Genomic DNA, 71,818 nt, shown 5'->3' on the forward strand with positions numbered 1-71,818 from the left:
AACAAACTCAGGAAATTTCACGTTCAAAATTTATAAACTCAAGAAAATGTATTGACAATCTCATTTTGAGAAAATATTGCAAAAAACTGCACGTCTAAATTTTGACTATGACAAATGTAATCTAAATTTTTAATATGACTTTTTAAAGTAAGAAGTGCTCCATGTATCAGAATAGTTTTCTGCTCAATAAAAGGAATGGACTCACTTGAAGTTTACGAAGTTCAATGGAAAAACACAATTTAATTTATAACCAACAAACTAAAGATGAGATATCATTTATTGAAGAAAAGCAACGGGAAAAATCTAAAAAACAAGCTAAAACAAGTTAATCACTTGCCGAATGAGTTTATTTTTTTGTTAAAACAAGCAGATTCTTTACTGACGCAAAATTTACCAATATAAACTTAAAGCGCATTTTATTATTTTACAGGCATCTCTCAAAGATGAAAGTGTTACCGTAATATAGAAAGCATAAAAATATGAAGTTTCGAAACATTGTCTCCGTTATAAGATGGTTCATAAGTGGTCAATATGTTTTATACAGTTAGAAAATCTTCTCATGAGTTGTAAGAATAGCAAACCTTTATTCCGAGGTAAATATATGTTGCGACAAACCAGAAAACTAACCGTTTTCAAATTCAATCAGTTTGTGAATTTGGTGAAAGTAAATGAGCGAGGAAAACTGTCGCTTAGAAAATAAAGCGATGTGTTTAAATTTTTGATGAATGAGTTTGTACAGGAAAAATGGAGGGAAAAAAAATTTGATGCTTTTTTACATGCAACATTTTTGACGTTTTACATCTTTTGAATCCGACTGATGACGATGAAATAATTTTGGAGATTATAAAAGCCTTATTCAAATGTTAGCTGAAGATAATTTTGAGCAGAGCTTCAAATGTAGAATCGTTTGCAATCGTTTAGTCTTTTTATGATCAAAGATGATTTTCTCTACTAGTTATCTTTTAAAAATAGCTGAACGATTTAGAGTGATATAAATTAAATCACTTTGACAAAATGTATTCATCTAGATGAGCGCATATATCTAGATGAGCGCATTTATCTATTTAGAAATAAATTGTAACAGGCTGCAAGTTGGAGCCAGGGTTTATCTAGTTAATGAATGTATGACCATTCATCATGGAGTGACTAAGAGATTCATCTCTATCTTTAATATGAAGTGGAAGTGTATTGTGTAAAATTATAAAAATAGATTATAAATTGAAGCGTTAAATAAACATTTCATGTAAAAAATAAAAGTATTTCTTTTTTAATATAAGGATATTACAAAATAAATACGAGCCACAGCCATTTCCGTCTTCGATTATCATAGAGGCCCCATTTCTCATTTCCAGTGATCAAGTGATCAAAAAGCAGGCTTCATTATTGTGTAGTTGAAGCAATAAGTTGCATGTGTTGGATCTGCTAGATTTGTTTTTTTCGGAAAAGTTACGGTGGACCCAAACACCTGCTCTACTCTTGTGGGGAATTATTTAGACTTTCCCTGAGATACTAAAGAGTCACTTTTTGAACTTGATAATATATTTTACATCTGACTGCGAATCAATACATTTTACAAAATACACTCTCTTTTTATACATTTTTACAATTGCGTCATTTTCACACATTTAATGCAATAACAGTTACATACATTAACACCTATATGAATTAGCACCTATAAACATTAACACCTACACACATTAGCACCTGCAAACATTAACACCTTCGTACACGCTAATTACATCCTGAAGACTTTATTCACGACATTCTGCTTCGTATGTTCTTGGATGATCGACTAAGGTTGGTTAAGAGTGTTTGATAGTTCCTCGACTATCTGGCACGGATACGGTTCCACTTCCGTCCTTAACATGTCATGGCCTAAAAAAGATTGTTTTAACATGCCATTGTCTAAAATTGTTGGTATTCCTGATTGAATCAAGTCGGAAAGATCAAAATTACCTGAGCTAAACTTAGAAAACCACATTTGATATTAACGCACATCTTATGCACTTGGATAAACATCAAAAATGCTTTTAACAGCAAGTGTTGCGTTATTACACTTGAAGCTCAAAAAACATACTATGTCGGATATGTACCTCTTCTGGTATTTGGCTGCTTTACATAAAATTGCACAAAATATTTAAGATTTAACTATCTGCAAGTAAAGCTTGTTGTTAGAGCAAGACCGTCGTTCTACACTCTTAAAGACAATTTCAGAAAAAGATAGTTTACAATGAAAAGCTTTGTTGAATTTTTTTTATCCATTAGGATAAAGTGTTGCTGTAGATTAAAGCATTTCTGTGAAAAGTCATGTAAGATTGGGAATTTATATACCGCGACCTTTTTTAGGCCTCTTAGATACTCATTAAGTTAGTGCTTAAAAATTGTCAGGTTTTCTAAGCAACAGAACGTTGGGCTTATTTTAAAACTATAAAGATAAAATTGCGAATCTGAAAGTTAAAATCACACTGTTTGCTAATAGCACTGGTCAACAAAAAAGAGTTTTTTCATCTCATTATAAACTAAATCATTATTTTCAAAATCAGTTTTTTATGCTGATTCCAAATATGTTATTATTTTTCTTTTTGGAATTTTTCTCTTAACAGAATTGTACGAAAGCTCATATTATTGCTACTCAGCTAATAGATCATGAATATTTGACATAAGTTTAAATGGCACTGGTATATTGAACAAAAATAAACAAAAATGAATTATTTAAATCAACGTGGATATAATTTTCTTTCGTGGAATTTATCAGGTTCATTGAGCTATAACATCCAACAGTAGTAAGCCATCAAGCTTTCATTCCAAAAACCTTGGTAGCGTTTTTCCATTACTTGAATGTCTTGCTGAAGTCGTTTACCTAGCTTATTACATTCAGCTCCGAAATTTTTAGAGAATTAATTATGATGCAAATGCAAAAAATACAATTTCAAAGACATGTGACATCCCATTTTCTGAAAGACAGGTTCTGAATACCAGCTTTAAAAGTGAGAGATTTTGATTGTGCAGAAAGTTCCGACAAAGCTACGTGAAAGTCTCCCGTGCTTCTTTTTCTTTTACACTGAGAGAAAATGTAAATTTTTAATCCTGTAATACTTCGCGAAATTGCGCCTCAACAAAAATTCCCTCCTTCAGTTTTGCAGCGCTGAATTTGGAAATTTACTTATCAGGTATTGAAATCTACAGAAATTGTCTTTCCAATTGCTTTCGCGTAGTTCTTCATTAAGCCAAGCTTAATATGGAGAGCTGGTAAGAGAGTTTTCTGAGGTTCGACCAAATGATTATATTTGACACTATTTCTTCTTGGATTGTACTCTTCTCACAGGCACTGGAAACAAAACTTTGTGTATATAACATTTAAATCACCGAGGATATTCCAATTATGAGTTTTGCAATTGATTGATTAGAGCAATGTGTTTCACTTAATTGAACGGACATTCATTTGGTGAAACATTTTCTTAAGTCTAGATGCTAAACGCTCGGCTTTTTCTTTTGACGAGGATAATTCTCTAACTAAATAATTGAGCTCATCTTGGTAAAGGTTTCTGGTCCGATATTAGAATCAGGGGTGTAATCCAAAGCCTTAGAATCTTGAACACTATTGTCAATAAAAGTATTAAGTTCAGTTTCATCTTCAACAGATTGAAATGGAAGGACTGAAACAGGCAGTGACACAACATGAGGAACTGGTCTGATGGCTGAGTCTAAGTTTGGATACACAATTTGTGCTTATTTTTTATCGAAAAGCCATTGGCAATAATAATAAAAAAGTAGCAATCAGTAAGATGGTCCTATGTTCCCTCCATATCTCGGGTATATCAAATGGAAGTGAAGTTTTTCGTATATGAAGCCAATCACGAGAACCACTAGAAAGCGAAGTACAAATAAATGTGCGGAGCCCATGACTATTCCTGATTGCCAAATGGATATCCAAAATACAATTTGTAGATTTTAATTAGGTCATTCGTAAGTGTACGTCGTTGTCCTACAGCTGTAAATGATCCGCACACATAACAAAATATGACTGGATGGTTTTTACTTGTTTTTGGCATACTAATAATTAAGTTTGTAGCCAGCAAAAAAATCTGAAATGACAAGCAATACTATTTAAGTTGTAACAAATTCACTAAACACTACAATACATGCAGAAGCGTGCAAAAGTTTAGTAATACCTACTTTTTTTCAGTTTTTAACTCATAACTTTTCACAAACTTTCTCAAATAACCTGAAATTTTTACCGAATGTGCTCTTTATTATAACAATTCAAAATCCATTTCACAAAATTTTTAAAACTCACCGGTCAATTAATTTTTATTGCTTTTTTTGAAAAGGCTTCCGTGCAAAAGTTTAGAAACAGTATAATAACCCGCAATTATATCAGGTTTTTGTAAACAAAAGCATTATAAAAGGTTAAATGTTTTCTGAAATTTTTTATTTGAATTAACTTGAGATATTTCAAAAGCAATGAAGTATAACTAATTGAGAAATTATTTGTGAAGTTTTATAATTTAATTACGTAGTGATATTTTAAAAGCATGGGAAAGGCTAAGGAAGTTTTAGATGAAATGAAAAACTAATTATAAAAGCTGTGGGGAAAAAAATTATTTACAAAAGGATTTCTGAACTTTACAATGTTTCTTAACCAGGAAAATGTCATATTATGAAAAGGTTTCGTCAGCGCAAAAATATTGAAAGCAAGCCTCGCTCTGCAAGACCTAAAGTTACAACTGAAAAGGCTGATAAATTATTAGTAAGGTTTTGCAAGAATAATCCTTGCATGACTGCTGTCGAACTTAATTCAATTATGCATCAGTTTCATGGCACAAACTGTAGCGTTGATACAACTAAACGTCGATTACAACAAAATAATCTGTATGGTTGCCGTCCAGTTAAGAAACCTGTTACATCTGCCAGAAATTTAAGAACCAGAATAAAATTTGCGAGAGATCATCTCAGTTGGACAGTTAATGATTGGTCAAAAGTCCTTTTCTCTGATGAATCAAAGTTTATGCTATTCAGTAGTGACGGAATTAGATGTCAGACGTCCAATACGAGACAGATTCAATCCAAAATATCAGTTACCTACTGTTAAACATGGAGGAGGAAATGTTATGGTTTGGGGGGTGTTTTAGTCGTGACAACCTGGGTCCCATTCATCGCATAGAAGGTATTATAGACCAGAGAGTTTATTTAGACATAATGAAGAACATTATGCTGCCCCATGCAAAGGACAAAATGAATCGCAATTGGATCTTTCAACAAGATAATGACCCAAAGCTTTGTGCCAGATCTGTTAAAGAATATTTTCAATCAAAAAAAGTCAACGTTCTTGAATGTCCTTCACAGAGCCCAGATCTCAATCCCATTGAGCATCTTTCATCTTAGATCTTTGGGAGTACATTGACAGGCAATTATTTGGTAGAAAACCAACCAACAAAAACAATTTATTTGGTTTGATTAAAGAATGTTGGCATAATATTCCTCAGGATGTTCTCATTAATTACGTTGATTCGATGCCTCGTCGCTGTGATGCTAACCAAATACTAACTTTTTTATTGAAACTAGTTTATTAAAAAATTGTAAATTTTGAAAGTTTTAGTAAATATTTCAGCTTTATAGAAATAAATAATATCTCAAATTCAGCTGTTTCTAAACTTTTGCACGGAAGTCGTTTCAAAAAGCAATAAAAATTAATTGACCGGTGAGTTTTAAAAATTTTGTGAAATGGATTTTGAATTGTTATAATAAAGAGCACATTCGGTAAAAATTTCAGGTTATTTGAGAAAGTTTGTGAAAAGTTATGAGTTAAAAACTGAAAAAAAGTAGGTGTTTCTAAACTTTTGTACGCTACTGTATTTTATCTCATCCCAAAAACTAGACGTGCTACAGAAAAACTAAAAACGGATTTTAAATCAGTGTTAAGATTCTATCTAGTCCACGTAACCAATATAAATCTTTGATAAAAAAAGCTCGCTGATCAGTGTAATTATTTGATATTTGGCCATAACATTTTTAACAGCACATGATGTTTCAAAACAACAAAATATAACTAAAAATATTTAAACGATGCGTAAAAACAGATGTGCTAGCAAAAAGAAATTGCCCGGTTTTCAGCAAACTAGGTTTCCCCGAAAACGAAATTATGTTACAAACATAGGCGCCGAGCTCAGGGGGGCAACAGAAGCAGTACCCCCCCAGGAAATTTATACTAATAATATATTATCACGGATTATTATGAGGGCGAGAGTATCTATTCGCCCCTGAGATAATCCGTGATAATATATTATTAGTATAAATTTCCTGGGGGGGGGGGGGGAACACTGCCCCGGTTGTCCCCGTGAACTCGGCGCCTATGGTTACAAAACCTTTTTTTTTTCACACCTAACGTAGAATTTGTCGATGAATTAGAAAAACGATATAAGTAACTGAAAATAATTAACGTACGTACATAAGACTTTCTAACAAGTTATTTGTTGCACCGCCTCCGTTTTTATGAAGAAGATTTTCCAGATATGGATGATCAGTGGGATGATGAGCCCATTAAGAATTTCTGCAACGTAAACAACGTAATCACTGATAGTGAAATATCGTAACCACTGATAGTGAAGTATCTTAAAAAGTTATGCTAAGGCTTCAGAGGAGGATTCGTCAATGCTAGCAAAAACTAAACCCATTGCAACAATAAGATTGTTACAAGATATTACGAGGATGAAATGTTAATCTTTTATTATGCCATTACAATGGCAAGACGAACAGGAAATATTTACAGTAGTTATTCATCCAATCGATATCTGACATGAATGATCCTTAAAGCCTACTTAACTTAAAGAAGCAAGCTTTACCAAAAGCTTGCCTTTTCTCATCTTTCTGTATCCGTCTTGCTTCCATCTGATAAAGAGCTTTTCATGAATTTCTCTCTTTAAAGTACTATAGTAGGAGTACCCGAAAAAGATAAGTTAGTTGAGGAAAATGTTACAAACTCTCCACTTTGCGTAATATCAATGCTGCGTATTGGTCAACAGGCTATTAGTTGCTGGTCAAAATTAAAATTCTCCAACGAATCTTTAAGTTTCAATATCAATTCAAAACTAGGAAGTTGTGGTTTTAACACCAGAAACGCTCTTTCAAGTAAAATGAACAGAAAAACATCAGAGGGCACTGTTAAAGGAATATGATATCATAACATTTCATACACAATAGAAGATTTTTATAAAAAAATTTCAGTTGTCAAACATAACAAGGGATGCCCTTTACCGCACTCCAATTGTTGTATCACTTGCTTCATCTTTGGATGCAGTATTCATACTTTGTTTTATATATATGTTCATAGAGATGCAACATTTAGATCTTCCAAAGGCTTTAAGCTGAAAACAATGAAGCATCATCTTTGAAAAGACTGATCATTTTGATGACAAAAGAATCAGTTATGTTGAAATAAAGTGTGTTCTGTTTGAAAAGGCCGTCGCAATGATAGATGCAAGATAGTTGATGAAAACAAACATAACTATTAAAGAAATTGGCTGTTGAAATACAAAAAACTCTAGAAAAAATTAACAAAAATTCAGGTTAAAGCGAAAGGTATATCAATGTAGCCCCAGAATACATTTTAAAAAAAGGTAAAAGATGTCAGTGAGCTCTTTCATAAAGAATTAGATCTCATGAAAATGTCAAACACACTAAAAAGAGTACAAATTGGCAAGAACTTATTTCCAATACATCCACTGATACACTGAAGCTTAAAATAACGAAACTATAACTCGGAGACGATAAAAAGCATATGTGCTGTGATGCAATTTCAAATTATAAAAAGTAGCAGTTAGAGATAATCCAAAATAGTCTTCCTTATCATATTTCTATAAATAGCAGTAACTGCATTGGGAAGAGGAAAAGAAATATAAGTGATGTAAAAATATATATCTGATTGTCATACACGCATCTTTCTGATGTTTGTCATCAATATTCAATTACCACAAGAGTTAAAATTAATAGAGAAAAAGGAAAACACAGCTACAAACGATAAACTCTCATCTTCCATTGAAACACCTGATCTGCAAATGCGCTGCGACAGCCTAAGCATTTTTTTATTCGGTGTACCCATAACAGTTGAAATTATCATTCGTAAGATTGGTAGGATATATGAAGCTGTATATAGAAACCATGATAACATTAACCAAGAACCCACCAAAAAAATCAAAATACTTACTAAATCTGCATCTCCCTTGCTATTGAATTGAATTGCTTTGGAACTATTAGATGGTAATGGTTTATCAATTCCGTGAATTTGGCTAAAAGAGGAATTTAAAGTGTTAAAAAAACCCTATATGGAGTTTTATGACCTAAATCATGAACCAAGATTCTTTGTATTAACAGTGCTTTGAACTCAAAGCTTTGGCAAGGTAACTTTCCTGAACACCATATTTTGATTAGAGCTTCCTGTAAGTGCTGGGCGCTGCACGAAAGGAGCTTGCTTACAAATGATTCCAGTATTTTTGAAGACTACAAGAATGATGTAATTCTTGCTATTGACACACAAAGGTTAAGCGCTCCTGAGTGTGAAAATAATAATACTTATGGTAACGAAATTGCAGCGTTCGTTCTTGGAACATCAGATGTTGCAATAGGAAATATGAGCGGAAAATTCCCAAATGATGTAAACAATTCTTAGAGATGCTTATGAAAATGAATATGGTTAATTTTTTTCCGAATGTCGCGTTTTTTTCTTTGATCCTTCTGCCAAAGAAAATACATTTCTGGTCAAAAAATCTTGATGAAGTTTATGGGCGAGGTTATTCTAGCAAAAAATAGTATAATGCAGAAGAGATATCGGCACATTCAAGAAATTGTTGACATTTCACTAGAACATGATATTTTTTATTTCCACAACACCTGATAAGATCTGGCTCAATTGCACTGCTAATTCAATCTTATAGCGAAGCTTGCTCAGAATTAAGAGATCATATTTTAGCATAATTGCTCACTAACAAGACGGGAAGTTTACAATTAGAAGAAATTTGAAAACAAAAATAGAGATGGTCTGGAACGGAATCTTAGGAGAAAACTACGTTTTAAGTGTAACTAATAATGAGCAGATTCAAGTCAAATATGAAATTGAAAACAAAACTAGCCTATTGAGATCATATCTAGAACATAGTTTAAACAAATAACATTAAATCCTATATAACAAAATTAATTCCTGCTTTAAGTCTAACTTTAGATCTAACTTTAACTATTTTCAAAAATATAAGAATTAAAGATAACTTTCTTGAGACAAATTTATTTAAATTTTTCTTTAAAATGAAGTAGAGTTATTTTACAAAAATTGAAATGATTGCAATTACTAAAAAAATTTATGTATAAAATTTTATTTAATAACATATCATTGGCAAGTTCTTTTTACTGACATATAAGTATAAAAAAATAGATTTTAATTTACTTATACACAGAAATTTAAATAAACGCTTATTCCCTTCTACACCTCATTGAGTTTTGAGTTAGTATCAGAAAGCTATTTACGAATTGTCAAAGCTTAATTTTATTTCTATCAACTAAAGTGGTACCAATTTAAATATATTGTTAATTACAATATTGCTTAGAAAAAGGCTGAAAGTCAGGGGCTTGAGGAACTTAAGTAAAACATATCAAAAATCTCTAAGTATTGCTTTTAGGAATTATTGAAATTTTGATTCAAGATAACTGTTCAGATCTTGCGCTATCCTTTACAATACTAGAGGACGCTTAATAATTGAAGATGTCGCTTATTCAAAGGGTTTAAAGAATTATTTATAAATACTTCTGCAGATGGCAAGTTATCATTACAGACATTTGCAATAGTAAGATTATAAAGGGTAACCAGATAATCATAAAAGGTCCTCCCAAAAAAGTAACATTAGCTCAAGTGAACATGGCTTTTGACTGAATGTAATAGTTAAAGACAAACATCAACAAACATGATTTCACTGACATTTACTTAACCATGTTTTTTGGCTAAAATCATTTTGACATTTAAATAATCTAAATTCATCATAGTTTGATGAGAATCTTGTATTCTCTGGAGCAGTAAAGTCAGTTTCCGTTACATAACAACTCCTTGTGATTGATTCTGCTGGTATGCAATATTTGCTGTTTGTATTCTTCTCCATACCAAGTTTTTCAAAGCAATCTAAAAGAAAATCAAGTTTCAAAACAAGTCTTTAGATTTAGCACTGTAGATGAACATAGGAGCTGTGTAAATTAGAGTGCCAAAACTCGCATCTTCAGAAATTCTGTAAATTTCAGATATATCTCACTTTTCACGTTTTGAAAACTTTGATATTAGTGCATATTTGTGTCTCAACTTATCAAAGCATTGATTTTAATCAATATTTTAACTTTAATTCTTAGGTGAAAAAAAAAAATTTAAAGATAAAATAATTTCTTAAAGTTGTTCAATTAGCTGTTGATAAAAGGAATTTTTTTATCATTTAATAAAAAGTGCATATTTAGGATTTGTTTTTTGTTGAAACTTTAATGTCTCTCTACATACTTCTTTCTCTTTTTCTTCTGTAAAAGGAAAAGAAAGAAAGAAAGCTGTACATTCCAGAGGGTCCTCAATACATCAAAGGTGTAAGAAGTTTCTCATGAAAGGTATTGATAATCCGAAAGTCTGTTTAATTGTAAAACATTAAACTTAAAGTTAATAAAGATAAATAAATTGTAGCTTTTTTTTCTTTTTATGAGTATAAAGATAAAATTGCTGGTTAGATTAATTACCGTGTTTACAAAATACGTAAAAAGGAAATGTTTGGTGATTATTTACATTCTTTTACAACTTTACAGTGCATTTTTACCGATAAAGTAAAACCACGTTAAAAAATAATTCAAATTGCCTAATCTGTAAAATCAAGTAAAACCTAAGAGAAAAACAAATTTACATTAGTAAACAGATACTAAACATTTACTGTTAAAATATTGTTCTTTTTTTTTTTTTGTATACTATTTTAATATTAAGAGTGATCTAATCGTTTGAGCATCAGCATTCAAATGTGATGTGTAGTTAATAACACTGCCAAAAAATAAAAAAATCTTTTTTTCTGTTGCATGAGATATTTAAACAGACTTTTATTTTTTAACGCTGATTTCAAGTATAAGCTCCATTTTTATTTTTGCAATTGCATTTTTGGTAGCGTGCTCATGCTTTGACACGCTTTTGTTAACACGCTTTTGTTAACATGCTTTTGTTAATTTATTTTTACAATGATTACTTAAGTTTTTTAACAAAAACTTCTTCATAAAGATTTTCAATCAATGGTTTAAAAAAAAGGCTAAAGTTCAATTACAATAAAAAATAATTTAGTTTTTAGGAGTATTTTGTTTTTTAGTTTATTTAGTTAAACAAGAAGTTAGATATTTAACAAGAAGCCAACTATAAATCACCTAACATTAAAAATGCGATTAAATTCTCTTTACTTCGAAGTAAACGCTATTTGAAAATACTTATCGCTAAAAGTGAATGGTTTCCATGTGAAATCTCCCAATTGAAACAATGTACAAGCAGAGGCGTTCGAATAGTTTATCGATTAAAAAGCATTAAACCAGATTGCTTTTGAAAAATGGAAACATGGCTATATTATTGGAATGGAACACGTTGTTTGCTATTTTGTTTGAGATTAAGAAAGATACTTTAAAAAATGTATTATTGATCAACAGATGAGTGGAGTGTTTGAAAAAGAATTGAAAGGAAAGAGTCTTTAGTAAGTTTACACAATAGATTGGTCGCAAAATCTTTTCAGAAGAGAGAGTGCCAAGATGTCAGTAATGTGGAGTTCAAAGTGGGCGAATGTGAAAGTGAATTTAAAAAATTTTAAAATTATGTGATTTATCAAGTATTGATACAGAAAAAAAAAAAGTTTCACTTCGCTGATGAGAGGGAGGTATTTAAGCAAATACATTACAAATGTTATTGGCTATCTGCAAAGTTTAACTGTACTACCATATGTTTTGGCGATGATTTTGAAAAAAAAGTTTGAAATAGAATGGGTTAGTTTACAGAAAATCTCTAGTGGAAATCTGCGTTTTTATCTAATTGTAAATTTATATATGATAAAGTAATGTTATTCATTATTCCATCGAAAAATATTTAATACTTAAAGTTGAGAATGGAATTTCATCAGCTATTCATTGTATACAAACTACTTTGAAATGCTTGAGGCATATAGGTAGCGTTAAGGAAATGTAACTCCAAACGTATCCACGTTTTTTTTTTTAAAGGTGTAACAACAGCTGCTCGGCAAATTAGATCGGTTCGTCAAACAGCAGCAAAGAAATAAGCATCAGTTTCAGTAGCAAGCGTGTTGCATGAACTGGTTTTGAAGAGGATCACACAAAAGCTTTATGTGCATAGCTTGGTACTTCACGAAGTTGTAAATATTATTGCAAAAAATTCAATGACGGGAGAAGAAATGACCTTTCTTAAAACTTATTTCAATGACCCATTCATCTCTTTTGAAGATAAAAGTTCTCAAGTATTTGAAAATAACGACGAAGGAACCATCAGTATAGAATTAAATTTGAAGTTAAACGTAACTATTGAGAAAATAAAAACTGAATGGTTAAGTAAGTTTTAATCCAAGAGCAACTAAACACTTGAAGTGAATTTTTGCCAATATTCAATAACAAAAGCTTTTAGAAATGGAGTGGCAGATTTTAATAATATTTTTATTCCGAAATTGGAAAAAAGAATGGAGTATAAAAAAGACCGGGTTGAAAAAGTTCTGGTTGAAAAACTTGCGTCATTGATTGAATCTACAGATTTCATTGAAGCCAAATTTATCACTGAAGAAGAATTAAATTTGAAGGAGCAAATCAAGAAAGATATCAAAAACCATTTCTTTCAATGTACAATTAAGAGCTCGTTTTGCGGAACACCTTGCAATTAAGGTCATGCGGAAGAAAGTATTGATCATTTGAGTAGATACCATCACCGTGAAGACTTTGGTTATTGAATTAAAGTAGATACTATTCTATTTGTAATTGAATTTTATATCGAACTTTTTATTTTGAACCAAAGCTTCAGAAAGTTTGATACGAAACTCAAATGGGTAAATAATAACAATAATAAATTATTTGGACTTGCTATTTGGGCTAGAATATTGATGGAATAGCTAGTAATCACTATTTATATTTGAAACATATCACATATCACATTATGCAAAATCTTAAGAAGTTTTACCCAAAAGCTGTAAATAATGACGTAACAAATTGGAGCGGATATACGAAAACTGCAGCAATAAATGTAATCAACAACTGCTTATACTTACATGGAGCAAGCGTTCGAACTGTGAATAAGCGACATATTGTGTGAATCATTTTGAAATTTATCGCTTTGTGTCTTGTACTATCATGGTTACTTTTTAAAATAGAGAGTTAAATTTCAGTTCTTCAAAGTTCAATCAATATCAGTTTTTTTTTTCTCGTTTTAAAAAAAAATTTGTTCATAAATATTATGTTTAGATTTTTAATTGATTGAGAGTTTCATTAGTTGAAAGGTTTTTAATTTTTTTTTTTTTTTCAACTTTTTGAACTTACTTTATTTTATTTTTATTTCACATTATTTTCTTAGATATTTTTTTTTTTTTTATAAAATTTCTGATGTACTGGTTAAATTTTAAAAAATTATTAAAAAAAAACTTTCGAGGTTTTACAAAAACGTTAAACCTAAGAGAAATATTTTAGCTAACTTAAGTTCATATTATGTTTAAAATAATTTTTTATAATCCTACAAATAAAATATCGAGCAATTATTGTTCTCTAATGACTTTTCAAAATTGTATTTTTATTTAGAAACAAAATACTTTTACTCAGTTTATTAGAATTTACTTAAAGTTTTTTTTTTTCCCATAATTTATTGTTTTTGATTAAGAATTTGAATATCTTAACACTAAAATTGTGAGTGATCCACTTGCAAAACAACTGACACATGACACATAACAGTGTGTAATAAGTAAACGCTGCGAAACCCTATTTACAGGGTCGTATTAATGTTTTCGTAGCCTACAAATGTATTGAGATAATTTTATACTCTAAAGCCGCATTGTTAATTGCAGAACTGTTTATAGAACATATTTAATTACCATGTGCTTAACATGATGAAAATAGCTGTATTTTAAGTGCTATTTTAAGTACATTTTTCTGTGATGTGCCTTCAAATTTTGTTAATTAAAGTAGCACATCATTTTAATCAAAGGTGTTCGAAGACTCTACGCACTATTTGCAACTTGGTGCTACTAAGAATGTTAAGGAGCACTAAAATTTTGAGAACGATATTTTTATATGCATCTTAATCAGCATAAAGTTCTCTGCCATAATCAATCACAAAAGTAGGCGGCGAAGAGAAATGGAGGGGGGTTGGAAAAATATGTAGTTTCACCATTATTAACTATGAACAATTGCGAAGATTAATTTCATAAAAATTATATTACTCATTCAAAAAATTTAATTGTTCATTGTCTAAAAAGAATACATTCTGCTCAAACCTCGATTTCAACATAATTAATAGATTTTCATTTTAAATCTTTTTTTAATAAGAGTTAATAATGGAAGTTTTGATAAAATCAATGTGGCAGCATGCATGGCGCATTAACCCTTTTATCAGCTCTATTCAATTTTAATCGTAAGTATATCTCAGATAATTCCTTTCATCAATATGAACTACTTGAATTAAATTATTTTGCAAACTTGTAATGAACGATGAGCAAGATTTAATGAACAAAACGGTAAAAAAGTTTTAAAATTGATTATAACTCAGTCATTTGAAATGCACTAAGTCTGTTGTTCAACTTGTATTTGTTTCAAAACCTTCATGCATATATTCATGTATATTTTAACTTTATGCTATAATTTATGATAATAAAAGTTAAAAATTCGACATTATGATATATATACTTAATATTTAGTTTTCAGAAAATACATTTATTTAGGTATTTTAATGAGGTTTCAGAAGAGTAATAAATAAGACGTCCCTGTTTATGATAACAAATAATTTTCTCTTAATGAAAGTAATTTTTAACTATCAACTAAAAAAAAGGAAGAGAACTTTTCTGAACGTTTCGAACGTTTGAATGTTTTGTTTTTGGGAGGTTTTCTTATGAAACTACATTTAGGGAAAGCTGGGGCACACTGGATCAGATTTGTTTATATTTTTAAATTGAGTAAAAATTAAAAAATGCATTCAAAAGTTTTAAAGTTTAGCATAATCATTTGCTTGTTTTTTTATGAGAGTGCGAAAAAGTTCGTGATGTATCCTGGAGGCCTTCACTACGTAATCTTTCAACAATATTTTTTCATTAGTAAAAACATGCACCACTTTACATGATCTTCATAGAAACTAGCTTTTCTGCTTTTTTTTTTTGAAGAATTTTTTTTTGTTTGAAATTAAATACTTTTTTTAAAAGTGTTTAAAAAAAATTAACTTTTTTTAAAAAACTTGGCCCACATTTTGGGGTTGAATTTGGTTGCGGATCACATTATCAATAGCTGAATTGACTGCTAGTATGTAATGCTGGTGGACTAAAGGAGCTGGTAAAGAATTTGCCTTAAAGGTGGCAAAACGAATCCATTCTTCTCACTCAATTTCTAAGGGATTACAGCCCAATAAAACTGGATGGGCCATCTCGATGTCAGCACTGGATGCATCAACCTTTTCTGCATGACGCAAAAAAACTTGCAGCGTCTGCTAGTTGCTTGATATTTGCTATAAAAACCTCTCAAAATGAGTAATATCAGCACAAAAAGTTTTCCAGTTGAAGCGCCTGAAAATACCTTTCCTTATAATTCCTTTAGTTTCAAACAATTCTATTCTCATTGAAATCCCATTACAATAAAATTCATTTCTAGAACTCATATTTTTTCAAAAGTACTCTTTTGTAAGGTATCCAAAACACATTTTCGAAACGAACACTGAGAGTTAAAAGATGATTGTTTAACTATTTTTTAAACCCAACAACTTTCAGTTATGTATATAGTTTTTATCCAACTGAAATAAACAAACTTTAGTTTACTTTAATTTACCTAGATTGGTATAAATAACATATGGTTATAATTGCTGTTTATTCAAAATGGCTGAGATAAATGAAAAATGGGACGTAATGATAACCTATGATTGGGAAACAGGTAAAAGTTACGCAGATGAGTTGCACAAGGTTCTGACTGAAAGAGGCTATGCAGTTTGGAGGGATGAAAATAATATTCAGGGTATCATAGGAGTAGAAACAGCAAAAGCTATTGCGAACTCCGAACTTATTTTATTCCTGATTTCAGAAAAGTATGAGAACTCCCATTATTGTAAAGCGGAATACAGACTTGCTTATACCGACAATAAAAAAATCTTACCCATACAGGTGGAAAGCTACTACCCTTCCGAAGGTTCTGAATTGCGTTTATACATTGCAGGGAAGATATTTTATAAATTGTTTGAAGATAAAGAAAAAAACATGACGAAAATAATGATGGCAATAGAGAAATGTATCGGAAATGGAACTTCGAAAGATCGTCTGAAAGGTAAGTTTTGTTTGGATCACAGTTTAAACAAAGTCAAATTGTTTCGGAAAAAACTATTTGTTTTTTTAGCTTATGCCGAGTTAATGTTGTTTTTTATTAACTAGCATATAGAGTTTCACTGCAAAAAGGGGATAATTTCAATGAGGTTTGTAAATTATCCACCTGCTCAAAAAAAAGGTAAGTGTTGGCTGTGACAATTTTCATTTTTCAAAGTGCACTTTTTTCGTAAGCCATTCAAATAAAGAGTTTTGTGTGCGCACGGTTGGAATAAACCATTCGATCATTTTTTAAATCAAATCTTTGGCTAACGTTTAAAGAAGATTCCAACTATTTCCTTTAAAATCAATTTTTCTTTTTAATTCTTTCCTTTTGATTAAACTCACATAATTAAAATTTAATTTTTGTTTTTTAAATTTAAGTTTTGAGTAACAGCTATCATTTTGCTTTCATTAACTTCAATGCTCTATTTATATCCAGTATTTCCAACATAAAAACTAATTTTTCTCATTCAGGTTTTCTTTTTGTTGTTGTGATATCACTTATTGTATTTAGATTCATTGGGTGTAAAACTTGAGTTTAGACTTTTTATATGATAAGAGCTCAGTGCATATGCAGATTTCTTTTACGGATAGACTTAGCATGAACTTGTAGTTTAACGTAATCGAGAAGTTCTCCATTCGTTCACATTAATTTTTTTATTATTGGCTTTTGTTGAAATCGTGAAATGTTTATGAAGTGTAAAAATTTTGAAAACCAAGCGTCTTTGCTCAATAAGAAGTTTGGTTTGAGTTTAATAAAAAGTTGGTTCGGAATTACTTAAGTAAAGTGGATTAAAGAGAGCATTTGAATCAAAATAATAGTTTGACATTATTGAAGAAAAACTCTCTAGCGTTAAAATTGCGGTTGAGATAACGCCATATTTTGTTGTTATGTTAGAATAACACCATATTTTATCATTATGTTAGAATAATACCATATTTTATTGTTATGGTAGGATAGCACCACATTTTATTGTAAAACCATATTTGCTCTTAGATAATTATGAAAAGATAAATATTAAAACAAAACAAGTACTTTATTGCCTTATATTATTATTTTAAACTGGTGTAGATGCTCAACATTTTTAGATTGTTTTCATTAAGTATTGTGGTTAAAGGTATTGCAAAGATTGATGCGATTGGTTATCTTTAAACGTAAATCATATTATTTGAGAGGCTTCTTTTAACGCCCACCTGTCTCATTGGTTTAGGTCAGGGATTGACTAATCATTTTAAAATGGTGTCGGTTGAAAAAATTTGCAGTTACTATAGTTGTGTGCAGTGCCGGATTAATGGTGTCTGGGGCCTCTAGGCACTTTATGTTTAAGCACCCCCCCCCCCCTTACATACAATACATGCAATTATTTTTGTTCTACCCAATATCACTACTCATTTAAAAATTTTATAAATAAAAAAAAAGAAAATTGGTAAATATTGTACTTTATTTTCAAACAGAGGTACAGAGTAGGCTTACTATTACATACAGAAAAACAAATTATTCATAAACTATATATAAGTATTTGGTTTTTTTATATATAAACCTTTTCTTTCCCCCGGAAGTAGCTTTTGCTACTTAGTAAGTCGCTGTTGTTCTCTTGTTTAATTGATTTCAAATTCATCAAGATTTAATTGTTCTTTAAATTTTTGGTAACATTTGGCGAGCTTCACCTTCATTATACGTAAAATTTTCTCGAATTGTTTTCAATTATTTTGTCAATATTCTGTAATCTTTTCAGAATTTGTATATGGTGTTGTTTTAAGGCTTTTATAGCATCATGCCTAGTTGAAGAGCGTGTTTCAGAAATCGATTTAAGAACGGGAGCTCACAAGTTCATGATCATTTTTGGAATTAGTTATTTCTTTGTTCACGAGATTTCACCGATAGTTCAAATTAGCAAAAAAGCTGTACAACTTTTCTACTATTCCAAAAAACGACACGGCTTTGGAACATATGCTTCCTACGGTGTGTCCTACAAAATTTAAGGAATGTGCACTGCAAGGAACATATTAGGCAAGGCTGTTAATTTGTTTAATTTTAATTTGAAGTCCGTTATACTTGCCGGACATGTTAGCAGCATTATCATCGTTAGTCATTTATGTCAAGTTTGCATTCAGATAGTTAATCTAACACAGTTTCAGCTAAGCTACTACCTTTGTGACTTTTAATTGGTATAAATTTTAGGAAACGTTCAAATATTTTAAAGGTGGCTGGATTAACATGGCGTATTATAAAGGAAAGTTGATCTACATGTTGTACGTCGAGAGTAGAATCTACTATTATACCAAAATATTTCGATTTTTTGACCTCTTTTAAAATCATTTTGGTAATATACTTGCCAACCAAAAGAACTAATTCATCACAAATTCTTGATGACAAGTACGATACCTTTCCGCAACTACAATTTCTAAATTTTTCTATATGACTTGCAAGGAAAGCATCATACTTTGCCAACAACTCCAACGTACCTAAATAATTGCCATTATTAACAAAACCGATAATTTCATTTTGTCCTCTCAGAGCTCAGACCTCGTTTGCACTAAAATAAAATAACATCTATAATTCTTTGCAAAACTTTTTTCCAATAGTCACATTGAGATTCATATAATTTACAAAAATTTAAACCTTGCTTTTTTGATCGAGTACACCAACTCTTAATGGAACAAGAATGTAAATGACTATTTTCATGTGATAACAATCGCGATGCCGCGTGTTTCCAATCATTTAATCCCGTTATTAACATTTCAGTTGGTATATGAGAAAATAATTTGCAAACGCCACAATACAATAATATGGTCTTTGGAGAAAAAACTAACCAATTAAAATCTACTTCTTCGCCGTTTATCATTTTACGTTTAAACATTGCACTGTGTCACGAAATGACTATTAATTCGAACCTCTTGTCCCGAGAAAACCCTTTGGAGGTTTGAGAGTACACATGTGTAGAATTACACTAGAGTTGGTTTTGAAATCTTTCATCATTGTCCGAGAAAGAAAAATCAGTTTAAAGTTTCTGATTTAATGCTTATTTAGTAAGGTCAATAAACTAAGAGTTTTTTTTTCTTTCTCAAAAAAACTGTCTATTTTGGTTATTTGTTTTACAAATAGTACATACAAAATATTTTAGCAAAAAAATAATTAACTAAAAAATTCCTGGAAAAACCTGCAAACAGTTTAGAAACCGTTTTAAAAGAACAAGGTGTGCGTCATTTTTCAAAATGCCTAACCAAGCAATAACTCATGAAGACAACAGGAAAACTGTCTGTTTTCTCTGTATGAACAAAGCTAACAGGCAGCGGACTGATTTTATGATTAAACGCAGTCAAGAAATTTTGGGCCAAAGAATCAACTTTGAAGACCAAAGAGTACCAATTGGAATCTGTGAAAACTGTCGAGTAAGTCTCAGAAGAAAAGGTGAAGGGAGAGATGTCCAACTTCCTTCCTTGCCAGACTATCAAAACATAAAGATCCGTCCTGCAACAAGAGAATCAGCATGTGATTGCTTGATTTGTAGAGTGGGAAAAGCAAAATTCAGAAGCCCTCAGATAAGTGGAGCAACAAACACTGCCAGTCAGCTTATAGAACAGCCAATTGTTGAGAAAAGATATTCAGCATGCATTTCATTGATAGGAAGAGGCATCCCTCATGTCTGCACTAAAGGAATGTTACGACAGAACTTACTCGAAGTTGCAGAAAAGGACAAAAAAGCAGCAGAAAGAGTGGCTGTTTCTGTAATTGCCAACAAAGTTCCTTCCCCCCATGGCACTGTCCGTCTCAATCAAGGAGTAGGAAGACCCTTTCCAGTAACTCCAGGTAAAAACTGTACTTTTTAAACAAAAAAAACTTTTGTCAAAGGGCATAGCAATAAATTATACACTATGAATTTCGGAAATGATACAATGGTAACTTTCTGTGATTTTTTGCAGGTCCATCGCGACAAAGAGAATTATTTCCTTCATCTACACCCACCTTGACTGCACAACATCTAGTACAAGTTCAAAACCAGATTGGTCTTTCAAATAGAGGAATGAATATGCTTGCTTCAACTCTAAACAAAGTAGTTCCACAGAGTGTTGTGGAGAAAAACTTCAGAGAAAAGTTTGAACCTCTTGGAAAGCAACTTTCTGACCTCTTTGTCACCTCAGAAATTACTGATACATCCAAAAGCACTAGCCAAGAGTCTAAACATTTATTGGTGTACGGCAATGAAATGGAGTCATTAAGAAACACTGTTGCTGAAGTCAGAGGCCCTCAGTCAGACCAGCTTATTAAGGTGGGGATAGATGGTGGAGGCGGGTTCGTGAAAGTTTCTTTTGGTATTATGAGCTTAGAAACACCAGATACTTCTCCTCCATCAAAGAAACCTCTCTTTAAAAATTTCAAAGACTCAGGAGTGAAGCGTCAACTTTTGGTGGCCATTGCAGAAAATGTCTCTGAAAACTATGACAATGTCAAACAAATCCTGGATAAACTGTGTTTAGAGAGAATGTCTTTTGTGTTGTCATGCGACATGAAGCTTGCTAACATAATTTGTGGCTTGCAATCTCACTCTAGTGCACACCCTTGCACCTGGTGTGACATTGAGTCAAAGAATCTTCATCACAGTGGTGTGCTTCGAACATTTGGCTCCATTCGTTCTGGTTTTGAAGGCTTCCAAGCAGCCGGTGCCCAAACAAAAAAGGCAAGGGACTTTCAAAATGTTGTTCACCAGCCAATAATAAGACTTTCTGATGATACTCTTGTCCTAGATTTTATTCCTCCTATGGAACTTCACCTTCTTATTGGTGTTGTGAACCACCTCTTTAAGAACCTCTGTCAGGTTTGGCAAAATGCAGATGAGTGGCCAAAGATGATCAACATTCAACAACAACCTTTTCATGGAGGACAATTTGCTGGCAATGAGTGTAGAAAGCTTTTGAGAAATGTTGACTCACTTCAACAACTTGCAGAGAAGCATGCTTGCTTTTTGGCATTTCCATTTATTGAAACCCTCAGAAAATTTGATGCTGTTGTTCATGCCTGCTTTGGGAATACACTTCAACAGAACTACTGTGAGCTTATTGAAGAGTTTAAAGCTTCCTATCTCAACCTTCCAAACACAAGTGTTACCCCCCAAAGCACATGCTGTTTTCTTCCATGTGACACAGTTTATTGATCGCCACAACCACTCTCTGGGCATCTTTTCTGAGCAAGCCACAGAGTCACTTCACCACAACTTCAGTCTTCATTGGCAACGTTTCAAGAGGCCAGCCATCCATCGGGATTATCCCAGGAATCTTCGAAACTGTTTGATCGAGTATAACAGTAAACATTTATTTTGATTTCTATTTGTGGAAGAGACATTTACAGTTATTAATTACATATGCTATGTAAGAGTTTAATAAAGGCTTGCTTCTTAATCAATTGAGTAGAATAATTTTGTATAAGTATCTAGAATCATTAATGTTTTTCACAGCTTGAATTTCAAAGCTGAAAGTAGAAAACTGTTTGTCTTTCAAGAATAGTTTGTATGTATTTTTTTTGGTTTTGTTTTGTTTAGAGTTGCAAACACATTATATGTTGAAGAAATTTATGTTATAATAGAGAACAAGATTTTTTTAAAGAAATTATTTTTTTGTAAATATATAATATGTATATATTTATGTATATATATATACATACATATATATATATATATATATATATATATATATATATATATATATATATATACATATATATATATATATATATATATTGTATGTATTTATTTTGTATGTATATATATATATATATTCGTGATCAAAAAGCTGTGTATCTGTTGTAAATAAACTGAATGCTCCTTTTGCAATAAAATTAAAAACTTTAAACAGATTTTTCTTTCTCGGACGATGGTGAAAGATTTCAAAACCAACTCTAGTGTTATTCTACACATGTGTACTCTCAAACCTCCAAAGGGTTTTCTCGGGACAAGAGGTTCGAATTAAAAGTCATTTCGTGACACTGTGATTGATTTTGAAAGAAAACGCTGTTTATTTCCGATTACTTGCACAGTAGAATTTATATTTTCTGCATTGTCAAATTCCACATTTTGTGGGATATATTCTTTCTCGACGAAATAAGATATTAGTTCCTCAGAGGATTTCCAGTCGGCAGGATCATTACTAAAAGTGTCGTAGTTAAAATTACAATTAGATTCAATAGGAATAGGAATAAACTCTTCCTCCAATGCATTAAAATTCCCTTCGTTCATTAGAATTACATTTGCATTTGTCGTCTCCTGCATTTCAGTATCATTACTAATTTAATTCTGGTTACGTTGAAGATGTTGAAGTTGACGTCGATGGTTTGTCAATAAATCCTAGCAATTACATTTGTCCTTTCGCAACTTCCTTCATCTTCTTTTCATGTAATTTTCTTTTTTCAGCTCCGCTTAAATATTGCTTTTTCATGGTGCTAAAATCCAATTAAGTAAATAATTAAATTTTGTTTTTCATTTAAATTAAACGCTAGTTTTCCTTACCTGTTTTTCTTTTGACTAATAAAGTTTAAATTATAACTTATTGGTTAAGTAAACAAACGAAACGACTTGATTTATTTTAATATTAACCCTTTCATGCGCTTGGTTTATACTAAAATTTTTAGTAGTATTTGTTTTCAAAATTAAACTTTACACTCATTTGTTTCAAAATAAAATTTCAAATAAATACTCGTTTCATGAGTGAATAAATGCAAAATCAAAAGATATTTGTTAAATAAAAATTAAATATTTACAAAAAATTTTTTTGATTTCTTTAAATTTTGGAGCCCCTTCTACACAGGGGCCCCTAGGCACGTGCCTAGTGTTGCCTAGTGGCTAAACCGTCACTGGTTATGTGAGGCCGAACTCAGGCTATTACTAGTCGATCGATTTGAAACGGAACTTAAACGTTTGTATGATTGTTTTGAAGACTTAATTAGGTGTGATGGAGATTGCACCGTAATATCACCCTTTTTTACGTTATAACTACTTAATATAAAAATATTAGTAAATAGCTCAGACTTTTTGAACATAAGTTGTTCTTAAAACCCTAACAGATTCGCGGCAAATTAGTTTATTTATGTTGCACCTGATTTTGAAAAGATTTGGCTACGGCCTTGTAATTATTTTGAATATTAATAACAAAACTTTTGGTGTTTTGGCCTACACGTCGAGGCAATAAATCCATCATGATATGATGTTTTTGCATTCATATACACCACCAACATTATTTATGTGAATGACACGCGAAGTAACTTGCTATGTTTTACTAAACGACGTATTTTTTCATAATTTATGCGATTAACTAGCTGGCTAGTTTTCTGCTTAAATTCAATAATAAAGAAACCCATTTAGTTTAAAATTTATTTTGGAATAAGAAACAAACTTCATATAGGAGATTAAAACATTACAAAGTTTAAAAATTTGTCATACTTCCATATGGTGTAAAGGGTTCCAAGGAAGTTAAGATCACATCTTTTTAAAGTTGAGTTTCCTTTTTTTAGTAACACACACACACATACACATACACACACACTCACACACACACAAACACATATATATTTAAATAAGAAAACGTTATAATAATACAAATTCTCTAAATACAGATAAATATTTATTATAAGAAATTTTTGCTGGATTATTGTTGCCAGCATCATCAGCTTGAAAAATTATTTTTATTTGTTATTAATTGAAAAAAGTAAATACTGATGTTAGACAGCAATTAAGTATCGAAAATAGTTTTAGGAGCTGATGATGCTGATAACCATAATCCAGTGAAAATTTCATGTAACAGATTAATTATTTATATTAAGAGTATTCGTGTTATATGATGTTTTCATATTTATATAATATACGCTCTTATACAAGATGTCAACATTCAAGTCATATATATAAATATACATTTACTTTTTATAAGTTACGAAGGCATCTTTATTAACATTCATAATTTTTGAGTTACAAAGTCTTAATTTAGGTATTCCCGACGCAACAGAAAGAATACTAGTAGAAAATGTTTCATTGGATTGGAAAAGATTTGCACGTGGCACAGGTTTTAATGGTGTTGACCCAATCATTGATTCCCTTGAAAACGATTTGAAAGATGTGAAAAGTAAAATGAGCGGCTTTCTGTATAAACTCTACCAGGCTCATCCATATGACTATATGGAATTAATTGAAAAATCTCTGACAGATTTGCAAAGAAACGATGTCATTCATAAATTAGGTCTTGGTAAGGTATCAATTTTTAAATTTTCGTGTGTGCATTACCATTTGAATGATTATTTCCTTTTCTCAAAAAAATTGTATTTGCATTATAAAAATCTGAATCAAGTATTGATGAAAAATCAATGTCTTATTTATTAAAAATATACGCTGAGATTAAACTCAATTCAACTCCTTCTAAAATGATGAATTAAAAGCTTCTTTTCAAGTTATATCTAAATTGTAGAAGAACATTTATCTTCAAAAAAATATATCAAGAAAATTACTTAAGATAATTCTTGGTTATCGAAATGGTAAAAGCTGGGAAAGCGTAGCTTTTTCTCCACTTCCACCTTTTCCTCATTTCTCCATTTCGATTCCCCTTCCTTCTTGTTGTCCCCCCCCCCCTCCCTTCGCCCCACCTTTTTCAACAGCTATTAAAGTTATTTAAAAGTTGCAAAGTTGATTTTTATTTGTAATGCAAACCTCAGTAGAATGCAAGACAGGACTTTATGTCATTTATACTTTTACTGCTTTTAGGTGTTGGACCTCAATTCGCAACAAATTTTGTCTTTTAAAGGTTTTCTTTCATTAGGTTGTATGATCTTGGTAAATATACCTTAAGTAGGATATTTTGTCAACACTTTTTGCTAAGTAATTTACCCTGCAGCTTAAGCATCTATAGCGGGAAGTTTTTTGAAATTATCTTTTAATTGAAATTAGTTGAAGTTATGTTGCTGACCTTTGTAAATATATCTAAAGCAAACAAATTAGCTTTTTTGAGATTGATTTTTTTTGTATTGTGCACTACTAAAAGACATTTTTCCACTTGAAATAACCAATCTGATAAGTCAGACAATAGAAATCCACTAGAACTTCTAAAAAAACCATTTCATTAGTTTTTGAGAAGTTGAAAAGGATTGAAAGTTCAGCCTTTCATCCAACTTTGTTTCTCCAAGTGCTGTACGACGAGCTTAACTCTTTTATCTTAGAACCTACTCAACTCTTATGAAGTTTTCTTGATGAAGATGATGTGTGCAGCTCCTATAAAGATTTCTAAAACAAAAAACAAACGATTTTTCTTCCATCCTCATAAACCTTTCCCATATGTTTTGGTTGTTTCTCAGAGCTTTTTTAGTCTATTTGTGATATTCATTAGGTTAACTTTAATCAAGAAAAAAAACAGTTTCTTAGTTTTAGAAAGAGAAATTTTTTGAAAAAAAACATTTGCAAAAATTAACGTAAGAATGCAAAATATGTATGTATTTATGCATACATATACGTATGAGTTTATGCATTAATGCATGTGTCGAAATGATCAAATGTCGAAAAAAATAAAGAAAATTGAAGGCTTTTTCCTTTTTTTTAAAAGAGTCTGAAAAAATATCTTTTATATCTTCACTGTGTTTCTTATTTTACCGACATTTTTTTCAAACTACTACAATTTTTTAGTTAAACTCACTAGAAAGTTTTTTAGAAGTAAATTTTACTAAAACATAATCACTGGAAAACAGTTTGCTTTGGTTTTTAAGCAAACCCTCATTTGTGAGACCACTGTTTCACAATTTTCTGAGATACAACTTAAGAAAGTTCCATCACCTGCTTTATTAGATGGGCTCTCATCAGGTAACTTTTTGCATGCTTATTTAGCTGCGGATATTAGCTACTACTGTTTTTTGCAATTCTGCTCAGTTTTATTTTACTTTGTGATTTATACTTTTCTGCTTATCGAAATCCTTCTTTACAGGAGCATCAGTTAAAATGAATGTTTTTCCATTTTTTCATCAATCTCTATGTTTTCTTGGTCATGCTTTTGGGTATGGGGGTTATTTCTTGAAAAGGCAATTTGATGTGGAAGATCCTGACATTAAAAGTTCTTTGAAGTTAGAAGTAGAAAGTTCAACATTCTAATATAATGGAGTCTTTGGGTTTTGAATTTTGAATTTGACATGGAGTTATTTTATTGGTCAATCAATGACATGAAAGCTAAAAAATACTTCAGTGTTAAAATTTCCTAGATTGAATGGAAAAATCTCTGTACATCGAAACCCTGATAAAAGAATTTTAGAAGTAAATACTATAGTAAAAGCAATACCAATCAAGCTTGAAATATCATAAAATGTAATGGGTTTACCTAACAGTAAAATGCGGCTTGAATAAAGAAGGATTGAAGTAGTCCATAAGCAACTCAGCCTAAATGTTGTAGTTTGTGGCTGCAATCAAGTGGCAATGTCAACATGACAACACCTTTTTCTTTTGCTAAATCTATCGCTTTAACAGAAAGGTATTTCTCATGGCTGCCCAAAATCAATTGGACCGGTTACTCATTATCGGTTTCTGGTTGGTCATTTAAATATTCTGTTAGTTTAAAAAAGTGTTTCAGGAATATATAAAAACTGTAAGCCGTCAACCTGGAACGTAAGCTGTCCAGACAGATCCAAGTGGAGCACCATATACCATCGAGTCTTTGAAATGCACTCAAGAGCACATTATGAATGGAGGAAGTGTATTTCCTACAGCATTGGGTTATCTCGATGTGAGCGCTGGATGCATCAACTTTTTCTACTTGAAGCAACTTAACTTGCAGCTTCGGCTTATTACTTGATATCTGATTTACAAACCTATCTACACCTAAAAATGATTAAATTAGCATTAAAAACATGCCAGAAACTGTACAATATACCTTCCACTCAAATTTAATTGGTTTTAAACTAAACTAAAGCTAAACTAAACTCTGCGATATGGAAATCCTGGATAATTGACTCCAGAGTTATTTTATTCCAAATTAAATTAATCCAAATGTTGTTTTATCCGCTTTGAAGGATTTGGCATTTATTATAGCATGAGTAGGAAGTGAGAATCAACTGAAGTCAAGTAAAATTCTTTAAAAAAAGAGAAAAAAAAATTACTTTTCTTTTTCTGAGAACCCTCTTTTTCCTCTTTGGAAAGAATCTTAGATAAAGATATTTTCAATTAGTCATTGTAACTCCATTTCAAAGGAATTATTTCTAAAAATCACATTTCACTAATAATATTTCTTGGTTAAGTATCCAAAAAACATTTTAGAAACGGACACTGAGAGTTTAGATTAAATACCAATATTTATTGTTTAGCTATATTTTAAACCCAACAACTTTCAGTTATGTATATAGTTTTTATTCTGTTGAACTAACAATCTGAAATACTTTAATTCACCTAGAGAGATATAAGCATCATATGACTATATATGCTGCTTATTGAAAATGGCTATGATGAAAGGAAAATGGGACGTAATGATAACCTATAATTGGGAAACAGGTAAAAGTTACTCAGAGGACTTGTACAAGGCTCAGATTGATAGAGACTATGCAGTTTGGATGGATGAAAACAATATTCAGGGTAACATAAGAGTGGAAACAGCAAAAGCTATTGCGAACTACGAACTTATTTTATTCCAGATTTCAGAAAAGTATGAGAACTCACATTATTGTAGAGCGGAATACAGACAAGCTCATACCGACAATAAAAAAATCTTACCCATACAAATGGAAAACTACTACCCTTTCAAAGGTTCTGAATTGCGTTTATACATAGCTGGGGAGATATGTTATAAATTGTTTGAAGATGAAGAAAAAAACATGACTAAAATAATGACGGCAATAGAGAGACGTATTGGAAAGGAATTTTCGAGAAATCATCTGAAACGTAATAATTGAGTTTGAATTCTTTCTAAGAAAGCAATTTGTATTTTTAGTCCATGACGAGCTAATGTAGTTTGTTAATAACACGCATATAGGTTTTCACTGCGATAAGGGGATATTATCCACCTGCTCAATAAATAGGTAAGTGTTGGCTTTGACAAATTTCAAAGTTCGATTTCGTGTAAACCATTCACTTTAAGAGCTTTGTGCACACGCAGTTGGAATAAGCCATTCGATATTTTTTTAAAATTGAGTTTGCAGTCGTTCAGAGAAGATTCTAACTATTTTCTTTAAAATCCGTTTCTCCTTTTAAATCTTTCCTTTTGATTTAATTTGAATAAATAAAATTTAGAATCCCTTTAAATACCAAATGTAAAAAATAAATAACTTTAGAGTACAAAACTGTAAAGTTGAAAATGTTTGACTTTTGGTTGTTCGCATGCCTCCTATTTATTAAATATAAATAATTAAACGTTGATTTTATGATTTTATGTTAATTCAAGTTTTACGTGAGAAGCAACTGCCATTTTAATTTGCTTTCATTAACTTCAATTTTCTATTAATATATCCAGTATATAAACCATTAATATATCCAAAATTTCCAATAGAAAAACTAAATTTTTTTATTCAAACAAAAGGATTTTTTTTTGTTTTTGTAAGATCACTTATTGTATATAATTTCACTGGCTTTAAAGTCAGAATTGAGATTTTTCATGTGATAAAAGCAATTTAAGTTTTACAGTGACTTCACTTAGTACTTATGCAGATTTATTCTACCGATAGATTTAGCATGAATCTGTAGTTTTACGGCGTCGAGAAATAAAACGGAAAAAGGAGAGCGTTTGAAATCTGATAATAGTTTTACAATAGTGACGAAAATATCTCTACTGCTGACTTTGAAATTTAATAACACCATATTTTATTGTTATACCATATTTGTTGTTAGACAATTGTTAAAAGTTAAATACTAAAACAAAACAACCACTTTTTTGAGTTCATAACTTTCTCATTTTTAACAAATGTGGGTGCTTTACAATTTTAAGTTGTTTTCACTACTTGTTTTAATACTTAAAAGTTTTTCAAAGATTGATGCGATTGGTGATCTGCAAGCGTAAATAAATTAATAAACACCTGTAGAATTGGTTTAGAGCGGGAATTGGTTAACCAATTCCACATGTGGTCTTTTGAAAAAATCGATGGTTATTGTAGCCATGTCAGGTCGAATTCAGGTTTTATCAGTTGATCGATTTGAAACGGCACTTAAGCGTTTGCATGACTATTTTGACAATTTCATAAGGTGTGATGGAGACTACCGAAACAGCAAGCTTTTTTATGTTATAACTACGTAGTAAAAAGAATTAGAAAACTCATCATACATTTTGAACATGCCAAATGTCTTCTTAATATCCTATCAGAATTGTGGGCAAGTTAGTAAAATTATGCTGCAACAGATTTTTGAAAGTTTCTAGCTTCAGTGTTATAATTTTTTTTGTATATTGATAAAGCAACATTTAATGTTTTAGCCTAAACATTAAGGCAAATAAAAAAAACCACCATTCTATGATTATGTTTTTACATTCATATTCACCAACATTATTTATGTGAACGACACATGAAGTATATTGCTATGTTTTGTTAATAATGTATTTACTCATAACTTAAGCGCAGAACTGGCAAGCTGGCTCTTTGCTTTAAGTTACTAATAAAGAAACCCATTTGCTATAAAACTTATTTTATAACAAATAGGTTTCTTTGATAAAAACTATACATAATTTAAAAAAATTTACGATATCTCCAAATTATTTAAATTGTCCTTAGGAAATTAAGGAGTTTCCTTAATTCAATAACGTAATATATATATATATATATATATATATATAATTTATAAGTAATATCATAACTTAGATTTTCCTGGAAAAATAAGAAATATACTAGAAGAGGAGATTTCATCGGATTGGATAAAGTTTGCACGTTTCACAGGTTTTAAAGATGTTGACATTATTATTGATTTCCTTGAACATGATTTGGATGATGTTAAAAGTAGAATGAGCAGTTTTTTTGATAAACTCTGTATTATTCACATGACTACAGGATTTGATTAAAAAATCTCTCAGAGATTTGGGAAGAAACGATGCCATTGATAGATTAGGTCTAGGTAAGGCATCAATTTTTAAATTTTTGTGCATGCATTTTTATGGAAATGAGTATTTTTTTTTTTTTTTTTTCACAATAAATGGTATTTGCATTATAAAGATCTTAGACAAGTATTAAAGAAAAATTATCAACTTATTTGTCAAAATTACACGCTAAGATACAGCTGTATTCAACTCCTATTAAAATAACGAACCAAAAAGTTTCTTTTCAAGCTAACTTTAAACTCTAAGAACATTTATCTTTAAAGGAAGATATCAACAAAAACAGCGTATCTGCAAGATTGTTTTTTATGGATATCGAAATGGGAAAAGCTGGGAAAGGACAGTCATTTTACATTCCTCCCTTTTCCCAATTTTCTCCATTCCCGCTCCTCATCCTTCTAACCAACCCCCATCATACAGGTTTTGAATTAAGTTATTTAAAAGTTGTTAAGTTATATTTTTTGTAACGTGATCCTTAGTAGAATACTATCAAACTTTTGTATGATTTTTACGTTCATTACTTTCAAGCGTCGGAACTCAACTCACCAAAATTTTAGCTACATAAATGTTTACTTCTATTAGATTAAAAGATCTTGACGGAGTATCTTAATGGATAAGGATGTTTGGTTGAAGTTACTTATTTGGCAATTTATTATGCAACATTTGCATCATCAATCGGAAGTTTTTTGTTACATTTTCTAAATTGAAACTAGTTGAAAGAATGTGGCAAACCATTGTTATCTTAAGCAAAAATAAAAACTTTCTTTTGATAGGTTATTTTTTGTTACGCGTACTTTCAAAAGAACTTCTTCAACATGAAATAACCAAACTGACATTAGCAATCCCAAAGCACTTCTCAAAAGCAATTGCATTATAATTTGATAAGTTCAAAAGTTCATTTCATATAATAGATTATTATTTATATTTAGTGAATTTAATGTTTTCTTATCTGTATAATATATACTCAACATTCAAGTCGAATGTAAAAATAAAAATTAAAATTAATTGAAAAATCTCTGACAGATTTGGAAAGAGACGATGTAGTTGATAAATTAGGTCTAGGTAAAGTATCAATTTTTCAATTTTTATGTATGCATTTTTATTGGAATGATTATTTCTTTTTCTCAAAAAAAATAGTATTTGGATTGTAAAGATCTGAATGAAGTATTGATGAAAAATCAATGTCTTCTTTATCAAAAATATACGCTAAGATAAAATTCAATTCAACTCCTTTTAAAATGATGAACTAAAAGCTTCTTTTCAAGTTATATCTAAATTGTAGAAAGAACATTTATCTTCAAAAAAAATATATCAAGAAAGTTACTTAAAATAATTCTTGGTTATCGAAATGGTAAAAGCTGGGAAAGCATAGATCTTTCTTTCCTCTCTCCTTTTCCTCATTTTCTCCATTTCTATTGCCCTTCCTTCTTGTTAACCCACCCCTCCCACCCCCCACCCCTCCCACCCTTCCCACCCCCCACCCACCTCATTTTCCCAAACAGCTATTAAAGTTATTTAAAATTTGCAAAGTTGATTTTTATTTGTATTGCAAACCTCAGTAGAATGCTAGTCAGAATTTTATTTCATACATACTTTTACTGCTTTTAGGCGTTGGGCCTCAATTCAACACAAGTTTATCCTTTTAAAGGTTTTCTTTCATAAGGTTGTAAGATCTTGGTAGATCTACCTTTATTAGGATATTTTGTGGACATTTTTAGGTAAGCATATAACCCTGCCTAAGCATCTTTAGCGGGAAGTTTTTTGAAATTATCTTTTAATTGAAACTAGTGAGGTTATGTTGCTTACCTTCGTAAATATATCTAAAGCAAACAAGTTAGCTTTTTCGAGATTGGTTTTTTTTTGTATTGTGCTTTCATAAAAGACCTTTTTCCTATAGAAATGACAAATCTGATAAGTCACACAGTACCATTGAATTAGCTTTTGAGAAGTTGTAAACAATTTAAAGTTCAGCATTGCACCCTACTTTGTTTCTCCATGCACTGTACGACGAGCTTAACTCTTTTATCTTAGAACCTACTCAGCTTTTATGTAGTTTTCTTGATGAAGAAGATGTCTATTTGTGATATTCATTAGGTTAACTTTAATCAAGACAAAAAACAATTTCTTATATTTAAAAAGAGAAATTTTTTGAAAGAAACATTTACAAAAATAACGTAAGAATGCAAAATATGAATGTATTTATTGATACATGTACTATGAGTTTATGCATTAATGCATGAATTTATGTATGTATGCATGTATGTATGCAAGCATGAATGTATGTATGCATGCATGCATAATTTGGAAAAAAAGTTTTTTAAACCAATCAGATATCATTATATTTTCGCATGTATTTGCTTTTAGATATACGCGTAAAACTCAAGAAACATTTTAAAAAGTACAAGAAGATGCAGAAAAGTTGTTTTTTAAAACTGAACGTTTTTAATACAGAAAAGTTCAATGATATGGGTTTTGAAAATGAATTTCAAATGAAAACTAAATTGATCTTGATTTCTGGCTTAACTGGTATTGGGAAAACATGTTTTCTTAAAATGTGCCTCTTAAATTGGGCAAATGAATCTTTATGGAGCGATATAGATTTGGTGTTTTATTTAAAATTTAACCAATTAATTCATCATAGTAGCATTGATGAACAAGTTCAAAAGTTATACGCCAATATTTCAAAAGACTGGAACAACTTTTCAAACTTTTCAAAGTTGTTTATAATCGATGGATTGAATTACTATTCAAATGAATCCCCTATTATCAAAGCAGTAGCAGAAACGTTGAAAAGTCCGAACAACAAATGTATTGTTGCTGGTAGATTTAGAGCTATTAAATTGTTTAAAGATGAAATCAAACTAATACTTAAAAAAGAAAAGAAGCCACCGCAAATCGCATCATTTCATGTAGCAGGTCTGAATGATGATGAGATTGAAAAATATATCGAAAATAACACGATAAATAATCAAAAGGAAACAATAAACGATATTTTTAGCACCTCTCCCTTTGCCAAAGCCATGACACCTGTACCGTTTTGTTTAGAAAAAATGTGTGCAGTTATTAGTGCTTCTGCATCTGACTTCAAATATTCATTTAACAGCATGACTGAGTTTTACTATGACATTTTTTTATACCTTTTGCAAACTCATGTTAACAAAAGCAATAAACCAGTGATAGATGTGATGCGGTATTTATCACAAATTTGTGAACTAGCTTATCGTGACTTGCATCGAGGCAAAGTTAGTTTTCCTTATTCTGAAATACAAAACTTGAAAAATTTTAAAGAAATCGATTTTAAACAATTTGAAGCGTTCTTTGGTAATCAGCCAGCTAACCACTCCTTTTTTAACTTTTGTGCTTCTATTCATGCATACATTCATTTAAGCCCAAAGGAAATTGTAGGCAACGAACGCTTACGCGTTTGTGTATCAATGATCTGCGGTATGATGAATTTAAAAGATATATTTAAACAAAGTTTTGGAAACTATTTTAAACCCATAACGACGGGTTCAAATGAAGAAAGAAAGAATCAGTTGCTTTACATGATTTGTGGTAAGTTGTAATTGTTTAATGATCAAGTAAAAATTTCTTAGAAGTTAAAATCATTTATGACGGCTTTTCAGTGTGATGAAGTTTAAGAGAAAAACCATCATAAAAGATTTGAAACGAAATTTAACAGAACAATAAACATTTATATATGTATATATGTATATATATATATATATATATATATATATATATATATATATATATATATATATATATATATATATATATATATATATATATATATATATATATATACACACATAATTATAAAACTAATAAGTTGTTTTCCTCAACTTAAACTGCTTTTTTTTGTTTCAACACCTTCATTCTTTGTTGTTTTCTTACTATTACTAAATATTACCATTTTAATATAATTTTATAAAGTTTGTTTAATATTTTCATCATAGACAAAACTGATTTTTTTGATACTTAAGTTTTGACATGATATATTTAGAATCTCTTCCAAAGATGCCGCATTTCGGTATGTTACATTTATCTTATTTACCGTAATAAAATCCAAGTTTGAAGGTAAGACTAAATTTTTAATAAAATTAGAACTGCCAATGATTCCATTGAAACGTTAGAGCTATATTGAGACAAGACATTAGATTACGTGAAATTATTTTTGTACATTTCATCTTTAGATTTATTCTGAGATTAATTGTATGAGATAAGAGAATATAACAAGAAATCATTCAAAATAGTTTTAAACTATCTTGGGTTTAACAGTTTCAATTATAAACGTTATAAAAGATGTCTTTGTAATATTTTTTTGTATAGATATAGGAGACGTGGATAAAATCAAGTATTTGAATTTACTATCAAACACTTGTTTACATTAATAGTTACAATGAAAGATTTCAAAAATATTGTATGGAAAGTATCTTAAAGGGAGCTTTATAAGTTCAATTCTATATAAGTTATTTAAAGTCTGCAATTAAACATTATACTCTTTGAAATAACAATGAAACACCTTCGTAAGCTTTTTTTATTTTTAAATTTAAAAAAATAACTGCAATTGATGTGAAAAACAGAATATAAAAGAGAAGCCAACGCAAGAAAGTTAGTTAAAAACTCATGAAACAAGTCCAATATTGTAGAAGTTGCGAAATTTAATTTGAGCCGAGAAAGTGTTTACAAGCCTCAAGTTGATCTAGAAAGTAATAATACTGGTTTATGAAAGCATCTTTGTCAAAAAAATGTGTGGACAAAAAAACTGACAAATTTTATTGATTTTAAACTGTGCTCAACTCCTAACAGTTCTCTTTTGGAATATCCAGAGAGATCATAACTTATTATATATATACATATCGTAACTTATTTATTTGGATTTGGGACCGAAGACTTGTGTGAAAAGCGATATACAAGTATTTATTGTTAATGATTTTTCAGCGCTATGCTAATGTCAATGTTTAGATTGAAGCTTGCAAAAAATTTTTTAAAACACCTTTTTATTTTTGTGCCAATAGGTGTAATGATAAAAAGTGACACCAACATTTAAATGATATAGGACAGTTTAATCCCTTTGGGCATTTTAATAAGACTTTTTGCCAGCCCACAAACCAAACAAAACCATCCAGTTTTTAAAAGAAGAAATATGTGGCCACCCTTGTCACTTGATTGCGATTTCTCGGATATCTATTTAGTTCATCACAAAAAACATAAAACCAACTAAGAGCTTTCTGAAGTTGAAATCACTAAAGAACGAATCGGAGAAGATATGGACCTGACTTGGACCTACATTAAAGCAACAAATGTGTGAAGTAGCTCATGGTTCTTTTCAAGCCATGATTTTTTCTAGGGAAGGTGATATTGAAAAACCACTATAGTAAAAGTGAAGATTAAACTCATTTAAGATTTACCTTAATGTTCAAAATATTTAAATGTTTTTATCTCAACACTTTTGAGCACTTTTATCAAGAACTTACAACCGCTATTGCTTTAAACCCGTAAGTACAAGACCGACTAACAGATTGAGCTCTGAGTTTGCACAGGATAAATGAGACTGAAAGAAAATATATTCTTTAAACCATTAAAAGATAAATTGAGTTGTTCCAAAAGGTGGGTAAAACATTCTTCCTTATCCGCATTCGAAAACCATAGTGTAATGAGAGAATTCTTCGATGTCAAATAGAAGTCAGCAATATCAAAAATATTTTAGTCTAAGTAACAAAAAATAAGAAAGTGCTAGCCATTCTTGTTATATTGCAAGACAAGGAAAGAACTTTTTTTTAGTTTAAACATTGTGGGAAATTGAAAAATTATATTTGTTCCATAAAGGAGAAATTGAAGGCAATAAAAATAACAAGGCACAATATTTGTATTTGCCTACCTGATGATGAAGATGGGTTTTTTAAAGTCAAAATATTTCAATTTTTCAGATATTTTGCTTTTTTATCTTACTTTGGAAGTACGATCATAAAACACCATATGATGAAGTGGAGGATCAATTAAGTGGTTAATGGCATGAAAATAATAGCAGATAGCTTTTGTGTACCTTTTAAGCCCTTACGTCAATGAAATAGACCTTTTTTCTTTTAAAATGGCATCAGCAGCATTTTTTATAACGTGAGAAGTTCAAGGCCTGTCTGCTTTCCTTTTATAATTTTGCATATGTTGATCTGCAGTATTATACAGCTTTAGTGAATATACGGCCAATGATTAGAGTGAACGATGCAACACTTATATCTATTCTAGATAAAAAACTAAATAGCAGCTTTGATTGTATGTCTGCGACTGAGATCGTCGACATATTATCAAGAAAGGTTCGACCTTCTTACATTCAGTTATTTTAAATTAGGAATTTTAGATTATTGATAGAACCAATCTAATTAACGATACTGAATATCCACTGTAGTAGTTTTAAGAAAGTTTGAGTCAAAGTTTACATTTATATATATAATAGGAAGGATTTATTTCAAAAAGCAGCTCTAAAACTCAAGCATGATTACCAAAAAAAGTTTATCTTTTTAGAAGGCTTCTAATAAATGGTGCATACACTGTATACAGAGATTTCGATAAACTTTTTGAGTGGTTTTTAAACTGAGCTTCATCTTCACTACTACCTTAAAAATACTTTTGTATGAAGAAGTAGCTCAAAACAATAAGTTTAACTAAAAAATAAACTTTTCTGAACTCAAAACAAAAAAGTTTTTAATATTTGTTATAAAGATTTATATTTATAAAAATTTCTAAAAAGATTTATAATTTCCATTGTAAAAACAAAACAAAAGTGTTTCTGAAGATTCGCTTAAAATGAAATGAAAATGCAAACTTTTAATTGCTGCCTATATTATAGCCTTAGACTCTTTTTCTTGGAGTCTGATTCATTATAAGAGGTAGCGCCACCTTTTCCTCGGAAAAAACGTTTCCTTTTCAAGCAGGCTAAAGGTTTGTAAATAATTTTCTAAACTTCCTTGTGCTTTATCAAAATGCTTAAAGTAAAATATCAAATGGTCAATTTTTAAATAGTTAAACCAAAACTTAAGTCAAAAAAAGATTAAAATTTCACTAAGTTGAAACTTTTTATGCTAATAAATACCGAGATTGTTTATATTTTTTAAGTTTTTGATTGGTGGAAACTTGTCAGCATTTTTATCGCTTAAATGATTTTAACAACTTATATTGATTAGAAACTTGTTTACAAAACGGATTTTATTATTTTATTACAACTTACATATCATTTCGACTCATTGTAATGCATAAACCAAAAGTTTGATTAAACTAGAATAGAAATGAATAATATAACTTTTCTGCCCTAAATTTGATCTTTTTCAGATAAATATGAGTTTTTTATGGAATGGTTTTGCGTAGATCAAGAGTTTTTTATGGAATGCTTTTACGAAGCCCAAGCTACCATCTCCGATAAAATGAAGAGAGCGATGAATCAGCGAGAGTGGTTGCTTCTCATATCCAATGAAACCGAACCATGGAAAATAATACAAAAAAGGTATTTTTTCAAGAACTTCTTCGCTGAAAAAATGAAGTTGAAGTGTTTGTGTGTTGAGAAATTTCGTTTATCCTCGGATGAAATGGAGTTAATCAAAGAATGTTCAACAGACGTTTCTAAGGTCATCTTTAAATCCCCAGTGAAGATTGAAATGTGGACACCAAGCAATAAGTTTAAACACTTGCGGATATATATAGATAGCAACGTCACAGAGACGGACTTTGAATGCTTTTATCCATGGATTGACCAATGCGAAATGCTGCGGCTTTACATTAACAGCAAAGATGCTTTCATCAGACGTATTTATGAAAGAATTGAAAGTTGCTCAAATATAAGAAAGTTGAAGGTCCGCTACAATGATGAAACTTTTAACAGCATCAAAGACTTTAAATCATATATGAAGAAAATATCTCAATTAAGCTCATAGTTGATTTAAGATTATATTCAGGTTTCTGCTGATAAATAAATCGAATTTAAAAAATTAGTCCGACTTTAATTGGTTAGTTGTTATTATAATCTATTTCTTCGTATTACTAGATATTAATATTTAAAAAAATTGAAATTTTTTTTTAGGCATGAAAAGTATAAACAGTTTTTAATTTTTTAAAGGTTTGTTTGAAAAGTTGGCTGTAAAAATGAAAAATTGATTTTAAGTTTCGAAAATGACTTAAAGTGAGGAAATAGGATTAGGGAATACGAGTATTCCCTAATCCTATTTTGTCGGGTACCAGTTAATATAATGGTAGCAGGTTATTTCACAGTGATAATTGGACCTTTCAACAAGATGGCGCAAGTCCGCATACGAGTTTTTTGGCTCAGAAACGGTACAAAAGTAACTTTAGATTCTTTTTACTGAAACAAATTTTGTCTCCATATATATATATATATATATATATATATATATATATATAAAATTCGTACCCTCTAAAAAATTCGTATTCTCATTAGGATGTTCACCAAGTTTTTTTCATAGTTTTTTAGTCTTAGATGATACTTAGCTGAGAAATTTGAAGCATTCAACTCTTCAATCTAATCATACTAAGTTTAAATTGCCTAAAAAATATGTTTTGATTAATTTTTCTTTAGTTGCAGAGTTTAAAATCCATCTTGTATCTTGAAGCAATGAAGGGTACACAAACCCAAGTGAATTGCTTTGATATGTACTTTGACATAATTTGAGCAAGATTTTTTATCAATTTTTCGAGCAGAAAGCCTTTTGCATGACTAGCTAGATGTAGTGTAAGTTAACGCATATACCATTTTAACAGCAAAGATTGTTACGTCAATTTAATTTCAATCTTCAAACTAGATCATGCTAGTCAATCTTCATCCTCCGTTCACTATTAAATGCGCACAACTCTTAGGTCTCTTTTCTAGTTTGCAAATGAACAAATTGTAGGAGTGTTTGCATGTATTTTTGCTGCTCAAAATAAATTGATCTGTAACAGTCAATTTTAGTGGTCAAATATCTTTTGTAAGAAGTATTGCTCGTTTATATAAGCTTTGGATTAATCAGTTCATTTGTAACTTTGATAACACAGGTTCTGTCTTGATGCGGAAACAAATCCAAATTTGAAGTGAAGCATTCTGTTTAACTGAGGAGTTTTCATTTTATCTGAGTGATATTATACAGTTATAACTTAAGACTAGAAGTATTCCATATATCTGCTGTTTATAGCGAGAAGTCATTAAACTGTGTTTAGTTAGTCTGAGTGGAGTAATAAAAAAAGTAAACATCCAAGTTTAAAACCCTTAAAGTTTTCTATGTAAATTTTTATGTTTATACTTAAAATTTGATGAAGAAAAAATTTCTATAAATTTGTTTTTAATTCCAGAAGGCTTAATGAACTTATTAAGTAAAGTAATTGGGATATGTCTAGGATCCTCCATTTAAAAAGTATAGTATCGTACATTTATCTTAACATATTATTCAAGTTCCTTTAACTGTGCATGTCACATATAAAGTAAAATAGTTTTAAAGCAAAAAAGAAAAAGGAACTTAAAAAACGAAAAACGCTGTTTCGCAAGCAAACACCACAGTCTCAGAAATGGGGCGCTAAATTTGAGTATTGTTGCACAACTCCACAGAGTGTAAAATTGCTCAAATGCAAGTTTTAATGCCGAGTAGCATTATCTGGGGTCTAACAGCAATTTCAAAGCTTTGGAAAGGCATTTCAAGAATAAACTCTCTCTAGATTTCTACCTTTAATAACACATTAACTTCGTCATGAGAAGATAAATGTAATATCTTTATTATCCTAAAACGTTACAAATTAAATCCTTATTCCACTCTAACTTTCTCCTTATCAAAAAGAATTACTTTTCTGAAAACTGTTGCTGACTATATTTAACATTAAAAAAAAACCGTTTCTAAGGGGGAATACCACAAATTATATTTTGAAAGTCTACAAAAAGTATGAAAATTAGTTTTTAGCTCGTTTGATTGGCAATATAGTTTTAAATAATGCTATGAAATGTTGATTTCAAATAGTGAATAAAGAATTCATTAATTGATTACATGTGTCTCCAAATGGACATAGAGAATCAAGATAAGTTTGCTCATGTTGAAAAACTTCCATAGGAAAAGTAAATGATAATTACTTCGCTCATTAATTGGTGAATTATAAGCTAAAATGAGTTTTTATTTTGGGTTTTATCACTTTTTCAATTTAATGTTAAAAAAAAACTAACAGATAGGGAAGACGCTTTTTTCTGTTTAAAAGACTCGAATGTTTCAAATCTTTTAAACAAACAAAAAAGGTATGCCTAAAACTGCCACGTCCCCTGCAAGAAGAAAAAAAAAAAGAAACTATCAAGGCATTTATTGTTAAGACAAAGCACGAAAATTGTAAAACCTATAGCCAGTTTAAATAATGTGAGTGCATTACATGTAAACTTGCTGTTTTTATTGTTCAAGGATTTAAATCTTCTGGTGCGTTTTATTGTTGATGACTTCAGTTTTATAATGAACTTTTGATTGTTTCATTTAATGACACAGAAAGTTATGAATTGATCTTTGACGTTTTTTCATAAATCTTATACCAAATTGTCCAAACAAAAGAACAAGAATTAGTTTTACCTCAGAACTTAATTATAATTTGTGACTGTTGTCTCGTATTTGAAACGTTCAGATCTGTTTTAAAACTCTCCAAGTCTTCTCTGGGACTGAATGAATATACTGATGGATTCATTTGCTTTGAGAAGTTTGGGAATTTAAAATGTATATTTCGCTCATATCAACTTGATTCACTGCGACAAATGTTGAATTAGAAAATGCACAACTAAGTCTGCGCTAACTGCAAAAACTTCACGACAGACGTTGCGCTACCAAATAATAAACTTTAATGATGAGGAAGCTGATCTCGAATAATGTACTGCTTAATATGCTGGCATGGTTTGGTTTCAGCTTTTTAACTTTTTTTAATTTTATTCAAATTTATGTTTCTTTTTTTTAATATTTAAAATTTATTTCTCCGAAACATAGTGATATTTAAAAAATGATGTATTGTTAAACATTAGTGTTAATCTTTTCAAAATACAATAAATTTTCTATATTTAAGGGAGTCATATACTCTGATGTTAAAGTTCTGCTCCAAACTCTTTATTTTTCGAGTTTTTCAGTCATTGAAAGAAGTCTTTTAAAATTTTATATATATAAGTTATGATTTTAATTGAAGGGCTCGAATGATTTTTAGATCCGAATGAGAATACCTTAATTTACGTGTCTTGAACATGTGTAAAGAGTTTCATGGGTTTTACATCAGTATTTCCAAGTTATTGTGCTTAAAAAAGCAAAACTTGAAAGTCAAAATAGGATAAAGCGTTCAATGCCATTCTCAATTGTTATATATTTTATTTCAATATGAAGCCATTATATATTTTATTTCAATATGAAGCCATTCTTTTTTTTTTTCAGTTCCTAAAAAAAATTTAATATTTGTTGATGCTTCACCAAATGTTTTTAAAAATTTTGTTCTTCTTTAAATTATTTGAAACGAAATTTAAAAACGCCGAAAACAGAACGGTAAACCATTTGCTAACAATAAAAAAACAAAATAGTTGGTTTTTTTTCATATCTTTTAAGAAAATAATGAAGTTTACGCTTCAGATTTTATGGAAGATGAACTTGTTCAACAACATTCATGACAAAATCCTCCAGTGATTTATGTTTTTTAATCAGCAGCTCAGCTTCGTTCAATTTACGACAGCTGAATTTTCAAATTTCTCTCTGAGATAAAGTTATGATCTAATGAAACTTTGAAAGAACAATCAATTGTTGGAGTAAGAAAGTCAACTAATTAAGAATGCATTTTTGCTGATAAAAACACTTTCATCTCAAAAGCTTAAGCACGTGAGGGAGATAATGGGACGAAAGTAACTGTAATATGCGGAATGGTAAAAACTAAAACTCAATTAAACTCTTTGCTAAAGTTACGGATCCTTAAAAGTATTTGATAGATGACTAGCAATCCAACCAGGTAGCGAAAACAAGTTTATGTTACAAATAAAATACTTGTTACTGAGATCTTATTGAAGCTTCATTTGATAAAATTGATTATAAATTAGTGAGCTTGAGATCTCTGGATTATGCGTTTATCTCCTAATATCTACATATACTATTAATAAAATTGGTAAGCAAAACGAAAAGCAGGATGATCTTAAAACATATTTCTTTACGGAATTAAATGAAATATAATTTGTTTATTTAACAGTAAAAAATTGTTTCCATATTAATTTCTAACTCTCTCTTCATACCAAATGAATTCCTCGTTTAAAAGATATCTGCCTGCATTTAGCATTTAAAAGGAACAGTTCATACAATTTTGAAAAAAAAGACCTTTAAAATACTTCAGCTTGAATTTACACCTCAGAGAAAGGTATGGTAAACCGATCGTCATTAATGTTGAAGCATTAGCATTTACTTTTTGTATCTCTTTTAAAAGCTAAAAGGTTTATGCCCCAGATTCTTTAGAAGATTCGTTGCAAAAGCCTTTTGTGACTAATGCTTTTCAAAGTAATTTTCAGCTAGGTTTACTTGCGGCAGTAGTCAATTAGTGGTATAAGGAAAGTATCTAACATTTAGTTCTATCATCTAGAAAGTATCTAACATCTAGAAAGTATTTAATATCTAGAAAGTATGTAACATCTAGAAAGTATTTAACATCTAGAAAGTCTAAATGTAAATTTTTGATCATAAAAACACGTCCACCTCAAAAGCAATAACTATTGAAATGATGGAATACAAAAATGTGTAATAAGAGGAATGGTTGATTAAACTGTAAAATCCGTTCCAGTGAATCCATAATGCAGTCTTATTGCAACTTTTTTTTGCGCACGCTTTCAACGAGATAAGACGTGTTTTATTATTGCTGCTTTATTAAGTTTTTTATATTTTGAAATAATTCGAAAATGGCAAAATCTTTAACAACTGTAAAAGAACTTTTGGAATGTCATGAAAGTACTCTACTAAAAATCTTTGAAGATAGATTTGATAAATTAGAAAAAAAATTCTACAACGAAATTGAAAAATTAAAAAACGAAAATGCTTTACTGAAGAGAGAAATCGCTGAAGTTACTAAAGCAATGAATTTTCAGAATGAATATTATGAACAAGTTGTTAAGGAATCAAATGACTTAAATGTAAAACTCAATAGTTATAACAAAGACAACAAGAATCTAATGTGCACCAAACTTATTCAAGATAAATTAGCAGAATTAGAAGATAGGAGTAGGCGCAACAATCTTCGTTTTGATGGCTTTGACGAAAGAGAAGAAGAAACGTGGAAAGATAGCGAGTTGAAGATCAAAGAGTTTATAAAGGAGAAACTTGGAATTAAAAACAACATTGCAATTGAAATAGCACACAGAACTGGAAAGAAGAACGAATCTGGAAAAAGAAGAAGAACTATCGTGGTGAAGTTTCTTAACTATAAAGACAGAGAAATCGTTTTAAATGAATATAAAAAAAAGAAAACTATGGAACGAAAAAATATATCTAAACGAAGACTATAGCAATTACACAATTGAAAAAAGACGACTTCTATTTACGAAAGCAAAAGAACTTCGAGCTGAGGGTAAGTTTGCTAAAGTTATATATACCAAACTTGTAACGCGCGCCTCAGAAGTATAAGAAATTCTTTTAAATCTTACTTATTTAGTACACAAAAAATGGTAACAACAAAAATATAAAATGAATGACTATGAATCACTTATTTTCAACTTTAGAAACAAACACATTGGATTTGATGAAAACACAGATCCAGATAGTAATTATTTTAATGACTTAAAAATATATTGTTTTTATCATTATGCTAGTGAGTTAAAAGAATTTCTTTCTAAAAATGGCGATGAAAACAAAAAAATCAGAATTGTCCACATAAATATAAGAAGTATAAACAAAAATTTTGAAAATCTTCGGCATTTTATAGAAGAAACTAAAAACTATTTTGATATTATTTGTTTAACGGAAACTTGGTGTTCACAAAATGAGCTTAATAATAACTCTAATTTCCTTCTTCCTGGTTTTGAAGCAATTTTATTAGAAAGAAAATTGAATAAACGCGGTGGAGGAATTCTGATTTACGTAAAACTAAGCGTTGCAAATAACATTAGGAATGATTTGTGCGTTTCTGATGACGATAAAGAAATCGTTACAATTGAAATTTTAAACAATAAAAGCGAAAAGTTAAAAAGCAAAAGCATTCTTCTAAGTTGTTGTTATAGGCCACCTGATGGTGCGTCAGAAAACTTAAGCTTTTACTTAAAGCACAATATTTTTCATAAAGGTAACAAAGAAAAGAAAAAAAACTTTGTAATTGGCGATTTAAATATGGATTGCTTACTTTATTGCGAAAACAGAAAAATTAAAAGATTTTATGATGAAATATTTGTATCAGGAGCAATACCGCTTATCAACCAGCCTACTCGAATAACAAAAAACTCAGCCACCCTAATAGACAATATTTTAACAACAGATGTATATGACAATGACATGCAAAAAGGCATTATAAAATCAGATATATCAGACCATTTTCCCATTTTTCTAACAATCAACGCCATTTCAACTCCTAACTCTAATAAAAGTCAAACTATAAGAAAACGTATTTTCAGCAAAAAAAGTTTAGAAACGTTTAAATATCAATTATCATTGTTAAACTGGAAGGATATAAATTTTAATGAAGACATAAATATAATCTATAATAAGTTTTTTAATACATTTTTCTCGGTGTATGATGCAAATTTTCCCGTCTCCGAAATAATCCTAAAACCAAAAACCTTAAATAGTCCTTGGATTACCAAGGGTCTTAAAAAATCTTCAAAAATTAAACAAAAATTGTATATAAAATATTTAAAAACAGAATCCCACGCTAACTTACGCATATATAAAAACTACAAAACTCTATTTGAAAAAATTCGTAAAATCATGAAAAAAAATTGTTACTCTAATCTAATTACCAAATATAAAAATGACTCAAAACAAATATGGAAAATATTGAAAGAAATAACGGGGAAACAGAAAACTTGTTTAAATTTCCTTCCGAAAATGATTAAAATAAACAATGTTTGTGTTTATGATCCAAATGAAATAGCAAAAGAATTTAATAAATACTTTACGGATATTGGAAGCAGTTTGGCTGATAGGATTCCTCCTACAAATATTTCCTTTAATGATTTTTTGACAACTCCAAATAATTTACTTTCTCCCCATGACTTATCCCTAGATTTAACAATTGAAGAGTTTGAAAGAGCTTTCAAATCCCTAAAAAGAAACAAAGCACTCGGTGCGGATGGAATAAACGGGAACATAATTATAGATTGCTATGAAAGTTTGAGCGGTATTCTATTTAAAGTTTTTAAAATATCTTTACAACAAGGGGTTTTCCCTGATCTATTAAAAATTGCCAAAGTTATTCCTATTCATAAAGGTGGAGAAAAATCAAACATCAATAATTATCGTCCTATTTCTATCCTTCCTACGTTTTCGAAAATTTTAGAAAAAATCATCTTCGAAAAAACAGATAACTACCTGATTTCAAATAATTTACTATATAAAAATCAATTTGGCTTTAAAAAAAATAGTTCAACCGAACAAGCCATTATTCAGTTTACACGCGAAGTCTCAAATTCTTTTGCTAGATCACAATATACACTTGGCGTTTTTGTCGATTTATCAAAAGCTTTTGATACAGTCAATCATGATATCTTACTTAAAAAACTTGAATTCTACGGAATAACTGGTAAATTGATTAAATGGTATAAAAGCTACTTGTCTAATAGAAAGCAATTTGTCTACCACGGAGAAGAATTGCTTCCTATTGATCTTCAAAATAGAACATTTATTGAAATAAAATGTGGTGTTCCACAGGGTTCTATCCTTGGTCCACTTCTCTTTTTAGTATACATTAACGATCTAAATAAGGCCTCGAACCTAATGAGCATTATGTTTGCAGATGATACTAATTTATTTTTATCTAACAAAGATATTAGCAAACTTTTTTTAAATATGAATAAAGAACTTATACAAATTTCTACTTGGTTTAAATGCAATAGACTAACCTTAAACATTGACAAAACAAAGTGGATCCTTTTCCACTCCCCAACAAAAAACGTTTTTTACCTAATAATTTACCTAAACTTTATATTGATGAAGTAGAAATTAAAAAAGATTCCGCTTTAAAGTTCCTAGGTATTTATCTTGACGAAAATATGACATAAAAAACTCATATTAATTATATATCAACTAAAGTTGCAAGAAGTATTGGAATCCTCTATAAGGCCAGAAATTATTTAAATAAAAATAATTTAAAACAACTATACTACTCATTTATTCATAGCTATATAAGCTATGCAAATATTGCCTGGGGAAGTACAGGTAAAAGTAAGTTGCAAAGTCTTTGCCGCCATCAGAAACATGCAATGCGAGTAATACATTTTTTAAATCGTTTTTCAAACACAAAATCTTTATTCAAAGATATGAATGTATTAAACGTTTATGAACTAAACTTGTATAATACTTTATGTTTTTCACGTTTTGTTGTGTGAACAACCATTTATTAAATGTTTTTAAAGATCTATTTACCTTTAAAGTAAAGAATAAATATAGTTTGCGAAATAAAAACTATTTAAAAGAATCCTTTTGTCAAACAAAGTTAAACAGTTTTGTATAGATTATCGAGCACCTTATCTCTGGAATAAAGTTGTCCAGCCTAATTTAAATTCATCTATCTCTTTTTCTGTTTTTAAAAATAAGTTAAAGAATATTATTTTTTCAACGGATAATATATTGAAATATTTTTGAGATGTTATTCTAACTATTTTTCAAATCTTTTGAATAATATTTTGTTATAAACTGTATTATATGGTCTAAAAGTTATATTGCCCTTACAAAAAAGCCCAGTGAACTTCCAGTGAAAAATTGTTCCAAAACCCAGCGAACTTCCAGTGATCTTTTCCAGCGAACTTCCAGTGATCTTGTTCCAAAACCCAGTGAACTCCCAGTGAACTTCCAGTGATCTTTAAAGATCACTGGAAGTTCACTAGAAAAGCTTTATAGCTAATTTGCTATGAATTCATAGCTAATTAGCTATGAAAGTTAACTTTCATGTTTATATATAAAAAATGGAAGTTTAGCGAATTCGCTGGAATTTTATTTTTTAAGATATATTTTTTTTAAAACGCTCATAAACATTTTAAATATTTAAAACCATGAAGCGCGAAATAAGACAAATTAAGCATAGGAAAAAAAAAAAGTTTAATATAACATTTATTTAAAAATATCGATATTTAGAATAAAAATACAATGTATAAATAATAAACTACCTTAAGTATGAATACAAATTTTCATAAATCAAATTTTTTTCTATTTTAACCATTTAAACAAACAAAACAGAAAATCAGTTATATTTTTATTTTTTTGTTTTGATAGAGATTTAAATCATAAAACATGATCTACAAAAAAATTTAATAAAGCATAATCATTTTGCATAAGCTTACACGAGCTTGTTTGAAAAACTTTGAAAAAAATTGAATAAAAAAAATGTGTATCTTATTAGTCAAGAACCAAAAGGCTGTACGTACATTTTTTGTTTTCGAATAAATGTAATTTGTTTATTTTTCCTGATAATTTATCTAAACTTTTTTAAATTTTATTTATTAGTATATTTTAGTATATTTTGAGGCGAAAAAATCATGAGTTTAGCGGTGTGTTCGTTCTCCACAGACAAGTAATCAAAACAAAAAAAAGAAAAGAAAATGGTAAGTTCGTGAGTACGTTCGTAAGTATGTCTTTTAAATTGTGCTTGACGCATTCTTTTCCGTTTGGGACTTCGGAGCTAAAAAAAAATGATACAATATATAAAGGACATATATAATAATTATATAAAAACATATATAAAATAAACAGTAAAATAGTAAGCAAACATAAAATAGTATAACAGGTATAAACATAATTAACTTTAAAAACCAAGGATAAATTATAAAAACAAAAACATATGTATATTTAAAAATCGATAATTACTTTAAAACAAAAAAATTTGATTGGTGACTCTGAAACATAAACCTGGCCTTACTATTAGAGATTATACGGTAATCAAAATAATTAATACTAAAAAAATATACTAAAACAATAATAACAATTACAAGATTAAAATAAAAAAATAAAAAATAACAACACTCTAATTGTTGCTGTGTAGGAAAGTGAATAAAATGACCTAGGTAACCCTAAAAAAAAAAAACAGTAACCCAGTAGTTATAGAAAATGTAAGTATTAACTTTATAAAATAAAAAAACAATTCTAAAGAAAAACAGTATTTTTAAACCAGAAGTTTTTACAAAATTGACAAGCCAACATAAACTGTTGAAGGTTACATGTAATTTTTTATCACAAATATAAAATGCAACAGTTCACCTAAAAAAAATAACAATTCACCAAAAAAAAATTACAGTTCACCAAAAAAAATTATATTTAACAAAATAAATTGCAGTTTACCAAAAAAAGAACAGTTCACCAAAAAAAAATTATGTAAACAGCTCACAAAAAAAAATTACAATGTTACAAACAAATCATCATGCAAAGATAAAAAGCAATAATACAAATAATAATATTATGCAAAGAATAATTATAGAAGAGTTAAAAAGGGCATAAATCAGGAATACTAACAACACAATCTTCAACCAAAAAAGCTTTTTGTATAATTTGCTCTGCAAAAATTATAGATAGACATTCTGCATAAGTATACATAAAAATATGCTTAGCTGCTTTCGGACTTGTTTTTAAAAATCTAACACAAGCAAAAACATTCATCTCAAAAATAAAGAAATATTCAATACTACAAAATGATCCACAAGTAAGTTTAACAAGTGAGTCACAATGACGAACATTCTTATGACGAATATGGTAAATGTTTTTGGCAATAGAAACTTTGTAATATTTTTGAATTTCAAAAATATGCTTACCTAAATAATGCTCAAAAAACAGTTTCACAATAAGGAATATTATAATTACAGCCTTTATCTAAGACTTCAATTGAGCCAATAATAACTCCTTTAAAATTAAAATTATAAGAAAATAACATGTCATCCAAAAAGTCAATGCAATCTTCATCTGTAATATTAGAATGAGAAGCTTGAATGTTACATGTAGTTAAATATGAAAATCGATCTATTACTTGAGTAGATATATCTTGAGTACCATTTAAAAGAGATAAAATAATGCCATTAAAATTTTCAAACTGATGACAAGAATAAGATAATAAAGGCCCCCATAGACGAGCACATGAGGGAAGATGAAGTAATTGGTGCACATTATAAGACATATTCTCTCTACCATACAAACCAGGAAATTCGTAAACAAATCTATTGATTAATAATGTGGCTTCATTAACAACACTTTCAGATAATACCTTATTATTTAACATAAAAACAACATTAGATAAAAGAATAAAATGATCAAAAAACTGCGGAAGCAAAATATCACATAAAATAACAGGACCATAAAAAACTAAAAAATTAAAAAACTCAACACCTTTCCAATGCTTTATGCAACTTAATGATCGTGGAGTCCGCCTTATATTGCTTGGCACACTAATTACAGATAACCGATTATTTATAACAGTACAGTATCTACGAATAGAAAAAATAGAACCAGAATAACAACTATCAAACCAGAAAGAAAACATAGCTTTCATAACACCAAGCTCTATACAGTGCAAATTATCAACAATTGTTCCATTTACACAATCGAAATTAGGCAATCTTACTAATGGTGAAATATCTGAAAACCCTTCAACCACATTAACACAAAAAAAATCTGTATTGCTTCTACAATTCATATTAACATCAGAAAATGGATAAGTCATACAAGACCCCCTGCCTTTTGGAACTCTTTCCCATCTAGAAGAACACCAATGGCAACCATTATAACCATTAAATTGCCTGCGACAAAAAACCAGAGCTCTTGCAATTGTATCACATGAAAAAATAGATACATGAAAAAAAACACGAACATTATTAGATAAGAGTATACCATTAGTGGATAGGTTAGTAAAAATATCAACAAAAGGAGATAAAAATAATTGTATATTTGGTTTTTTAAAACCCGACCAGAGACCAAAAAACAAAATATTAGTAATTTGCAATGAATATGGAAAACTATGAATTGATGCTAGCAAAGGCCACAAGGACCACTTTGATGATTTGAAAATGGGAACTCCATCAGTATTAACAACAAGTCTAATTGTTGCTTGCCCATTTTCTTCAAGATCTGCTAAATGTGTCCAATTGTTATCGCAAGTATTTTTAAGCTGTTTGTTTATGTTTAAAATATGAAAAAAATTGCATTTCTTATGAAGATAGGATGATGTAAAATATTTCAAACATTTTGTACACTGCTTATTAAGACTTAAAGCAACTTCACAAACATCACAAAAAAAAACTTTTTCATATAACTCTTTTTCCTTCTTAAAAAACTTCAAAAACAAATATTTAGATGTAGGCAAAACACTGTGTGGCAATAAAATAGTTAAGAGAGTTAACAACGCCTCTAAGGCTTCGTAGGACAAATTAAAGCGCAAAACAAAAGTCATTATGCATAAACATGCATTAGAGACATTTATCTTTGAGCCAGGATACAGAGGTGGACTCTCTGAACTTTCATTTTCATCAAACTCATCATTGATTGTTTCATTTTTTGGTTCATCTAAGTCAGATAATTGATCCATAAATTCATCGTCAATAGAATCATTGTCATCAGAGGTGCTCTCATTCTGTTGTTGAGCACAGTTAACTTTTGACATCCTCCAACGTGTTGTTCTTGGAATACTTACTTCCCCTGATTGCCATTTCTTGTAGCAACCAATTCTAGGCATCTAAAATAAAAGAGGCAAGCAGGCAAAATTAAACTTTAGTTAAACAAGATTAACATCAGAAAGAGAACAAGAGAAACTATTGTACTTAACCTAATTGTGCTTAAATAACTATGATGCTTATTTAACAGCTAGTTCTTTAGTATATACAATACAAACTATACTTTTATTTGATGAAAATTTTTTTATCAAGTGTATGATGTATATATAAATATCAAATGCATATATATGTTAAATGAAGGTGTTTAAGCAGTATAAAATTTTATAATTTTATTTAAATTTTATAATTATTCAGAAAATTTAATATTCTTTTGAAAATTATAAAACTTACAAAATATCTATTCTGATGAGTCTTAATTGATGAAATTTTCTGATGTCTTAATTGATGAAATTTTCTGATGTCTTAATTGATGAAAATTTCTGATGTCTTAATTGATGAAACACAGTGTAAAATGAAACAAGTTTGATAAATGATTTTTACTAATTTATTATTGCTATGTTCTTTTAAGAACATTGAGCCCTCTATTTTAAGAATACATTTAAAATTATTCGGATATATACGTGTATATATATGTATGTATGTGTATATATATATATATATATATATATATATATATATATATATATATATATATATATATATATAAATCAATCATTATCTATTATGTTCAATAATCTACAATAAAGAAATTTATAATAATAAATTTTTGTGAAATTATAAAGTTGAATATGTATTCGCTTTAATAAAAATGAACATACTGTCTTTTTTTTAGAATTTTATATTGACTTAGATAATATTTTAAAAGTAGAGTGTTGTAAGTTTATTGCAAGTTGTTTTTTTTTGCTGTTACTAACGTTTTTAGTGATTTCATTGCTATTGAAAACTTCATTCCTGTTCTGGAAGTGAATTGACATTAAAGGAATGATGGGTTTTTTTTTTAACTTTTGGATCAATTTTCTATATCTATTTTCTATGTACCTGCCAAATTTCATTAAAAAATAATGACACGCTCATATTCTATTTTTGCACGCAGTAAAGGTACCAAATATTCTTCTCTTGTAGAGGTTTGGGGGGGGGGGGGATTCACGATTATGAGCATTTTGTATATTTTACTTTTTTTATTCATTAAAAAGTTGTTTTTTTAGAAAAATGAAACTTTATTTAAAATATTGGTGATTTTTTTAAAGTATTCAAAACATGATTTACACACAAACACACACAAAAAAACCATATTCTGTTATTAGTTGAATAAAAATATTACCGAGGCAAAGTAATGCGCAAAAAGATAAACAATGAAGTTCTATTATAAAACCACCGTAAGCCGAAAGCTAATTTTTTAAGTTGGTTGCAGTTTTCTTCAGCATTCCTTATAATGAATTTTTGTCACTTAAATGGGTATAACTTTTAGTAGAATCATTAGTTTTTTATGAAATTTTCACCATCGTAATACTGATTTAAAGCTCTTTACAATGATGTAAAATAATAAAATAGTTGAATAGTTTAAAAATTTTGCACACATACCTACAATATTGAGTAATGAAACCCGCCGCGTTTTCGATTATTGAAAACCAGCGCTAAATTTCCACTAAGGTTTTAGATCACTGGAAATAAAATGACGTTTTTCGTTAAACTTCCAGTGAACTTCCAGCGAAGTCGTAAAATTTGCGGAAAACCCAGCGAACTCGGTGAATTTCCAGTGATCTTTTACATTTCCAGTGATCTTTTACATTTCCAGTGAACTTTCACTGGAAGTTCGCTGGGTTTTTTTGTAAGGGTGTAATTGTATAGTAATTTTTTATATGGTTCTGGCGACAAGATCAATATGATCTTCTTCCAGATTCCAAGTTTATATATTTATATTACATGTAAATCACGACATGTAAATAATGTAAACTAAAATCAAAAAAAAAAAAAAACAAAAAAAAACTATAGTTTATGGTTGAGTTATGAAGCTAACATAGAAATCTCCGATAAAAAGAATACAAAGAGCATTTAAGAAGTTATATTTTCAAGAACAAATCAGCAGAAAAAAAGAAGTAGAGGAGCATATATCTTCCTAAAGAGGAAAATAGCAATATATTTGATCAACTTTTGTTACGCACGGAGTATGCCTTAAAAACCATAGGAATATTACAGCAAATAAGGTTTTTAACTCACAATTACAGTTCTCCAGAAAAGCTTTGAGTTAGATGTTCTGCAGATTATATCTGCGAGTAAAAAAAGCAATAGCAATAATGCAAAGCATAATTTATGTGAAAACTGTTGTATTTATCATTCCAGGAACATGATTGCACTAACTTGAAGAAATTTATTAAACAACAGCATTTCTGTAATACAGATACACGTAAGTTCAATTGTTATTGCTACTTATAATGAACTAATATTACTGAAACCTGATTTATTTAAAGTTTTTTCTGCGATATTCAAGGTAAAATTAATAACAGTGTTCCAAGTAACTTCGGGTGATATTTTTTAGGAAAACTAAATGACGAAGAATTCCAAGTTATTTACACAATTTCATATATGTAATTTAGAACGTAAATATAACAAATTTCTTTTAAAAACAAATTTCACATCTTCTTGAGGTAGTACATTTAAATATAAAGATACTTCCACTTTCAAGAATTATATTCTTTTCTAAAAGGTATTGATCAGTTGTGCCTTAGAACTCAAGATGGTCTAAAGTTGCAGATTTATACCTTTCTAGGACGAGACTCTTTAAGGTTTATATCAAACAGAGGGTAATGTTTTTTGATTTTAAAGTTAACATGAAATAGTCAGGAATCAGTAAATTTAATGTTGATCAAAGTTATTAAAAGAATATCTATTTAACATTATTTATCAATTCCAAATGCTAATAAAGAGTAAGATTTACGTTATTAAAACTGGTGCAGCGCTCTGAACTTTTCAAGAAATTTTTTGTTTATGTTTTTATTACTTTAAACTTGAAGAATGTCAAAATTACTTTTGAATTGGATTGGTTTAAAGATTTTATCAGAAACTTTGTTAAGCTACTTCATGTTTAATATTCAAGCGATGATACACACGCAAAAAAAAGAATAATTCATTAACAGCAAAATTTAATGCTGTTGCAGTTTTTTAAAAACGTTTTTTGTTTTGTGTTTTAAATATTTTTGGATTTTTAAACTCTTAGTTATTTAAAATACAAATCTTCACCAATGTTATGCTTACCGTTTTGAAATAAAAATAAAACTATCTAGCTGATTGTTAAACTTATTTTATGTAAGATACTTAAATTATGATCATTTTTTAAATCTTTTATCTGAAGAACATTTTAATTTTGAAGTGCGGAATATATCAACTTAAAAACTTTGTACAACGATGCACTTTCTACAGTGAAGTTGTTTTATTATTGTTAAAATAATTTTATTGATTTTAACTGTTTCTAGGACTATTCTGAAGTGAATTAATGAGAAAAAGGCACTGCTTTTTATAAGAGGAAAAGTCCTCACTATCTGAGAATGATGATACATCTCGCTCTATAAATTTCATAAAATGTTTACCAAATGGGGAATAATAGTTAAAACAACTTCGAAATGTTCATATTCAACATGCAATTTTAATCAATAGTTTTATAGAGAATATTTTTACATTAAAATTCAAGTTTTGTATTTTTAACGATATTAAACTTTTTTTTTTAAGAACTTGATAAAATCAATATCAATATATACTATTTCCTTACTTACGTCCCTTTTATCATTTACTGGAGTATAACTACTGTTTCTAAAAAAACGCAAACGAATAACCAACATTTCCAAGAACTAACGTTGGATTGCAAAAACGTGATTGCGTTCCGAGTGCGCAATAGCAAAACTTCACACAGCACAACCATAAGCATTTTAAATTTTAAACTTTTTTTACATTCTTTTATTGATTTTAAGAAGGAATAAAGCATTCTCCCTTAGCTCCATCACACTATAATTACTCACTAATTTCTGTGACCGTTGCTATCAACTTTGAGTATGAAGTGAGAATGCAAAAAGGAGGAAACATGAAAAAGTCTTGATCAGCTTAAGGGAGGAAACTTTAAGTTCATCGTGGTCATGTCTCTTGTAAAAACTTGTTAGGTTAGAGACCAGAGGCTATAACTGACGTTTATACGATTTTCCTTAATGTTGAGTGTCCTTAAGGTATCTGTGGTCTCACCGTGTAAATGGGGCTAAAACTCAAATGATGGTACTTTTTGCAAAACTAGAGTTCTCCTCTGCGCTCGAACATTTAACAGTTCGCTCTTTGAAACGAAACACCTTATTTAAACATTTAAAGTATTTTATTCATTTTTTTGTTGATGACATGCCTTATCAGTGAATATGTAAAAACAATACCTCAGAAGATCACCTAAAAGACAATCAAGCGAAACAATAGCAAAAATTTACTGATGAAATCAGCATGATAACACCAATTCTGATAATACAAGCATCAAAAATGTTTGCAGCTATCTAATGATTTGCTTTTAAAGATTTTTTAAATTGTCAATTAAACCTGACTTCGTTGGTCAACTTCTTTCTATCAGCTTCTTTTTCAAAATTTTGAAAGAGAAGCTCGTTTTTGAAAAAGTAAACACAAAATGAATTTGTGAACACAGCTGGCTTGGACATCACAAGCATTCTTGTAAGCAGCATCATCCTCGCTAAAATTGTCAATTAGGCATGAAATGTCGATTGCGCAGAAAACTGAGAGCAAAAGTTTGTCAAGTATTCAATCCAACTGTGTCTAGTGGGCTTTGCGACCTTTGCCTCGAGATATTAAGGAGACTGGAAAGTAATGTCGTTTTCCTACATTAAATTGAAGCAAATAAATTTTTAACTCGTTTTTGTTTTTAATTAAAGATGCAATTATCCTTCTTATTAAATAGTTTTTTGGCATCTAGTGTGCAACATTTCAAGGCAAAATCAATAAAAATCAATAAGTTTTTGAGAAAAATATCTCCAGATGGTATTTCGGGTAACATCCAAGTTTTCAATTTTTTGGCACAGAAAATTCTTTTGCAATTTGAAAAAATGAAAATCCGATGGAGACATATCGGGTGAGCATGAGGGGCGTGGCAGCGCCTCCTACTATCATTTATCTTCTCTAGGGTCCTCCTATCATTTATCTTCTCTAGGGTTTGTCTTGCACAGTGCCGTCTTGAATAACCGTGTTGCAAAGTAACAGTTTTCCAGCTGAAAATTGCTGGACATATTTCAATTAAAGATTGATTCCCTCAATCCAACAGTTCACAGTTAAGGTCTGCAGTCACATTTGGTATAGGTTGCTGGACATTAAAATGAACTAATTCCCTACCAAGCCCACAAAAGCGAAAATTTGAGATGTCAACCTGGTTTGGCAGTAGTTTGTGACAAATCATTTAGAAAGAGCTACTGTCATTTGCGTTTTGGATTATTATAGAGATCCCATTTTTCATTTCCTGTGATCAAGCAATCAAAATAAGTTTCGGAATTGTGCCTTTGATAAAATGAATTGCATTTGGCAAATGAGCTAGTTTGTTTACTTCGAATAGATCATTCGGGACCAAACCACCAGCTCTGCATACTAAACTATTCTGCTGCAAATTTTTTTGGATGATCGACCAAGATTGGTGAAGAGTATTTGATAGTTCTTTAATGGTTTGGTACGGATTTGCTTTTACTTCCGTCCTTAACATGTCATAGTCTAAAGTTGATGCTATTCCTGATTGATACGAAATGGAAAGACAAAAAGTACCGGAACTGAAAACCTCGTTTGCACATGGATAAACATCACAAATGCTTTTGGTAGCAGCTGTTGCGTTACTAAAAAACTCAAAAGCATAGAATAACGGATATGTACCTTATGTGGTGTATAGCAGCCATTTCACTTGAAATTGCAAAAACGCTCTTTAAGATTTAATTACCTAATTTATATTTACAACTAAAGAACTTAACTTAACTTTAAAATATCTTAAGCTTTAAGTATACAATGTGCTGACATATGACGAAACTGTATGGACATGAGCAGATACAACATAACTTTCCAGTTCACCTAATACTTCAGAGAAAGTGTTCTTCTACTACTGAACCGAAGTTATATAGCTATATGACTATAAAGTATAATATTTTCAGCTCGTTGATAGAATCTGAAAATCGTTCTGCAATCTCCAATTTTCCGAAAAGATTTTTTTAAATAAAAAGTTTTGAAGACTTTTCTTAAGCATTAGAATTAGTGAATCCAAATCCGGATTTCGGAATTTCGGAATTCCGAAATTCCGTCATATTTTGAATTTTTAAAAATCCGGAATTCAAAAACTCAAATTCCGGATTTTTCGAATTTAGAAGTTCGATTATTTAATTCTTATTTTATTTTTGAAGTTATTTAGAACTGTTTTTATAAAAATTTCAAAAAAAACTTTTTTTTTTGTTTTTATATTATGTATTTCTTCCGTTCTAAAAATTTTAATTTTTATTACTAAAAACGTTTTTCAACAACAAAGTTGTCATCCTCAGTAGTATAATACAACAGTTTTTAGTAATAAAAATTAAAATTTTTAAAACGGAATAAATACATAATATAAAAGCAAAACAAGTTTTTTTTTGAAATTTTTAGAATTTCGAATTTAGAAGAACTTTTACTATAGATGGCAGCATTGTGTACTTTCATTGTTATAAATTCAAAAAATTTAAATTTTAGTAGGCTTAGGCTACTGCAAATGCATTAAAATTTTTTTTTTTAAATGATTGCTTCTGATGGTTTACCGTTTCGTGTTTTTTGTACGTCAAACGATTTAAGAAAATGTTTAACAATGCGTGGATTCGGTGATATTCCAAAATCACCCACCAGCATACAGAAAGTCGTGATGGATTATACTAAAAAAATTAAACAATTGCAAATTGCTGAAATTAATCAATTAAAAAAGAATTTATGCTTTAGTCTAACATTGGACGAGTGGACGTCCTCTCGAAATAGACGTTATATGAATGTTAACGTTCATGGGTCGAAAAATATCTGGAATTTGGGTCTTTCTCGAATTAATGGTCGATTTGCGGCTGAAAATTGTGTAAAATTGTTAGAGGACAAGTTAGAATCATTTCAGTTAAATATAAGGAACGATATTTCGTGTATTGTAACCGATGGTGCTTCTATGATGCAAAAAGTGGGTAGATTATTACCATGTGAACAAATTTTGTGTTTTGCTCATGCAATTCAGATTGCAATTGTAAATGTGATCTACAAACAAACAGAGAAAGAGGTAGGTGAAGATGATTATGAGAGTGTCCTAGATCTGGACTCTGATGAAGAAGATTTAAGAGATGATGAAGGAATGCAAGTGGGGACGAGAAATGAATGTGATGTAGAAATTACTGAAAAGTTTACATTGCGAAATGTAATCATGAAAGTTCGGGTTATTGTTTGAATGTTTCGACGTTCCCCTTTAAAAAATGAAGTGTTGCAAAAACATGTGAAGGAAGATCATGGAAAGGAATTGCAGCTATTGCTTGATTCGAAGACTAGATGGAGTAGCCTGATGTCCATGTTAGAACGTTTTAATCTTTTGAAAAGTTCAATAAAAAAGGCAATAATTGATATCAAAGCGGATACATTTTTGAATGATTCAGAATGGAATATAATATCTACAGTTTCTAGAAATTTGAAGCCTATAAAATTAGCCGAAGACGCGTTATGCCGTGCTGATGCAAATTTACTTTCTGCGGATGCAACATTTACGTTTGTGTTAGAAAATTTTGATGAGAATGAAGAAATTGGCCGCGAAATGATAAAAGAGTTTGAAGTTCAAATTAATCGAAGAAGAACTGTGGTATCCGATGTTCTTCAATATTTGCATAATGGGGGTAAAACCAAAATTCACAAAAACATTTTGCGTCGCTCGAAAACTGAAATAACCAAAATTATCATATCCCTAATCCAAAGACTTAGTGGTGAAGTAGCATTAGAAATAGACCCGACAGTATCTGAGTCTACTAAAATGGATGACGATAAACCTATCGAATCATTTGAAACTCAGTTATCCTTGCAGGAAATTCTTTAGCAAAAGATAAAGGAATCACCCTTGGAATCACGGTCAAAAGTTCTACAAAAATCATCGATTCATTCCGAAATTCGCAGTGAAATGAAATTTTGGGATGAAGGGGGATCCCGCGGAATGCTTTTGGAAGATCTTTACAAAAGTTTATTAACAATTCCACCAACTAGTATGGAGTCAGAGCGCGCTTTTTCCGCTGCAGGAGCATTTTCAACAAAAATTCGATCAAGGCTCAACGACAAAACATTTGATACTTTGTGCTTTTTAAGAAGCTTTTTTAAAAATCAAAATGAAAATTGAACTTTCATTTTGCAATTTTATTTATGTAGTTCAAAAAAATTTTAATATGAAATATTTCCTTATTTTGTAATTTGTTTTAATTTTATTGTTTTGAACTAAATACATTTATGTTAAAAAATAATGTACTTTCTTTTCTTTATATTTTTTAAATTCTTCTATAATAATTCCGGAATTAAACCGGAATTCCGGATTTCATCTCCTGTAATTCCGAAAATCCGGAATTCAGTTTTTTACAAAAAAATGGATTCACTAATTAGAATTAAGTATCGCTGGAGAATAAAGCCTAGCCTAATGTAGTCACGTTAGGTTGGAAGTTCAGATGCATGGAGCCTTTTTTGAACCTTTTAGATGTAGATTTTGAACCTCACTAAGCTTACCCAGGAAAAAAGTTCTATAGAACTTCTATAAACTTTTGAAACATATGGCCTATAGAAATTCTATAGAATTCTATAGAATTTCTATTAAATCTCTGCTACTTTCTATAAAAATTCCTATAGAACTTTTTTTTTTACACATATTAAAAAAAAAATAAAGATTCATAGCAAGTTCTATAGAAATTAATGGACATTCTACAGAAGTTCTACAGAATTTTTACAGAATTTCTATAGGCCATATGTTTTAAAAGTTTATGGAAGGTCTATAAAACTTTTCGTCCTGGGTACTGATTAAAGAATGTTGAGCTTCTTTAGCCACAGAAAATCCTATTGGGGCGCTCAAAAAATATACGGATAACATAGCTAATCTGATAGTTAAAAACATACTGATTACTGATAATTACATGAAACTTAGCAAAAACTGATCAAAACTAATATTAGAGAGTTTGACTTGAAAAAATGACACTCTTCAGAAAACTTTACAAAAACTCAATCTAACGAAGGGTTTTCCAAATTTAGCCCAGAATATGTTTCTAAAAACTCCATAGCAAATGATGTCTGTGAGTCCTTTCTTAAAAAAGTTAGATCTCATGAAAGAGTCAAATGCACAATAGAGAGCGCAAATTAGAAAGAACTTATTTCAAATAATGTCAACAATAAAGCAATACTCTGAAGTACCAAGAAAAGAAACAATAATTCGGAACCTTGATCAAAAATAATAGTATCTTGAAGAAATTCCAGTTTTTGGAATGGAGCGATTCGAAAAAACTTAAAAAGATCTTTCTTATCAGATACCTACGCTCTTGAGATAAATAGCTTTCTTGCTTTTAAATGAAATAGCATTAGATCTGTTTGATGATGATGGATTATAAGTTCCAGCAACATGACTGAGAGGGTATTGAAGATGTTCAAAATATCCTGTAAATAGTTGTATGCCTTAAAGCTTGAACCACAAATCTTTTTTTTAAAAGTGCTTGGAATTCAAAGCTCTAGCAAGTCAGCTTCACTGAACACCATGTTTGGAATACAGTTTCCTGTGAGTTCCTGTTAAAAATGTCTTTGTAATATTTTTATGTGAGGCAAAGAAGTGAAATGACTATTGGCTACTTGTTTACATTAATAGTTAAAAGGAAAGATTAGAAAGATATTTTACAGAAAAATCTCATTGGGAAAATATCATATAGGGCGGGTTTATATGTTTGACAGAATATAAATAATTTAAATTTGACGCATTTAAATTCTAAATTTTTTAAGTAAAAAATAAGACGTTTAGTCTTCGAAGTCTTTTGTTATAGTTAAAATCCAAAAAAATAACGACAGATTATGTGAAAGAGAAAAAAGAGAAGCAAGCGCATTTATTTAACCAAGTACGTCAAAATGATTTTAGGAGAAAAATGACAACTTTTATTGATTTTAAACCGCGTTAGTTATCTAACAAGTCTGTTTTTGAATTGCCAGAGAGACCATAACATCATGGCACACACATGGCCGCCGAGAGTGGGGGGTGGCCGGGGAAGATTCCGGGGGCTCCGCGTGTGTACAAACAATTTTTTAAAGTAATTTTTAAAATATTTAAATAGTTTTGACTTTTAAAAGATTTAATTAACTTTTATTTTTCATTTTCAATGACACGCAGAGCACGCTTCTTTTGGTCCTGGGTATGTAATTAATCATAATGAGGGCCCCTTAAGAAAATTTCCCCGGGGCCCGAAATTTCTCTCGGCTGCTAAGGGCACACAATTCAAAAGCTAATTTTTAAGATACTGAGACCGAAGACTTATGTAAATAGCGATATGCAACTAATTTGTGCGAATGATTTGGGAAAAAAGACTTACATGCTTATTAGCTTTATCAATAACATTGACATCTCATTTGTCTGCTCTGATGAAACATTTCACTTTTCAGCTATAACAGAGTAGATACAATAACAGAATAAATTTAAATAACCAATACTTATCAAAATCAGGATCATCTTAAAGAGACAGCACTTTACTTAAAACACCTTTTTTTTTTTTGCCAATAAGTGTAATGATAAACATTCACACATACATTTCCTTGATCAAGGACATTTTGATCCCCTTGGGCATATTAGCAAGACTTTGTGCCAGTCTACAACGTAAACAAACCATCCAGTTTTTGAAAGAAGAAATATATGGTACCCCTTTTCACTTGGCTGCCGTCTCTGGGATATCCCTGATTGTTTTCAAGCTGGGGAGGTGATGTTGAAAAGTTACTTTAGTAAAGGTGAAGCCTTATTTGATTTTAGATTCACATTCAGGTTAAAAAGTTTTTTATGTTCTTATCGCGTTAGTTTTGACACTTTTGCTCTGTATCAAACTTACAAGTATAATTGCAGTGAACCCGTAGGTTCAAGAGAGATTAAAAATGTTGAGCTTAGAGTTTGCACAAGATGAAAGCAATGATATATTAAAAATAACTAGATATCTAACTTCCACGTATTTTTTGAAGCAAAAATCGGCCATTATGGGGGGCAAATTTAAAAATAGTTAATCGCGGTTGTTTGGATCAAATAATATTCAATATTTAATATTCAAAATTTATAAATCATGGTTAATCCTTGTGCTGCAGCTGGTTGCACAAATAGAGCAATGAAAAACGACAACAGAGCATTTCATAAATTTCCAATTGATAATAGCGAACTCTGTAAAAAGTGGATTGTTGCTATAAAACGTAAAACATTTATTCCTACTGAGCACAGCCGAATATGTAGTGATCACTTTTTACCTTCAGATTACAGTATACCTGATTTTAATAATATGCCTAAATTAAAACTTTTTTCTGTGCCATCTATTATTATTGATTCAAAACCAAATTTGCAATAACTCTGCATTTTTACTCACCTAAATCATACAATTTTCTGCGGCCTTTACTCCATTTACCTGCTTCAAGCTCTTTAGCCAGCTGGACTTCTTCTGTAGATTGGTTTTTTTGAAGATGTTTTAAGTTATATTAGTATAAAAGCAGAGACTGACATTAATTATAAAGATTTTGCATTAATTATAGATGCAATGGCAATCAAAACATCCGTTCTAAACGATAAAAAGACAGGTCGATTCATTGGCTTTATAGATTATGGAAAAGATATTGTTGCAATTGAACCAGATACACCAGCTACAGAAGCATTGGTATTTATGCTGGTAGGAGGACATTGGAAAACACCTATTAGCTATATACTGTGTAGTAAAATAACAGCCGAAAACCTTTCGTGTCTTATTAAAAAAGCATTAACAATTTCTTCTGATAAAATAATTAACGTACGTAGCATTAATTTGATAGTGTAAATGTTAACTTTAATTCTGTTGCATCACTACGATGTACATTTGGGAAAAGACTAGAAAGAATTAATGCAAGATTTACTTATGAAGGCTATAATCACTACTTGTATTTAATCCCTGAACCAAGTCATATGCTAAAATTAGCCAGAAATGCGTTATGTGATTTAGAGGTACTTAAGGATTGTGATGGAAAATACATTAAATGGAGTTATATAAAAGCTTTATATGAAATACAAGAAGAAGAAGGATTGAAATTTCCAAATAAAATCTCAATAAAACATTTATTTCCAGCATCACAAAATGAATTTTAAGTTTGCTGCACAAACACTTAGTAGTTCAGTTGCAGATGCAATTGAGTTTCTGATGTTTTCCAAATACCTAAATTTCAAGCATGATGAAGGAACTATAAATTTTATAAGGGTCTTTGACAAATTATTTGATATGCTGAACTCTAAAAATGTTATTTTAAAATCATATAAGAAAGCTCTTTTTTTAAATGATTATCCTTATTGGAATGCAACTTTTGATCAAATAATAAACTACTTATCAAAGTTGATAGATGCTAATGGTACTCCATTATTAAAACATAGGAGAAAAACCTTTGTATTAGGGTTAATTGTGGCTGCAAAAAGTCTTTAACACTTAGCCTATGAGCTTTTTACTTTAAATGCTCATCCTTTTAAATTTTGCTTAGCATACAAATTTTCACAAGATCATCTTGAGTTACTGTTCTCTTGTATTCGTGGAATGAATGGATTTAATAATAATCCAGGTGTAATCCAACTTAAGTCATCTTTAAAAAGAATTCTTTTGCGCAATTCTATTGTAGGCTCAAAGCATGCAAGTTGTTTAACATTTGAAGATATTGCAAATGGCTCTATTTTTGCATTAAAGTGGAGTTAAAAATCTGCAACTTATTCAAATCCTGAAACAGATATTTTAAACTTTGATATTGATATTGTTGCAATTCAAAATTATCTTGATAATACCTCTATCTATAAATAATACCTCTATCTATAAAGAAGCAATACTAGGATATACATCTAGATTTATTGTAAGAAGATTATTATCAAAGATAACATGTTCTATGTGTGCAAACTCACTTATATCCCAAAACAATTTTGAGGAACATTCTTATGGAACATCAGTTCTTTCATTGGTTGACATAAAAAATAGGGGTGGGCTATTTGCTCCAAGAAATGATGTTATTCAAACTATAATAGTATGCGAGAGCGTTTTCAAAATTTATGTCAGCGGTGTCAATTTCAAAAAACCAAAATTGAATGTGGAACAAAACCTTAAACTGAAAATGATTTATGCAGTTAATAAAATTATTAGTGAAAAACATTTTTTTAAAGACCTAAATGAACGCAATGCTAAGCATGAAGCTGTCACCGAAAACATGCATTCCACACAACTAATAAAAATGTTAGCAAATGACTTTTTTACAATCAGACTGCAAAGATATGGCCAATTATATAGAGAAAAAGTTTTAAAAAAATCAATGATTGGTCTACGTCAACAATCTAATAAATTAATTACATTCAAAGGTTTATAACATAAATATAAAATAAACAATATAAAAGAATAATAAATTATTAAAAAATTCAGTTTATATATATATATATATATATATATATATATATATATATATATATATATATATATATATATATATATATATATATATGAAAATATTATAAATAAAAATATTAAATTAAATTTTATTAACTGTTACTTTTCTTGATTTGTTATTTATATTGAAAGACTCGCTTTTCAAAGGAAAGATATTCTTTATATACCTGAATACCTATGGAGCTTTTTTGTATTGAAAACCTTACTAGATTATAACATAACATTGAATTAACTTTATTTAATTATTGACGGTAAATCAATTATAGAAAAAAGTAATAAAGATTTTTATGATAACAAGAAGTGTTTAATCATAAATAAAATTCTAACATTTCTAGAAGGAACCTCTAAATTGTGTCACACAGAGCATAGTTAATAGTCAAAACAGTTTTATAAAATGTTTCATTACAAGTTTTAACTCTGTTTACCTAGCAGTTATGTTATAATACCTCCTAGTATTACTGCAGAGGGTAATTAATGACTAACAGGTGCATAAAATGTTAATAGATTATAGATTAAAATCCAACTAAATCTAAGGTTTGAGTTGGATGAAAACAAAAACAATGCATATTTTACATAATTATCTAATTTTAAACCAAAATCAAAATAACATCAAATTTTTCAGATATCTGTGTATCGATTTTTTATTGATTACATCAAATTAAACAATCTCAAACAGCTTCCTATTTGTTTTGTTTTGATAAAAAGCGTAAAGATTTTGCCCTCCATAATGGCCGATTTGCACATAAGTGATGTCAAATAATTTAATTTCAATTGATGATGTAATTCAAGTACATTTTTTAGTTAAAATTCCATTTATAAAATCAAATACTTTTGCTGTCAGAGGTAGTCCAGTAATTTGAGACATGAAATACATGGTCCAATATGTACATTATCAATATAAATTTGATTTATTATCAGAAGATGTCCACATGGCCTCTATTAATGATTTTTACAAGTTAAATGATGTATCAGATTTTATGTGGCAAAAACATTATATGCATTTTCTTCTAAATGGTTACGCAATAGTTGAGTCTCAGTGAGACTAGATTAGGCTTAAAGAATTACATTAAAAGTTATACATTTAAAATACCTATTTGTAACATTTTGTAAACGTGCACATGTCATTTATATATTTAGATAGAGAAATTAAAGCATAAAATATCTTGATATTTATTCATATATAATACAAGAAAACCTGATATTAGCTGATCCTAATATTTTGGATGCATTTGTAAATGACATGAATTTAACTGCAAATAATAACTTGTCTACTTCATGAAGCACGTTCGACTAAGATGGCAGCACGTTCGACTAAGATGGCAGCACGTTCGGCTAAGGTGTTTGTTATTCTCTTCGAAACAAATTTTGTAGCAAAAGTTTGTTTTGAAGAGAATAACAAACAATGGCTACAAAATGAACTGATTCTTCCAACTGCTTCGATTAATGAAAATAACTCTGCCTTTGTCTCAATTGCAGCATCTCGCAGATCCCAGGTGAAATTTGATAACTCAAGTAGTGAAAGAAAGAATAGAAGATCGGCGCCATTAGCTACATCATTTTTATCTTCAGAACTATTGTTTGCATCAGGTTGTAGTTTGCGTCAAAATGGTAGAGAAAATGAAGCTAAATCTATTTAAAATTGTAAGAAAATGAGCAAAATTTTTCTATTGTACCTTATACATCAGAAAAAGCTCTTGCTCTGACAAGAAAAATGCGAATAAAATTGAGGATGTCTTGCTGCAAGCCTTTTCTTTGGATGCCTACGCAGCATATGAATTGTTTACGAAGCGAAAGATGAAGGCGTCAAAATGTTTAAAGCAGTAGGAAAACGAGGAGGAGAGCAATCGGTGTACGCTAGCTTGCTCTCGAATGCCCGTGGATTAAGCGCACTTGTGGTCATCGAAATCAAGTTGGATGGTAGAAACGCGAGAGCTTTTGTCGATACTGGATGTTCAACGACGATCATTTTTCAGAAATTGGTTTCGAACGATCAAGTGTAGCGATCAAGTGATTTAAAGGTTACAACATTCGGAGGCGAAGTTCAAAGATGTAATGGAGCGGCAATGGTTTCACTTGAAGTGGGCAATGTCTTCGTGCGGGATCGGGTTCTAATGGCAAGTTTCCGAAAGTTTGAAGCAGATGTAATGCTTGGAATGAGTTCGATACGATTGCTAGGAGGGCTTGCCATTCTTTCGTCAGTTAAAGCCAGGTTTGGAGGTAATGTTTGTGCGATGGCGAAAAACGAATAAAAAGCACGACTTGAAATCTACAAACAGCACCACAAAGCAGTGTTCGATGGAGTGGACTGGGCAGTTAAATGGATATGGAGAAAAGGAGACGGTCCGAATTTATTTGCGAATACAGTATCCCATTACGCAGTTCCGGAAGACGTTAAGCAAGAGTATAAGAGCAAATAACGGGAGTGGATAAAGCAAGGATGGCTACTGGAATATAATGAACATTTGATTGGACCGCCGAAGGACCAGCTGCCACTAAGCGCAGTGGTTCAATGCAATAAAAACAAAGTTTTGCTGGTGCTAGACTGAAGAGAAACAAATAGGTTCATTGAGGCATTCACTAGAGATTCGGACGTCTGTGTGGCCGTATCAAACGGTGATGTTTAAGAGCAAACGGTATTGTTTGACGCGACTTGGTTTTGGACTTAGTGTGGCACCGATGATCATAAAATCAGCAGTGAGCACCATCGTTGAACAAGATAACAATGTGAAATAGGGATATCAACATACGTAGATATTATTTTTGTTGATGAGAATGTGGTTAAAATGGATTATATTAAAAAAACATTTTTTTAAATGTCTTGAAAAGTAAGGATGGTGAAAGGATTGATGGTAGTGGAACACGAGTGCTCGGATTGGCCGTGACGGATGTGGGCGACAAACTAATGTGGTCGAGAGGAAATCAGCTGGAAGAAATTAGGCGGATATTATCGAGGAGGACGGTTTACTCTGTTTATTGGTAGTTCGTGAGTCACTTTCCGGTGTGCGGTTGGTTGTGCGTTGCTTGCAGCATTATTAAGCTGAAGGTGGTTTCTCTGACAAATGGGTGGGGCAATGAGGTCCATGATGTAGGCGTGAGATGTGTGCTAGAAGAAGTGTTGAAGAGGGTGGAAGTAAATAACCCAGCTTCTGGAGAATGGGAAGTGCTTGGTGATGAAAGTGAAGTATGAGTTGATGCTTGCTCTTTGGCATTAGGAACTCTTGTCCAAGTTGGAGGAGTCACCGTTAAAGACGCAACATGGCTGCGTAACAACAGATCTGAAGTTCACATAAACATAGCAGGACGCCGTATTACGCGGTGTTAACATGGCTTTGGCTTAGAAGCTCAACAAACTCCAGTTGTTCACAGACTCTATAATGGTTTTTCATAGATTTCTGATTGTTGATGATTATAACTTGGACATCAACGTAAGTCTGATTTCGTCAAAGAACAACTTGGCCGACTCATTAAATAGAATACCTGGTTGATGGATGAGAATGATAAAGCTTAACGACGAGACAAATTGTGCCGGAATGGCGTTGATTGATAGTGAATCAATTTCGGAAATACACTAGCGGACTGGACATTTTAGAGTCAGAAGAACTTTGCAATTCGTTCGGAACAAGCTCCCGAGTGCAACAAAGGAAGATTTACAAAAAGTGATTCGGGATTGGGAACCATGGCAATCAATAGATCCGGCACCCGTTGCGTGGATGCATGGGAAATTAGAAGTCAACAAAAATTGGAAACGATTAGGCATGGGTATCACTCAATACAGAGGGGAGAGTTATTTGAGCTTTATCTACTGTGAGCCTTGAAGATTTGCACAGTGGCGTCAGCTGCCACACTTTCAGGGAAGCATCGCAGTAATTCGGCAGTTGCAGTCCATATTTTGCGAAAGGGCAGTGCCAGAAGAAATATTAACGGACAAGTACACTGCATTTACTAGTGAAGAGACTAGAAAAATTCTTGAAAGCTGGGTGGTGCGTTAAAGCTTAGAGCCGCTTACTGTCCTTAGGGGAATGGCATCATTGAAAGAAACCATCGAACTGTCAAGAGAGTGGCAAAGCGATCAAATATTTTCATATCGGAGGCTAATTATTGGTATAACGTCTCAATTGACAAAGAGGGAGCAAGTCCGATGAGTAAACTGCACACCTATGCTTAAAGAGTCAAAGGATTGGACGAAAAGGCTGAGCCGTCCTTGAGAAAATATAAATAAAGTATAAGCGGTTTTTTTTATGAGCACATTTGAGGTGATTTGTAAAGTATAAATTGAACGCGAAGTTTTTGCGGAGACAGTTTTTTAAATGAGTAAAAGAAAGATTTTAAAATTCTAACGTTACGCAGTTTGCAAGAAAACTACAAAAAAATGATTTATGTTGTGTCACAAACATTATCCTCAGAATTTCAAATCGATCTAGATGATTTCCAAATGTATTGTGTAAATGTTGCAAATAGATATGTAGAATTGTGTTCATGGTATTATATGCCACAAAATTTACATCGCATCTTATTTCATGTACATGAAGTTGTAAGACAATTTTCATTGCCTATTGGATTGCTTTCTAAAGAGCTCAAGAACCACGCAAAAAAGATTTTAAGAAAATTTCGAGAGCATTTTTCACGCAAATGCTTCCGAAAAAAACTAACATGGATGTTTTAAGAAAGCTATTTGTTCCTCAGATCCACTTGTAAGTAGTTATAGAAAAAAATTTCATTAAAAAAGAAACCATTCGATCCAGAAGTGATGCAACTCTTAAAACCACCTTAATTTCCTGTTACATCATAATCAATAGCCTCTTGAATATTTAAGAAAACAGGTTTTTGTGAAAAATGTAAATTTTTAACCAAAATTTTATATCATTATATACACAAAAAGGTTTTAACTTTAAGTTCTTTTTTTTATATCGAGAAGGCAGTTTCAAGAATAATAAAATTGAGCTATGGAACTGTATAACAACGCTTAAAATTACTAATTTTTAATCTTTAAATACATAAAATATTTTTCAATCAGACTGCCACATTAATATTAATTTAGTTTATAACTTATTTATTTAAAGAAAGCCACTAAAGCTAGCAACTATGCCAATTGAACGTTTGCTAGGCATTTCAGGTGGCCCTATCAACCAAATAAAGAATCCAACAGTGTGACTACATTCTTAGTATGAAAATTACTCAATCTGATAAATATAAGGTTAATACTGTACATATTCTAAAAGTTATCACCATAGTCCAGATAATAATGATTTTGGTAAATAAAATATTGCGAAGCAATTTAGGTATCCATAGCAAGCAAAAACTTAAACTAATGTCCCGGTTGAAACCGCAATCCTCAAATTAGTAAACCGAGTAAAAATGGCTCCAAAATCATTTTTATATAACGAGTTAATAGTTTTGTCCAGTAAAAGTGAATTCTGGCCTACTGTGCATTGTTGAAAATTGAAAAAATATATTTATTCTAAAGTGGAGAAATCAAAAACAATGTAAACAAAAAAAACACAATTTTTTTATTTGTTCAACTGTTGCTCTATACAGCTGTCTCTAAATTATATTTTAAAATTAAGAACCAATTCCAAACAAGATTTTATTGAACTGCCTTAACATTATTAAACCTTTAAGTGAAAATTCAGAGAAGACATTTTTATGCTCGAAAAAGATCGACGCAGCAAATGTTGAAGAATGAGGTGTTAAAAACATTTTATTAAACATTCACTAAAGATCTAATGACAAAATTAAGTAAAATGGCATATCTATTGGTGACTTTTTAGAGAATAATATAATGGTTTCAAACTCACTACCACGTTCTGTCAAGATCCATTTTCTACATCACTGATGATACATAAACCACACACACTTGAACTTTTTTAAAGCTTACCAACCAATTATAGGGCATGTTTTTAACATTGCAAGTGCTTTGCAATTTAATCTAATTTTTAATGTAAGATCAATATTCACCCTGTGATGTTTTGGAGGATCAGTAGAGTGGTTATTGGCATAATAATAAAAGCATACAGTATTTTCCAATGCTGCTTTGAGCATTAAGTTTTTGATAGTTTTTTTTTTCATTAAAAAAAAGAAAGAGATTTCAGAACAGAGATTTGAAACTTGTCGAACCTAGGGCAATCGCTTTTTTATAAAACAAAAAATGCGATCGTGTTTAAGAAAATATAATTAGCGGAGACCAGGGCTTGTTGAGTTCAGTTTTAGTTTTTGAGCTCTGCGCATTTCTGGGTGAGCCATTTTGAAGATCTCCAACTACTGTTCAAAAGAATATGAATTTGGCGAGCATGTTAAAGTGTCAAGCATTATAAAAAAAAATCATTTGGAACCCATAAAGGACCTCTGAAAAAGAAGAAAACGTGCGCTAACTTGCCTTGGTCCGGGGTAAGTTGTCTATACCCTCGGGGTCAATCGGCACACCATATGTAATCAAACAGGTGTTGCAGTATTCAGCATCCAATTCAAGGGCAGTTTTTTATGAAAACTGCTAATAATTTTTATCTAACAAAAACTTTGATCTCAACTTTTTTTGTGCTTATGTCGATTGAATAGACCTTCCTTCTATTAAAGTAGCATCAACAGCATTTATTATAACATTTTGAGAAGTTACAGACCTGACTGCTTTTCTTATACAACTTCGCATATCTGTAGATCTGTAGTGTTATACAATTTGAGTGAAATTACGACCTATGTGAAAAGAAGTAAGTTGGTCATTAGCCTCGCGATTATTGTGTCAACTTACCCAAAAA

At 30.3% G+C, this 71,818-nt stretch overlaps 2 protein-coding genes and 4 pseudogenes across 4 annotated transcripts; 5 read left to right on the forward strand and 1 right to left on the reverse strand.

The window, feature by feature from the left end:
* Positions 1-4,660: 4,660 nt before the first annotated feature.
* Positions 4,661-11,643, forward strand: LOC149878182 (interferon-induced very large GTPase 1-like; annotated as a pseudogene).
* Positions 11,644-12,011: 368 nt separating this feature from the next.
* LOC149878183 (uncharacterized) lies at positions 12,012-13,396 on the forward strand (annotated as a pseudogene).
* A 1,227-nt stretch (positions 13,397-14,623) lies between these two features.
* On the forward strand, positions 14,624-38,577 carry LOC149878184 (uncharacterized). 3 transcript variants are annotated; one of them, XM_090073387.1, is made up of 6 exons: positions 14,624-14,750; positions 16,049-16,533; positions 24,543-24,797; positions 32,949-34,139; positions 34,591-34,617; positions 37,914-38,577. In XM_090073387.1, the coding sequence occupies exons 2-6, from the start codon at positions 16,092-16,094 to the stop codon at positions 38,510-38,512; spliced, it is 2,514 nt and encodes an 837-aa protein (XP_089929513.1). In that variant the 5' UTR covers positions 14,624-14,750; positions 16,049-16,091; the 3' UTR covers positions 38,513-38,577. The 3 variants fall into 3 exon arrangements, with proteins under 3 accessions (XP_089929513.1, XP_089929515.1, XP_089929514.1); XM_090073388.1 differs by lacking the exons at positions 14,624-14,750; positions 16,049-16,533 and adding an exon at positions 17,695-18,582; XM_090073389.1 differs by lacking the exons at positions 34,591-34,617; positions 37,914-38,577 and having other exon boundaries at positions 14,667-14,750; positions 24,543-24,802; positions 32,949-33,855.
* LOC149878185 (uncharacterized) lies at positions 19,649-21,943 on the forward strand. The gene is made up of 2 exons (XM_090073391.1): positions 19,649-20,382; positions 20,496-21,943. The coding sequence occupies exons 1-2, from the start codon at positions 19,788-19,790 to the stop codon at positions 21,722-21,724; spliced, it is 1,824 nt and encodes a 607-aa protein (XP_089929517.1). The 5' UTR covers positions 19,649-19,787; the 3' UTR covers positions 21,725-21,943.
* Positions 38,578-43,494: 4,917 nt separating the features above from the next.
* Positions 43,495-47,597, forward strand: LOC149878186 (uncharacterized; annotated as a pseudogene).
* A 1,592-nt stretch (positions 47,598-49,189) lies between these two features.
* LOC149878187 (uncharacterized) lies at positions 49,190-51,667 on the reverse strand (annotated as a pseudogene).
* Between the last annotated feature and the right edge of the window lie 20,151 nt (positions 51,668-71,818).

The sequence above is a fragment of the Hydra viridissima genome, unplaced genomic scaffold, assembly GCF_058129835.1.
Source record: "Hydra viridissima isolate aposymbiotic clone 2 unplaced genomic scaffold, HvirCarnegie_v1 scaffold_15, whole genome shotgun sequence".
Classification (NCBI taxonomy): Eukaryota; Metazoa; Cnidaria; class Hydrozoa; order Anthoathecata; family Hydridae; genus Hydra; species Hydra viridissima.

Bases quoted from the DNA above. Each gene is read 5' to 3' on its own strand.
- LOC149878185 (XM_090073391.1), top strand. From the start codon at position 19,788: ATGCCTAACCAAGCAATAACTCATGAAGACAACAGGAAAACTGTCTGT. The intron at 20,383-20,495 runs GTAAAAACTGTA...GATTTTTTGCAG, and splicing joins ACCCTTTCCAGTAACTCCAG to GTCCATCGCGACAAAGAGAA.
- LOC149878184 (XM_090073387.1), top strand. From the start codon at position 16,092: ATGGCTGAGATAAATGAAAAATGGGACGTAATGATAACCTATGATTGG. The intron at 24,798-32,948 runs GTAAGGTATCAA...ATTTGCTTTTAG, and splicing joins CATTCATAAATTAGGTCTTG to ATATACGCGTAAAACTCAAG. The intron at 34,140-34,590 runs GTAAGTTGTAAT...TGATATATTTAG, and splicing joins GTTGCTTTACATGATTTGTG to AATCTCTTCCAAAGATGCCG.